The sequence below is a fragment of the Gadus morhua genome, chromosome 10, assembly GCF_902167405.1.
Source record: "Gadus morhua chromosome 10, gadMor3.0, whole genome shotgun sequence".
Classification (NCBI taxonomy): Eukaryota; Metazoa; Chordata; class Actinopteri; order Gadiformes; family Gadidae; genus Gadus; species Gadus morhua.
In genome coordinates, this window is record NC_044057.1 from 25285721 (window position 1) to 25357809 (window position 72089).

At 46.1% G+C, this 72089-nt stretch overlaps 1 protein-coding gene across 1 annotated transcript; it reads right to left on the bottom strand.

Moving 5' to 3' along the window:
- Positions 1 to 1664: 1664 nt before the first annotated feature.
- Positions 1665 to 39665, bottom strand: glra4a (glycine receptor, alpha 4a). Its single transcript, XM_030369233.1, has 9 exons — positions 39221 to 39665; positions 17201 to 17310; positions 15659 to 15726; positions 13955 to 14178; positions 12475 to 12557; positions 8753 to 8890; positions 7948 to 8162; positions 6432 to 6581; positions 1665 to 2096 (listed from the first exon to the last, which is right to left on the bottom strand). Exons 1-9 carry the CDS (start codon positions 39286 to 39288, stop codon positions 1785 to 1787), a joined length of 1368 nt encoding a protein of 455 aa, XP_030225093.1. The 5' UTR covers positions 39289 to 39665; the 3' UTR covers positions 1665 to 1784.
- Between the last annotated feature and the right edge of the window lie 32424 nt (positions 39666 to 72089).

Sequence of the window (72089 nt, forward strand, 5' to 3'; positions counted from 1 at the left end):
ATATATAAATAAGAGCACCAACAGCATTTCCATTTTGTTCATAAACACACGTACACATATGTTCTGGCTCACACATGCTTTCGGGCCTGTTATCGTGCACATACCAAACACACTCGTGCATACAACACACACACTAGTACACACACCACACACACTCGTACACACACCACACCGCACACTTGTGCAGCCACCAGACACATACATGAAAACACCACACACACTCGTCAGCAAACACACACTCGTGAATACACCACACACACTCGTGCACACACCACACCCTCGTGCACACGCAGCCCTCCCCGAGGACGCGAGGGCCGTGTGGGGGGGGTTGATTAGGAACACCGTCTCCCCACTGAGGCCCAGGCTGAACCTACAACTTTAAATTCATTGTCATTAGCGGAGAGACGTCCATGCCTCCCTTTTCAAACTCATTAGTTGATAAAACACCCCGCCGAATTCCCATTAAAAAAGACATTTGTCCTCCATCAGTGGCCGTGTCCCTGGGTCTCTCTCTCTCTCACACCTTCGTGGTCTGCTGGTGGGACCGGGGAACAAAATGGCTGCTTTCTTCGGGTGGTTTTCTCAAGGGCTTCTTCAGTGATTTGGGCCGAACGTACACCGCTCGCACGATTAAAGAGAAAGAATGAAATCACCGTACAAGATGGACCCCATCCCCCCTTCTGCAACTGCGAGGGATTGAACTTTGAACCGTTGAGTATGCAGTGATGATGAGAGGTTCCTCTTAGCGATACCTGCATAATTAAAAACAGCTATGGGCTGAAGGACATCGTTAGGAAGATGTATGTAAATCTTTGCTCAAACTATATTTAGAACATTCTTTCAACCGGACAGAATACATATTCTGATTGGAGAAATAAGTGGCTCTATTTATATTGTTTTCAGAAACAGATTTATCCATAGAGGACCAGAGGTAGTTTTGATTTCATGGTAGAATATCAATTTATTTAAATTTTGAGAAAATGTAGAGAGGAAATACACATTTGTGCTCTGTGCAATTACTGAACAGCTTTGTCTTATGTACAGTTTTATACACTATAATATATATATATAATCTCTTGATATAAGTAGTTAAAACATATCACTACCCCAATCGAACACTGGTAAATATCAAAGACAAGCCCACCCAGCCCGTGACCCATTGGTTCGGCAATCTAAGAGTTGTAAAAAAACGTCTTCACGCGTCGAGTTTGAAAAACATTCATTCGAAGATGCATGGTTGAAATTCAAGTCAGTGGATCTCAGCGATGTGATTGGCCTTCGTTCCGCGCGCCTGTCACTCATCTAAGGCTCGTTTGTCTCTGCTGCAATCCTGGCCAGAAAACCAACAAACAAACAAACCCAAAAACAAAATCCACAACGGATTAAAAGAGCAAAAGCGACACATGGCTACCTCCTCACCCCTCCTCACCCCTCCTCACCCCTCCTCACCTCTCCTCACCCCCTCCTCACCCCCCTACACACTCCCTCACGGACCCAATTTGCTACGAGTTAAACTTTTTTCTGCCAGAATTTTTTCCTCCCAATCACGTCTTCGGAGATCAGCCAAGATGCACCTGAGCAGAGTTAACAGCCTGGCAACGAACGAAGACCTCCGACGCCCCCCCCCGGCCCCCCCCCCCCCCCCACCCCACCCCCCGCCCCCCTCCCACTCCTAACGTGGTTCTCACAGGCAGGTCTGGTTCAGAAAGGACGATACAAAGATAAAAAGAAAAACAAACGCAGCCGCCGGCGTTGAAACGCAGGGCGACGGATCGACGGACGCCTCACACGTTGGCGTGGATGTCCTCGTGCCGCAGCACCTTGTAGGTGAGCCAGTAGAAGATGTTGAAGAAGAGGAAGCTGAGGGGGAAGACGGCGCGGGAGATGGTGTCGATGCGCTTGGCGCGGTCCACGAAGCGCTTGCGCAGGGCGTCGGCGTCGTAGAAGGTGGCGACGGGCACGGGGCGCGGCGGCGGCGGCGGAGGGGCGAACACCGTGGCGGTCTCCACCGCCGTGCCGTCCTTGGACTGCAGACAGTGGCCCAGGCCGTAGCCGCTGAAGTAGAAGCCCCGGTTCTCCCGCACCAGCTCCTCCTCCTGGGGAGAAGACGGAAGCAAATCGGTAAGAAAATATAATAATTGTAAAATGTACTGCAATTATAGAGCGCTTTTCTAACCAGTGGCCACTCAAAGCGCTTCACAATATTGCCAAACATTCACCCATTCATGCAGACTTTATAAATCGTCAGCGAATCCGCAAATCAGCCCTCGGTCAGAGTGTCAAAAGCCTTTTCTGTGACAATCGTTAATGGCTCTTGGGAATTGCAGCGTTTATTTTGGACAACACTTCTAAGTATGGCCTTTTAGAGCGAGACATTTCTAAAACAATAGACTTTGTGAGCGATTGGTTTTCCTTTTAGGCCGTGGCTTGAGATGGAGTATGTTGAGTGAAGCTAACTCATTTACATTCCCTCTGATATAGCAAGGGCAGCGGGAGAGATGGCGGAACAAGATAAACACTCTGAATGAGACCCTCGCCTCCTTCCCCTTGAAGGGAATATTAATAGAGCCCCTCCTTAACTCTGACAGTTCATTTGGCGGGGGGGGGCAGTGGACATGAGCGATCTCCATCGGGTGATCAGTAGTCAGTGAGAGGTCTCCTAAGTGTGTTGACCCCTTGTGTCTGTTTATCTGCGTCTCTCTCTCTCTCTCCCTCTCTGTGAGTATCTCGACCTCTCCCTGACCCTCGAGTTCCCCAGGTGGTCCGCCCACCTTGGCCTTCCGATTTCAGATCAACCTTGGCTGTGAAACGCTTGCCACTGATTACTTTGGAAGACTCATTGCTGTCAATATACATATATACAATATACAAACTTTGAGCAAGGCCCGATAGGTCAACGCAATTCAACTCGTGCCGACCCCCCGTTGACCTCGACGCACAAGCCAAACGAAGGCTCAGAAGACATCCTACTCCCGGTAAACGAATGTGATTTGTCTTAGTTTGAATATGAAACTTCGTTGTTCCTTTTCTATTCATGCAGCGAATGAATGAAAGAAAGCAAGACAGGAAAACGATGGCAGACAGCTTTGACATTTAAATGACTCGGATGTTTGGTTGTTGTGATGGTATTTAGTCGCCTGACACACCATCTCCCCCTTAAACATCCTTTGTCTCCTCTCAGAGAACGGTTGATCAATTGCCAGCGGAACTTTGTTGGGTCCCTAAATGTTGTCCCAATGACAAACGACCCCACGGTAACGGTCAAACCAGAGGCAGTCGCTCTTCCAGCCTCACTTAATTATCCCTTCTGCTCTTATCTCCAGCATCCGGTATATCAAGCCCTGAATTGTACCAGTGTGTTCCCCTAAGAGATAATAGGTTCTCATCTCTCTGGTCAATGTGCAGAGATCATGTGGCGCAGTGACATTCACCGCGGCCACTCTGATTGGTTGGGATGAGATCCAATCTTATTTTAGCGCAAGGTTCACGACTGTGGATATAAAAAAGTATCGTGGACATGATTTCACCTTCGGGATGCAATAATTGGTCGGTATGAAGTGTGTTCAGTCAAGGGTGTTCAGTCAAACATACTCCCCCCCTATATTTCACGTCAGAGACTACACCAGGGAGAAACGCAGAAACACTTAACAGACCATTAAAAGAAGCAAAAACAATGTTCAATGTCAATGCTTTTAACGTGTACCACAGTGGCTATCAAACTTAAGAAAAAGTTCAAAGTTATTTCGTACTTGGTACTGGTGAACATCCTTGGAGGTGGTGCAAGGCCAAAAAAAAAGAAGAGGGATTTAGAAATGTTCTTGGCTAGGCCTTGAGGGTGAAACACATTGCACTCCCTGTGATGACAGCTGAGAGGCCACCAAAGAGACGATAAAGGACACTATTTTGGAGATCTGAGGATAACCCTTCTAAAGAATCTGGTGGGCGGGGTCTGTTTGTCGGGGGGGGGGGGGGAAACAGGACCTAATCAGGTGTACTGGGGAGGCTGAAGGGACCTGGACGATTCGGGGCGGCTGAGGGGAGAATCATCGGGTTGGAGGGTGGGATCCGAGGGAGAGACCCGAGGCTGGGCGGCTGGTTCAGGGCCACAGCTGGCGCCGCTGTCAGTGGTATTGTTCGCTCTCCGCAGGGACTCTGGGGCGGCTGACCAGCGGCTCGCTTTACAAAGAATGAGGCGCAAGAAGGAAACCTAAAACGGGCCGACTACGCGCAGCAAGGGGTCGGAGGTAGTAACTCTGGTGCACGCCTCGAGGGCCCGACGTCAGTTGTTTTGGATATCTGCCTCTTCCGGCCTTTTCCCATATTCATAAATTGCGTAACGTGATTATCCACTTGGCTTTCATGAGACTAAAGTGAAGCACCTAGCATAAAGGGATAGGTCCGGATCTCAGATCTCATCTGGTGACGGATTGGACGAGGATGAAAAAAAAGATCCATGGCATTTAAAGCGGCACCCTATGGAATTGTGATAATGCGATAATGTGACAACCGTGACGTCGCTCGGGGAGAAAGGCTTTAGAAACCGATTTCAGTTACGGCGAAGACCACAGGGGGCTGCATCTCCACTTGGAAATACAAAGACACAGACACACACACACACACACACACACACACACACACACACACACAGAAATGGACGCAACCTGTTCAGAAAGCTGAATAAAAGTCAAAGACGTATCGATTAAACCTGGTCAGTCTGGGCTTCCGTAGGGCTCATCGAAACCCCCCACTTCTGTCCGGAGGAACACATCCGGGCATGGCGTCAATACCCCCCAGACAGATGAGTGGCAACTCAAACTGCCTGGGCTGGAAGTAATTGTGCCATTGATGTGGACAGGTAGAGTCCTTCTCACTTTCCAGAACATCATTTTCACTCTCTGTATTGATTTTAGGTGCAGCAGACAGTCCCGTAAATCTGCCGGATTTCTTGGTCCGAGCACGGGGGCTTTTGCCATATGTCTTGGAGGCTGTCCAGGCTGTCTGCAAAGCTTTTAATAGGACATGCACGTCTTGCTTTTATGTTTTCGTCTTGTTGTGGATGACCGTGTAGAGGTCTCATATCTCTCTACCCTGGTTGTCTGAAAACAAGAGGGCACCAGTGCCGTGTGTGGAAACTGTGTTTTAATGCATCCCGGAATATGAAATCGGATTAATTGTAAACAATGACAAGGGGAAGTGGTATTGCTTTTCTGCATTACTTTTGGTTGTTATTAAAACATTTTTACATTTCTGTTAAATCTCCTCTTACATCGCTTCCTGTCAAAGCAATGATACTCAATCCAATAACCAATATCCACCGTTTATGTTGGTTTAAAGTCTGCGTTTTACCCACACAGGGGCTTACAACTTCAATTGATGGACTTGACTTGAAGACCAGCTTCACTCAGTCTCAACCTGATTGGACCTGGAGGCTGTGGCCTCCCGATCTCATCCAGCTCCCCTTACATAACACCGGGGTTCTTCACACGCTGGAGCTGGTGATCTGTGTGAGGGGCAGTCGAGGCTCTGAGATGAACAGGCAGCGACAGAGGGAGGAATGATCAGGCCATCTTTGTCGTGGTCAACGCTAACAGCAGGGACGAGCAGGGGCGATGCGAGATGAGCCCGTCTCCCTCATGCAATATGACAGCCAGCTGTGGCCGGTCGCCCGGTTCACGTCCTGAGAATACTGCGGCTCGCCCTGCCCAGAGACCGTGTTTTCAGAATGTGACAAGGACTTTGAGGCTGTCTTTCTGTGTTTTCCCTCTGTGTGTGTGTGTGTGTGTGTGTGTGTGTGTGTGTGTGTGTGTGTGTGTGTGTGTGTGTGTGTGTGTGTGTGTGTGTGTGTGTGTGTGTGTGTGTGTGTGTGTGTGTGTGTGTGTGTGTGTGTATGTGTGTGTTTGACCTGACTTTGCAGCAATATGTATTTCCCTGTGTGTGTCTTTGCGTCTGCGTGTGTGTGTGTGTGTGTGTGTGTGTGTGTGTGTGTGTGTGTGTGTGTGTGTGTGTGTGTGTGTGTGTGTGTGTGTGTGTGTGTGTGTGTGTGTGTGTGTGTGTGTGAGTGTGTGTGTAATGGCTTATGTCTGTGTGCATGTGTGTTGTCTGTGTGTTGCCTCTTCAACTATATGTTTGGTCTAGTTTGTGTGTTCTTGTGAGCCCGTCTATGCATGCCTGCGGTGTGTGTGTGCGCTTGTGTGCATGTGCGCGTGCAGGGGCTAATGTCTGTGTGCGTCTCTGCGACTATATGTCTGGTCTATTTGTATGTTTGTGTGTTTCTTGTACACGCGTCTATGTGTGCCTGCATGGCGTGTGTGCCCGCGGTGTGTGTGTGTGCCTGCGGTGTGTGTGTGTGTGTGTGTGTGTGTGTGTGTGTGTGTGTGTGTGTGTGTGTGTGTGTGTGCGTGCGTGCGTGTGCACGTGTGATTTACACTCACTATCCTCTGCCGCCGATGCCTCTTCCTCAGCCTGATGAACTCCTTGTGCTGCCTTGAGACAAAGTTCACGGCGGCGTACTCGAGCAGCGCGGCGAACACAAACAGCAGACACACGGCCATCCAGATGTCAATGGCCTTCACGTAGGACACCTGGGGGGGGGGGGGGGGGGGGGGGGGAGGGGGGGGAGGGACAAGGTCACACAGCGCTCGTTGGCCGATCGACGGCGCCCGCGGGACTAATGAGAGTTGTTTAGTTGCCGCGGTGACCAACATCCTTGGGACGGCCTAGAGAGGATAATGCGTCAGTGGGATGGGGCGCAGCTTGACGCGCGGCCGTGGGTCAGTCCGGCTCCGGGACCCCGGAGGGGCTGCGGGCCGGTCCTTGGGGAGAGGAGGCGTGTCCAGGAACACTTCAGGGAGGCCTGCTGAGGAAGCAGCGGGCGGAGAGACTACTCTCTGAGGGGGGCGGGAACCTCAGCATAGATGACTGGAACACATCTCGGGTTGTGTTCAAACGTTCATCAGTGCTTAAAGTGGGTGTGAACCCCCTGTTTCGGTTTGATTTGAACGCTGAGATTTAAAAAAAAAAAAAGGAAGGAGGGGGGAGGAACTGTCCCCATGGTTACATCCCCATCTCGTCATTATGATGAATATTATTTATACATCGGCCACACACTGTGTCGTTAGTGCCACAGAAGCTAAATCCTCTCTTCTGATGCCGCCGTTGTCATTAACCGCTGGCCAGACGCAGAACCACACATCCACACACTGTCTTCAGCTCTCGGTTCAGAGCAGAGTAGAACGTTCGCTTACCGCGTGGCAGAGACTTCGGAACGGATCCGATTTTACAGCTGTTTTCACTCAATTACTGCATTATTCAAGCAGAAGTGACCAAATGTGGTCGACTTCTATGTCAAGATCATCACAGACAAATAACACGTTTAAAACCAGAGACGATGAATTTGGGTTCACTGAGATTTCAAAAGGCAACACGTTTACATGGTGCTATGACTAAGGGTAGCTTGCATCAGAAGGGTCACTGTGTTTACCAGTGCAGCAAGGAGTAGAATATTGATTTCTGTTTACTCCACTGAACTAAGAAAATTGGGAACATTTTTAATTCATAATTTTCAATTGCTTTCGGTTTCTTTTTGAATAACTAACCAAAACATATGGTTCACAACCTCCTCTAGCCTAGAGGAGGGAATTCAAACAACATCTTGTACGCACCAGCTGGTGAGCGACTCTCCTACATCAGTCTATTATCCTTCAAGGGTACAACCAAATAGCAGAACGTGTGGATGCTCACAAGGAAAGACTTAGAACTTACTAATTCGAAGCAAATACTCTAATTCTACTCTCTTCAGCGCAGCCAAGTTGTCCTAAGAGAAGACCAACCAAAAAAGAAGGAGAGGGAAAAACGAACTACCTATCCAACCAACTTACTAAAAGATCTTCTCTGGATCTCGGATTTGAAAAACAAAAGAACGAGTGAAACGGTCGTCATGTTGCTGACCTTGGGCAGCGAGGCGCGGGACCCCGAGCTCTGGGTGGTCATGGTGAGCACGGTGGTGATGCCCAGGCCCACGCGGGCGGGCGCGGCGTCCATGTTGATCCAGAAGGACACCCAGGACAGGATGACGATGAGCAGCGAGGGGATGTACATCTGGATCAGGTAGTAGCCCATCTGCCGCTCCAGGTGGAACTTCACCTCGATGCACGTGAACTTTCCTGTGGAGGTGATCCGGCGTTTTTTTATTTACTATTATTTACACTTCTCCAGAGCTCGCTTACATTTTTGATGAAGGCTTTTGAGAACGTTGTTATTGTGAGTGTATGCGGCTTGGGATCCACTGACACAGAGTAAATGTGGTTGCCATTATCGTCCTGAGTTTCTAAAATTAACTTAACACAAATGTTTCTGTTGGTTGTACTGAGCTCTCTGTTGGACTTCTACTCTACAACTAAGACTCTGTTGATCATCAAAAGATCTGGTTGCTCAAAAGTGGCTCAACAAGTGTATACTGGAAACAGAGAACAACCTGTTTTTGTCCAGAAATGGGATTAGGCAGTGTCTATCGGTCTCTCGACACGGGAAATAGTACATTACAATCCTGTGTTGCAGTCTACGACACACCTGAGTTGTAGTACATTACACATCTGTGTTTTAGTGCATTACACACCTATGTTGTAGCACATCACTCATCTGTGTTTTAGTGCATTACACACCTATGTTGTAGCACATCACTCACCTGTGTTGTAGTACATTACATACCTGTGTTGTAGTACATTACATACCTGTGTTGTAGTACATTACATACCTGTGTTGTAGTACTTTGTGCAGTAGCCGAGGTCCTTCTCCTCTTTCAGGACAAACTGGGGGAGGGTGAGGTCCTCAGCAACCTGCACGGGGCTCTCGGCCAGCCACTCGAAGATCAGGTCGTTCATGGTGTATCCGACTGTGGACGGAGGGCGGTGGGAGTTAGGGAACAGGAGACACACGGAGCGGGCAGAGTGATAATCACATCAGTTTTAGCTAACCCTGATCCTAACCCCAATATGAGAGAAGAATCTCTGACTAAAGCAGCTCTGGTTCCCGTTTCAGCCCGAGACATCGCTCTGTCTGGGACTCCGGCGGATGATTGAAAATCGCACAAAAGAACAAAATAAAGAAGGTTAATGAACCCCGGGGGAGGGGGGGGAGGGGGGGGAGGGGGAGCGCGGTGATGTAACGTCCGCGTGTCCGTCCGGACGCCGCCGCCCGCGCCGTTTGTCACTGCGAAAGGTCACACGCCAGCGCAGCGGCGGCGGTGTCGCGGTGGTTTGAAGGTCGTGGTGGGATAAGGGCGCACGTGAGACGCATGTCTGCTCATGACAACGGGGGGAGGGTAGGGGGAGGGCGTGGGGGAGGCAGGGGGAGATGTTTGCGCACATATTGAGCGGGCCGCTCTCCTCGGAGCGAGCGCACGCCCTCGCACTCTCCCGCCGTAAACGTGTTTACACCGTGGCTGAGGATGTGCAGACGGCGTCAGGCTGACGGGGTTATTACTGCAGGATAGACACGGCCAACAGCCGGCCAACAGGCGGACAACAGCCGGCCAACAGGCGGCCAACAGCCGGCCAACAGCCGGCCAACAGGCGGCCAACAGCCGGACAACAGGCGGCCAACAGCCGGCCAACAGCCGGACAACAGCCGGCCATCAGCCGGCCAACAGGCGGCCAACAGCCGGACAACAGCCGGCCAACAGCCGGACAACAGCCGGCCAACAGCCGGCCAGGCCGCGATGGACGCCACCACTCAAGAGGAGGGCGCAGTTATCACCTCACACACTCATACACACTCACTCACTCACTCACTCACTCGCTCTCTCTCACACAAACACACTCACTCACTCACTCTCTCACACATACACACTCACTCACTCGCTTCCTTTCACACATACACACTCACTCACTCACTCACTCACTCTCTCACGCATACACATTCACTCTCTCACTCACTCTCTCTCACAAATACACACACACTCACTCACTCGCTCTCTCACGCATACACACTCACTCACTCACTCACTCGCTCTCTCTCACACATACACACTCACTCACTCACTCGCTCACGCATACACACTCACTCACTCGCTCTCTCTCACACATACACACTCACTCACTCACTCGCTCACGCATACACACTCACTCACTCGCTCTCTCTCACACATACACACTCACTCACTCATTCACTCTTTCTCACAAATACACCTTCACTCACTCACTCGCTCTCTCTCACACATACACACTCACTCACACTCTCTCACGCATACACACTCACTCACTCTCTCTCACACATACACACTCCCTCACTCTCTCACTCTCACACGCACACACACTCACTCTCACACGCATACACACTCACTGACTCACTCACACACTCACTCTCACACGCATACACACTCACTCTCACACGCATACACACTCACTGACTCACTCACACACTCACTCTCACACGCATACACACTCACTCACTCACTCCCTCTCTCACCCATACACACTCACTCACTCACCCCCTCTCTCACCCATACACACTCACCCAGTTACACAAACAGGCCAACAATCAGGCCAACAATCTCTTTCCTGATTGACTCCACTATGTCATACCCTCTTCTGGGCCTGATTACAGGTGTATTAAAAATACATGGGCCATGCAATCACAGTGCAAGCTTCCTGACACGTCTGAATGATAGGCTGAGGAGCCCTTTGAGGCCCCCGAATTACAAAGACATCAATTATTCAAGGTATTATCCCTTATCCACTACCTCCCGCCGGAAGAATAGCAGCGCTACAACACACTTATCTCGTTCTCCAGAAGCATTCAACGTCATTCACACATCCCGCCTCAACCAGCAGAGAGGAGAGCTCTGTGGAGACGTCTCCAACAGGACGGTCAAGGAGCATAGCAAACGGAATGCAGAGTCTGAATAAACTGATAAATGTCCGGAATATTAAAAGGGAATAGAGTTACGACTTTGACCGGCACAGAGATGTCTGATTTGTTTTATGAAGAGGATGACCTCTGAAGGTTACCATCGGATTCAGGCGATAGTCTGCGTCAGAATAATTAGTCTTCATTTTTTGCTATGGGAAAAACACGTTGAGAACGTTTACTGCCAGTGAATCCGATATTTGAGTTTTTTTACGATGTAGTCCTTGAGCAGATGCTTTCATTCAAAGCAACTCACGGTGAATTATATTATAGTGAATCAAATCTACAGTTAAATACTCCATCTTCTTAAAGGGACCGCAGGTAGGGGGTAGGCATCTGGCACAGGCATGCAAACAGGTACGCCAAAGAAGTTATGATTTAGGAGGACTTAAAATAAATCTTATATTATAGAATGCTGAGTACTAACACTTAATGTGAGCCCTATAAAACCAAGTATTCTCCTTTAAGCAACAGACATTAAAGGACAATAAAATATCTATGTGAAAACCTAAATTGCCTTTCCTTCATATTTAGCATATTTTGTCCAGCATCCACAATCACTGTTGGGGTTGTTGCATCCATCCCTAAAGGGAATATTCCCGGGAAAAGTGATGGCTCAAGTCAACGCACGTGAGAAGGCCAGTATATCCAGGACTTTGATGGTTCACAAAGGGCTGGAGCTCTAGCTTGGTTCTTTTTTTATCCACTGACGCCTTTTGGCAGTAAAGAGTCTTGGAGTCCATAGCTCCACATAACCTCAAATCTTTTTCTTTAATCTCTCTCTCTCTCTCTCTCTCTCTCTCTCTCTCTCTCTCTCTCCCTCTCCCTCTCCCTCTCCCTCTCCCTCTCCCTCTCTCTCTCTTGCCGATGTGTGTTGAAACACTATTTATTTGTATTATTCAAATTGTATTGTACGGTGGATGCTTGGAAACTGGCCTGTCTACATAAACAGTATGTTGCCTGCTGTGGTGAAATGAGATGCTAAGTAGTAGTTTGGCTTGTTGACTTGTGGGGAAAAGCCACAGGGGCAATGCATTTAGTACACTGCCAACGGTTCACTTGTTTTTTTTTTCATACATCTCTATTCCTTTGTCTCCACAAGGTGAATTAAGTCACCTCCAGGCTCCGTCCCAGGGTCAAGTAATATAAGGGACACCAAAATGAAAGATCTATTATTTATATTCGGGAAATTGGTCTTATCAGGGTCGGATGCTATCTGTGCCTGAGGCACAAAACGAGAAAATACATTTTTCCGATTTTTGTTTAATCAAATATGAACACCATCTGCATTGTGGAAGTAAGTGGGAAGAAGATTTGAGTAATCAGAAACTCATTGCCGGTTTTATAAAAGAGATATTATTTATATGTACCTTTTCTGGAAGAAACCTTGCCAACAGAAGCATAATCATGTCCCAAATCTCTAGAGACATCCTACACTGAGGCAGACCATAAAAAACGATCAACATGCAGACCGAGTCAAAGAAAGGAAGCGAGGAGATAAAGAGAAAGGGAGGGGGCGAAGGGGGTGGAGGGGGGTTGGAACACCGGGAAATGGGAAGGAAGACTCACAGCTTTCAAGCTGCATAGTGCAGGTCTGAATGTCCATGGGGAAATTCTTCAAGTCCATAGGGCAGGACAAGATGAGAGTCAGTCTGAGACAGAGAGAGAGACACAGAGAGAGACAGAGAGAGAGAGAGAGAGAGAGAGAGAGAGAGAGAGAGAGAGAGAGAGAGAGAGAGAGAGAGAGAGAGAGAGAGAGAGAGAGAGAGAGAGAGAGACAGAGAGACAGAGAGACAGAGAGACAGAGTGAGAGAGAGAGAGAGAGAGAGAGAGAGAGAGAGAGAGAGAGAGACACAGAGACACAGAGACACAGAGACAGAGAGACAGAGTGAGAGAGAGAGAGAGAGAGAGAGACACACACAGAGACAGCGAGAGAGACAGAGAGAGAGACAGAGAGGGGGAGAGAGAGGGGGAGAGAGAGAGAAAGGGAGACACACAGAGAGAGGGAGAGAGGGAGAGAATCACAGTAAGAGTGAATAGAAAACAAAAATGTGGAGGAGAGCATAAGCATAAGTATTAAGCAGAGCATAAGTAGGGCAAAAGAGCAGGAAATCAGGCAGTGAGCAGGAATTGATCATCCCGACATAAATCAGATATTAAACAAGTGAGAGTTGGACAGTGAGTTACGCTGCCATTTGGCTGCACTTAGCGCGGCGCTAACCGCCAGCTAATTGGAGAACACAGCGGCTCCGCTTATGTCCTCGATGCATGGAGCCTCTGAGAAGCCTGGGGGAAGCCGGGGAGCCATTAGGAGGTTTGGGTAGAAGAGAGCAGCGTAATTACCTGCTGCAACGCCTCGCCCAGAGACAGACGAGTGCCGCCAGCGCGATACACGCTGGCACGCGTTCTCTCCACCCAAAGCGGGGGAAGGCATACCGTATGCTGTTCTTCCAGAGAGCAGAACGCTAAGAACCCCTGATGAATGAACTCCCTAACGGGAGCCAACTCAGGTCTACGGTCCTGGAGGCACGTAGGTAACCCTTACTGTCGGATCTGACTCTGAAACTGTCGCCGGGAAATTAGACTTTCTTTCATCGCTGAGCAGATCACAACCTGGATGGCAGTTGGTAAACTTTAAAGTGTTCCCCAAGCAACTTATCACGGCTCCTACTTTTATTTTTTTCAGTGTTTCTGCTCCACGTTAGAAAAGACAGTGAAAATAAATGGACAAAAATAACTATAGTTTTATAGTTATTTTAAATAACTATATAACTATAGTTATTTTTTTCCTAACCCTAATAAATAACTATTGCTATATAACTATTAATAAATAACTACTACTATATAACTAACATAAAATAACTACTAATTCCCCTGTTATTATCGCTGTGCGTTTATTAAACTGTGAAATATCCAAACTTGAATCCCACATTTTGTCCTTCATCATATCCAGACGGTCCCTATAGAAACACAGCCTGAGGGTAAGTGTTCTGCTGAGATTCTAGACAGACAGGCACGCAGACGACGGACAGACAGACGGACGGACAACCTGATGCTGAACAGGACGCTGCCGTCCTGGAAGATCCTCAGCAGCTTGTTGTCGGTGGTGACCCCGTGGAAGCTGGCGCCCTTCTCGTTGGCGAAGAACAGGTCGGGCTTCCAGATGGAGTCCAGCATGGAGGGGTCCAGGTCCAGGGAGTCGTCGGGGTACTCCCTGTAGGCCAGCCGCGGGTCGTTCCACTTCTGCCGCAGGAAGAGGTTCAGTCGGTAGTCCTGTAGGGGGCGCCTCGCACGAGTTAGCATCGCAGAGAAGACAACGAAGAAGAACACATGTTGGAGTCCCTCACTGACACGATTCACCATTAGTTGACAGATATGTATATTTATTTATTTTTGTTTGGTTTATGGTTAGGTTATTTAGTCTTGTAAGTCTTTGCAAGCTTATTTTTGTCTTGAGCAAGAACACATCAACGTTTGGAAGACATCTTACAGCTAATTGCTTCCTGCATTAATAATAATAACAAAGTATTATGATTAATGCAGGAAATGCTGCACTGCTTTCCATGACCCTGATGTGGCCTCATACGTTTACCACGAGCTGGAACAGAACTTTGAGTAAGGTGTGTAACAAAGTATCACAGTGGTAAAATATAATGAAGAAATTAAGAGGCACGAGAGTGTTGGCGATTACAGATGATTGCTGATGAGAGCGTTTGATGCCACTTGTTCTTGTCTAGCATTGGCTTTTTGTGTATATTGATATTGCAAAACTATTGCAGACGGTTAGTGGGTGATGGTAACTACTGCCCACTTGCCGTTCTCACCCACCAGAGTGCTTTTCTGACCGGGCGTCGACTAAAAGATCAATCGATGCATGAGATGAACGGGAATGAGTGCTCCCTCTGCAAACACCAGGACTAAAAGTGCTTTATCATCCAAACTTCTTTAGAGGTGCACTGATAAAAAAAAAAAAAAAAAGTTAGGAGTTTAGTCCGACCTTTTACCCCTTAAATGGATTTGTTAGAAAGTGGCCATGCGGGACTGAAGCTCCCATGTTGACCTCTGACCTACCGGGTCAATGAGGCAAGGTTAAATTCCCATCAGTCCCGACCCCAGCAGGACAGTTATAGCCACATCCAGGTATAACTTTATTTAGAATACTACTTCAACCGGGACATACGCTACAATTCCCCTGTGGAGGACAAACCGGCGGCTTGAGCGCCACATTTATCACAATAAACGTTCCCTCCACTTCTGGTGACATCATTGCTGTCATCTTCCTTTCTGCTGACCTCAGTGCACATCCTGGCCCCTGCTGCCAGCTCCCTTGACAGTATTTAACACAACGCTTGTGTCTGTGCTGACCCAGCCACCGCACTCCAAAGTAAAGGTCCTTTTTTTTTCGAGGTCCTCACCTTGCCTTCCTTCCTTCCTTTTTTTGTCCTTTTTTTTCCTCCAATTTTGATATTAATTGTGGAGAGGACAGTTCATTATCGGCGCGTCACTGACCCACTGGCCTCTGAAGGTTACACTGATATGCTCCAGGAAACAATGAGAGAAAATGTCCAACCTTGATTGGATTATAACTAGGAAGTAAATGAGAAGTAAATGGCGGGAAATTGTTTTCAACTATGAAACATATTAACGACTGGACATGAGGACATTACACTGACTGGTGATCTGGTCAGGGGAGAATCCCCCAAATAAGGGTACACTTCATAAGGATAAGATCGAGCTCCTGTGGCCCTCCTACCATGGTGGTTTCTGTTATGGAGCCAAAGCTGTTGATGAAGATATTGCAGGTGACATTCACCGGTGGGCCTGAGAAGACACAAACAGACACAAACAGATAGGAAAGAACGTCGTTAGAGGCTCTGTGGTTACAAATGCACTCATTATTCTGAGAGGATGGTATGCATAGCTAAGTTTGTATTCACTTTGTGATTTCTCTATGAAGTGACCTCTCCTTCACCCTCATCATTATATGCCTCATACATATACAGTATTTACACACATACATATATTTATGTTTTTTTGGTTTTTAATGGTGAGAAACAATCCATTTCGATCACAGAGAGTCTCAGCTCAAACCAGCCCCATTATATCAATTATTGCGAAGATCCAATAGGCCTACAGCAGCGAGGGAATGACCTCTTCAGAAGAACACAAAAAGATACAGGATTAGAGTAGAACACCAGGTGCCTTTGTGAGTGTTATGGATTCAGATGGATGTCTTGCACAGTGCGGAGAACTTTGAGATTGTGGAGCACACATGAAATATGGATGAGTCTCGCAAGCTCCCTGAGATATTCTGTTGCAGAGTAGCTCTGTCTCTGCCCTGCTTAGCACACCGGTGTGCATGCATGCTGGTTCTGCATGTTAAATAACTCCACCGACCGAATCCCGTCGCACTGTCAGACCCCTCACCTTACGACACACAACCCGAGTCTGTTTCATAGCAATGGGCACTAGCAGATCAGGGATGTAAATTACAGATGGGACGAGGAGATTTATATTCTATTCAGTAATGAAGTAGATGCTTTAAACCACAACAACTCAAGGGTTTAGATGCAGGCCTTTAATAAGTATGGGGGAGGCATGTTGCTCAAGGTGATAGGGGTCATGGCCAGAAGGGGGACTTCTGCACATCACTGTAAGACCTAGGTCTTACAGTGTGGGGTTTTCTGTCTTATCCTGTATTCTAGTCTTTGCTCAGTCTTCACAATCAAGGGGATGGTGCTGTAGGCTGTCATGAGTCGTTTTTGGGTTTGACGTCTCTGATCGATTTTTGTTTTTATTGGCTGTTTTTCCAAGTCTTTCAGAGTTGTTCTATGCTCCTCTGTATCTCTGCACATCCTCAAACACAAGGATGCCTGCAGGTGGAGTGTGGTTATTGGTGTTCAAACCCAGTATCTTTCAGCTTGGATCCAAACACCCTAACCACTAGACCAGTGTTTCCCTGCCCCAGCAGTATGGTTCCAGTACCCCTTCATCCACCCCTTCATCCATACCAAACCGAAACTCATATTACTCTATTATCCTTTCGATTTTCATTGTAAGTATTATATTAAAATGGCCTCTGCGATTTAATAGAACAAGCTAAGTCATACTTCTATGTCAGGTCTTAACTTTGTGGATCTGCAACAATCAACAAATTCATAAAATCGTTGATGTCATCAAAATCTTGACAAGAACTTCTGGGAAACTGCTGGGTAAGGAATCACGACGCGTCAAACCCGACCCACGGACGGATGCGTTCATGACCCCGATCACAGCTCCACCATCCCGTACGTACCTTTGAAGTTGGGTCGGATGCGAGCATCATAGCCTGACGTTTTTCCCATGAGCTTGTCCAGGAAGTCGGAAGGAGACGAATCTTTTATCTCCTCCTTACAGGAGCTCAGTCTGACAGCGACCCAGCATCGGCACAGAGCAGGGAGTGACCACCACCGTGGAGAGGGGCAAGACAACAAGGGAGGCGAGATTAGCAGGGAGAACAGAGGAAGAGGGAGAGAGACTAGAAGAGACAGAGGAGAGCGAGGAGAGACGGTAACTCCAAAGGCAGTCAGAGAGAGGTCAGAGGTTGGGCTTACTAACGAGGGGGACTACTGTCAGTTATCATGTGTGAAGACACCCCCCCCCCCCCCCCCCCCCCCACAACACAAAACATCTTCCATAATAAGAGTTTAAGTGGATGTAACGGGGGTGGACGGATCCTGGCTGTGGTCCAAAAAAGCGAAGCTATGGAGATATATCGTCTGGCACTCTGTCCCGGGCGGAGGCGGTGAGAGGAGGGAAACAGGTGAAGCCGCCGGCCTCCCCCCCCCTCCCCCGCGCGGCTCCGTAGGCAGAGGGGTTGGGACGAGGGGGATGGCTCAATTGAGATGCTCGCTGTCACACCGGGGAGAGGGAGATGTAGATACAGTCTCCACAGAGACAGCCTGGGACTCTGGGACCCCCACAGACACGGCCAGCAGGGCATACAGAACAGGCAGAGCCGGCGGAGATCAGGAGTAGACGTGTGTGGGTGTGTGTGTGTGTGTGTGTGTGTGTGTGTGTGTTTGGGGCGTGTGCGTGTGTGTCTGTGTGTTTGGGGCGTGTGTGAATGTGTGTGTTTGTGTGAGAGCGGGAAAGAGAGACAGAATGAAAAGGGGGAGTGGAGGGAAAATAATTGGAAAGGGAGAGAAAGATGGAAAACGATGGAGAAAGAGACAATAAAAGGGGGGGGAAGGGGGCAAGATGGACCGATAAACTGGGAACGAGAAAATGGGAAGAGAGTGACCGAATGAAAAAGGGGAGGCAGAGGAAGTGGGAAACTAAAGGCAGGAGGAAGGAGGCGAGCCCTGTAACAGAGGCCGTGCGGGCTTGATGGATCTCCTGCGTGACGGGCCTCCGCTGGACTGCCGTGGATCTCGCCCCACGCTTCTGATGCGATTGTTAATAGCTTGCGATCCCCCCTGATCCCCGCCTCTGTGAAGCGCGCACGCCTCGCCCAATTTCCTCTGGAGGGTTCTGAGCCCGAGACACGGAGCTCTGAGAGGCCGTCAGCGCCGTGTTTCAAATCCACAGAGACGTGGGGAGGGAGGATGTGACAACCCGTGGCTGAGCCTTGTGACAGGGACGAGCAACGATGGAGTTTAGGTGGGCCTGGGAGTTCGGATATGGAAAATTGAATATAATTACGTTTGGGTGACAAATACAGTATACCCCAGATAAGATCCGCATGTGGGAGAATAAGGAAAGTAGGACTCCGAGGTTTCCTGTAGAAAAAACATAGAGTAATTAAAAGCAAAAAACACGAGCTATTCCCGATAAAGTTTGACTCTCTCCACCATTCCACAGCAGAACTTCTTGCTTGTGCCTTTGAAGATTTCCTTCCTGTTGAGCCCATATCGGAGTCCTTCTCATAGTGTGAACTTCAACCACCCCAGTCCGCTTGCATCATCATCTTCCTTCCACATCTGTGGACTACTGCGTCTTTCTCTCACTACTTTCTTTTGCCGTCTGTTCGCTACTTGTAAGCACACACAGAGCCAGATGGGCTCACACCTGCACGACCAGGCCTCTACGCTTCTCTCCTAGTAGGAAATTACTTCTTAATAAAGTTAGATCTCCCCGTGTCTTTCCCAATTATACATGGTAAATGCCATGTATTATTGTAGCACAATTCTAACGGCGCATTCTGGTCGAGGTATTTAATTACAGTAAATATGAACACGTCCTTTATACAGACCATTTCTTAAAAGCCATTTGTTCGCAGGTACTTCAGTATGCGTTCAGACATGGTGTGATGGAGACTGCCCGGTGTGTATGCCTACAAAAGAGGTGCTAACAAATCTCATGGATGGTGTCCATTAAATTGCATTCTGTCAAGAGAATTGATCAAGGGTTCACTCCAGGGAAAACAATCTCCCGACACTAGCAAAGGGAGAACGGCTTTGCCTGTAAGCCAATGTGGCCACGGGTCCTCCTAAAGAACTATAAATCAACAATTCAATCTTCTGATGTCAGAGCTTTTAGACAAGCACCCATTTTCATTGCTTGATTCCAGTGGAACAGCTCCGTGACATGCAGACATGACAGTACCTGAGATAGAGAGGAACATCAAAGACAAACCAGGTAGAAAACCACGCTTTTGTTTAAAAATGAATTGATTCACATCAATGTAAGATTACATTAATGGTTAATGGTGTCAATGTACATTAGCTTTATAGCCTGTTATTATGATTCCGCACACAGGACAAGCCAGGTTCCATCGCACTTTCTCTCACACTGAAGTCTTTTAAAAGAAAGCTGAAACGTTTCGTAAGTTCAGTCGTATAATATGCTTCAAGTCGTCATTGTAGCACGTGCAAAACAATATCAATCAATCATTTTTTAAATCAATGCGAATGATTTCTTCCCTTCCTATTGTGTGAGCATCCAATCAATAAAATAATAACCGCATGAACGGTTGGCTCATTGTAATTTCACACACTGTGTGCGAAGCATATGTACAGAACGATGAACGTTTTTTTTTTATGAGAAAAAATAACCATTATGAAACGCGCATATGCAATGTGTGTAAATAAAACCCAAATGTAAAACTCCAAAGAGAGGCCTTCTTGCCTCTGACTCTCCATGCCATGGCCGTGGGGGGTAGTGTCCCCCCCCTCGCCCCCCTCCCCCCACCCATCTAGCTTACATCTAAGTCAAGTTACTTATGAAGCGCTTCAGCACGCCCCCTGCTCTAATACGATTTGATGGCAATCTGAAAGGCCGAGCCCTGAAGTGGACGAGAGAAGGCTCAGCATGATGAATAATCTCCAGCTGGGTAACGGACCCGTGCATGAGGTTCCACCCCTCAGGCACTCTCTTCTAAATGGCCGGCTAATGATATGTCTGCTGGTGCCGTTTACCTCCCTTCAGCTCCCAGTTCACCACTATCGGCCGTTTTGTTTCACAAAGAGCCCATCAGTTTTAGTCCACATTTTGATTTGAATATTTCTTTTTTCGGGGGGAGCTTCTGGTCAATATTGTCCCAAAAAAGATCCAAATTGCAAAATGCTCAATAACAGAAATGTGCAAGATACCAACAAATGTGCTGTACGTTACAGGACAACTGATTAGTCACAGTGTAACTAATTCAGATCTATCAATTGAATGATCTAAATCATAAAATAACATAATGATCGTCAAACCACAATCATGAAAAATAAAATGAATTTAACATTTCAAAGATGTGTCTTTAAGGTAATAAATCTGGCCTAAAAGAGGCCTAAGAGAGCAATTATTAATTTCCGGATAAAACACTTTCTTCTGCAGGCTTGTGTTTCAAAATCCCCAACCGTTTTTACAGTTTGGTATGGCAGCTGCTCGTTCTGTGCCGAAGCGAGGTTAAAACCTGCAGGATTTCCGTCTGGCAGTCATCTTCCGTACAGAGTCTCTCGTCGGCCCTGACTCACATGTGACCTGTCAGGGTGGGGCTCTGTCTACAGCTCATCATGGGGAGACAGAATATCACAGAGCACAGAGCCTTCCCGATGGAGATTTTAGTTCTCGTTTTATTGTTTTCGTTGCACTTGCAATGCTCTGTTTTAGCAAAACATAAAAATATGAATTATTCTTATTCTTATTAAAATAATGGCTCTGTGTTATGGTTGTATTTTGGGGGGACATAATCAGCAATTCGGAGGGGGTGGGGGGGGGGGGGGGGTGGAGAACAAATAGAACCTCAGTCAACATAAGAGGAGCAAACCCATTTCTCTGGTCTTCTCTGGTTCTGTGCCTTCATACAACAGGGCATTAGGATAGAGAAACATTTTAACATTAATCCAACAGGATTCCTGAGCCAACAAACAGGATCTCGGTTTATGGGAACCAGATAAATGGTCTGTAAGCATGAAACGGTAGCTACCCGCTACTGGGTTTAGGACTACTTCAAAGTCATGCCTGAATGTGGTTGGGTCGTGATAGCTACTGGTTCATTGATGCACTAAACTGAATGCCAACCATCAGAAGGTTTGAGCCATGTGGATTTAAGAAAGCACATAACTTTAGCAATACATACACATGATACTAATCAAATATAATAGCCATGGCAGCATTGGTAATTTATATATATATAGATTCTTAATAACTACTTACTATAATTCAGCAATATCACATGAGGAGTTTGCTGTTACACTGAATTCAGGGCGCGAATGTCTTTCTATGACAGAAAATCACAGCCATGCTACAGAGCATTTTAAAGTCATTTTGGTTTAGGAAGTTTTTCAAACCGATTGAAAGGCCCGGAAGAATCCAAGTGGCAGCCATGATAAGAGCTGGCCGAATTCTCTAAATGCTAAGGAAAGGGTCTTCAATGCTTCTTTCTTATCTCAGCCTTGGCGAAAGGTAAGGAGATAATGCCATCCCACAATTCCTTACGGCAGCCACATTTAAATGGAGGAGCAGTCATCGCGGCTATCTTCTCCTAAGTCCTCGTGAATTCTCCTCAACATCTGTGACGTTTTCCTTCAAGGTCAAGGAAAAGTGGTTGGGAAAGGACAAAGGATGTCATTTTTGGTCTATTCTAAAGGAACCAATATCAGCACTCATGGAATGCCTCTTCACATCATTTACTTATGTTGAGTTCAAGGGGAGAATATGGAAAAAAGCAACACAGCTGTCCCAATGTCAGCCTCATGAGTTAGCCTCTCGAGAGAGGGAGGGACACATTTAAAGAGCGTAGGCCCTGCCATTCCTCATCCTACAATCAACTATACTGTAGGTGCAGTGTAAGCATGGATGGAGTTACATCCTAGTAGTTTGATTCAACATCATGAAACTGGAATAACCAGTCCAACTACCTGGCAGGCACACTATATCTTTTTGCTGCTCAATCCCCATTCTAGCGGAAACTCACCAATCCCTGTGTGGCATTAAACCCAATCAGAACCCATGTTTATTCCTCCACCGGAACAGGAGACATATGCTGGTAATTGCCTTTCGTTTGGAGACTTCCGATCAGAAAAGTGACTCAAATGGGACCGTGGCTCTGTTCCCCAGAACACAGAAGCAATAAGGGAAATCAGCGCCGTTTAGACGGCCACGCATGAACATTACACGTTCCTGGGGGGCATTAGCATAATGAAAGCTGATCGCGAATAGGTGGCCAGCTGGCCATCAGAAAGAGGCTGTCATTTGTCATAGCCTGTGAGGTACTTTATTTAATGTCCTCTTCAACATCTGATTCTCAACTGCCAGTTCAATTTATACTTCTGCGATTGTCGATAGGGTCTCTGCCATACCGCTACGGCCAGAAGCATCAACCTTGATGTTGGAGACGGATCATTTTACCATGATCTGTATGATCAATAAAATCCAAACTAATGTGCACTAGAGCAGCGGTCTCCAACCTTTTCAGCACCAAGGACCGGTATGATTCTCCGAAAAGTTCAAAGGGGGGGGGGGGGGTTGGGTTATGTTGCGCAGAGGTTGCCAAAAATGCAAACATGTTATATGCAATCTAACAACTGCATATAGACTTGGGTTATGTTGCGCAGAGGTTGCCAAAAATGCAAACATGTTATATGCAATCTAACAACTGCATATAGACTTATGGCATGTAAAAGAGTGACAGTATTGCGAAGTGAATAAAAAAAAAAAAAAAAATTTTTAAATAAATAAATAAATAATCTTTCTCTGCGGACCGGTACCAAATGACCCACGGACCGGTACCGGTCCGCGGACCGGGGGTTGGGGACCGCTGCACTAGAGAATCGGATTTTCCAGTGAGGGAGATATTTTTACAATGAGGTTGAATACCGCAATTAATTTCACTTAGTATTTAAATGCTTGAATAAATAATGAAATTTATTTGATCCTCTATTCATTTACAAATGAGTGAATATTCAAACGAATATTTTGTGTCCTGTTGTTGAAATTACTGGAAACAGGTTGTGAATGACCGGAAACAGGATGTGACTCACAGGAAGTAGGAAATCAATGCTTTGGCTTTCCTAAATGGCTGTGTAGAAGATAGTTGAAATCATAGATATATATATATTAACAGAGCCCGTCTCATATTAGACATTATCTGATATTAACTAGACGCCTCGTCCGCGGTGCTGGCCAATGGAGTCGAACGTCACCACTGGCGGCCATCTTACCACAGTAAGCTGCTCACCGATAACATTGTGTTGGTACTAGTGATTCATGTACTTTTTAAATAACCATAACTTGCTCAATTTTCAACCGATTTTCAAACGGTTTGGTTTGTTATAAACGCCAGAGATGTAGGTATGACGGTACATACTTATGTATAATTGTTATGTTCTAAGAAAAATAGAATAATGTTCTAAAATAGGTTCATGATTTCCCTTTACAAATATACATCAAGAAAGGCTGCATGTTGAAATCCCCACCCTGTACAGAGATGTATTTATGTAATTATATATAACCATGTGTTTTCATATGAAATGAACATTAAACTGGTAAGATGGCGGCCTATGGGGACGTTCTAGACGCCGCCGTAGGGCATCTAGTTAATATATATATCTATGGTTGAAATGATCTACGCTGTTGATCCTCTTGAATTGTTTAGCTTGGCTAGAAAGCAATGGCTCAAAGTTTATTTAGTATTCACTTAGTCATGAAGTCTATTATTATCGTCTTCTTGGATATCCACTATGGTTTGCAATCTAAGTGACTTTGAACATAGAAAAACACCTTTGACACTGACAGACGTCTTGCCAAGAGTACATTTATCAACATCCACATTGATCTTGAAGGTAAAACCCCCAACACATGCACAGACCTCCTCTCTACGTCAATGTATATGATGGCCCCTGGCTACGGCTTTTCCCTTTTGATCAATGAGCTTCAATGGTAAATGGGTTTCGGAGCACATTGCCATTTACACTTGCACGTTGTTCTTTACAGATGTGGTGAATGGTAATCCTGCACAGGAACACCAGAAGATGTCTGAAACATGAGATTGATCTGCGTAACAGCAGGGGCCTTCTGACAGGAAGGAGTGTGGCTCCATGAGTCATGGCCACGTGTGAATGATGGCAACATGGAGGCTACCTGCAGGCCAGCTCAATCCCTCCAGTTTGCCATCAGGTAAGCAAACAAAAACACAATCACTGGGGAGGGGTCAGAGTCTCACCCTGAGGAACTGAACCAGGATGGTTACAGAGGCCGTGTGTGATGAATGCAGATGAACGAAGCTGGCAACACACAACCATTCATGTCCAGAATGTGCTAATTAAAAATGATAATAATATTAGTCCTTTGTCTCATCATAAAAAGGGTTGCAGGTTTTGTACGCAATGGTGAAAATAAATATATAATCTTAGTGGGTAGGCCTATTTATGGATATTTGAGGAAGCTTAGGGGGGAAATATGAATGACGTTTAGAATCTTTTTGAAATCGCAAATCACCGCTTGGCGGTGGGCCAGTAGCACACATCAAAGTGGGATGTTTACTGTGTTTTTTTTTAACATCCTCTCTCCGTGCAAACTGTTCTTAATCCCCGTAGTGTTCGGCTCTAATCGTTTGTTTTTGGTAATAAAAAAAGAATGACTTTAGCCATGAGCCAATGTTAATGGGAATATTAGCTGCCTGGAAAATATACTTTTCACTGCCTCACTGCAAACCCTGCAGTTTAATGATTAGGAATGTAGACTAATCCACACTAACACGTTAAGCAAATCGGCACTCACAACGAACTCTGAGCACTGTCGTCCGCGCGTCCTCATTTGTGAGGTAATCTGGGATCGAGTGGGTGGGGGGCTTGGCGTTCCCCCCGGAGCCTCCCGGAATGAAACGACGATGCTTCCGTGATCCCATCGTGGCGGCTGACGGGGACTAAATGGGCCGCACTTGGATGACAGATTTACACCCGTGATGTCTCTGTCCCTCCTCTGGAATGAGAAGCCCACCTACCCGGTGTCTGCACCCCCCCTCCGGGCCCGCTCCGTTCCCCTTTCGCCCGTTCTCAGGCAGTCAGCACTATCTCACTCCCCCCCCCCCACCCCCTCGAAGCACTTATTACATGATTCATCTCCGCGTCCAACAGCCCCGATCTTGATTTGTTTTGATTCAAATCGTTTTATTGAGACAAGTCGCAGAGTACCGGATGATCGGAAACTAAGACATTTCGGTGCTGCAAGGGTTTTCTTCTCTAACGCAGCAGCTTCGCCCCACACGCTGTGGTGGCCTTCAGCCGTAAACTGGGGAGAACCATCTTTCAACTCATTTAATAATGAGTTTTCATGCATATATTTGAACTACTGTAGTGGCTAGTGTGTTGGGTAACGGCTAGTGAGCTAGTAACATCCCTTTGGTACTAGTGTAGTGGCTAGGGTGTTGGGTAACAGCTAGTGAGCTAGTAACATCCCTTTGGTACTGTCGTAGTGGGTATGGTGTTGGGTAACAGCTAGTGAGCTAGTAACATCCCTTTGGTACTGGTGTAGTGGCTAGGGTGTTGGGTAACAGCTAGTGAGCTAGTAACATCCCTTTGGTACTAGTGTAGTGGCTAGGGTGTTGGGTAACAGCTAGTGAGCTAGTAACATCCCTTTGGTACTAGTGTAGTGGCTAGGGTGTTGGGTAACAGCTAGTGAGCTAGTAACATCCCTTTGGTACTGGTCTAGTGGCTAGGGCAGGGGTTCTCAAAGTTTTGACAGCTGAGGGCCAATTTAGGAACCCAAAATTTGACTGAGGGCCGCCAAAGGAAAAAAAATTAGCAGGAAACGTCGTCAGCATCCAAGTGGTGAACATTGCACCGTGGACCTCTGGGAGTGAGGTCAAGCGAGGTCTAAATCACGAAACTGAGGTTCATCATTTCAAAGTAATGTACAGTCGGATTAATACTAACAAATGTAACAGGATTTAATGAAAGCTAGAGAGAGTCGACTTTTCTCTTTATATTTCTTTTTTTTGTTTAAATTAATATTGATATAATAAAAACGATATATATTTATATATTTATTTTTTTACTTACATCTGCATGTCATTGAGGGCCGCCAGGAATGTTTCTGCGGGCCGCCATTGGCCCGCGGGCCGCACTTTGAGAACCCGTTGGTGTTGGGTAACGGCTAGTGAGCTGGTAACATCCCTTTGGTACTGGTGCAATGGCTAGGGTGTTGGGTAACGGCTAGTGAGCTGGTAACAAATCCCTTTGGTACTGGTGTAATGGCCAGGGTGTTGGGTATCCCGACGATGTCGGATTCAATCGCCATAATCCTGAGCATCGTGGCTCACCCCTGTCGGCTCTTTAAAGACACATCTGTACATCATACAATTATAATAGAATCATACATTTAAGTAATGGGTTGAATCATTGACTGATATATCCACTGCTTCTCAAGAATAGCTGACAGACAAAAAGTTGGCAGGACTCTTATCTCCTTGCCATTATCGTTCTTCACCCTGAAGCGATCTGAAACGATGCATTTTTCGAAAATGTGGCAGCAGGTTAAAGAAAATCTTCAGAAATGGGATTGCCCGCATTACGGCAGCGAGGAGATGAATCGGGCAGGAAACCCTGTTCCCCAGTTCCTCGACGCCTCGTATCTCCCGTCCTGTAAGCGTCGGCGGTATTCTCCATGTCTGAGATCTGATATCAGAGTGGATTTGCTGCTGTCAGTCTGCGTGAGAAGACGCTAGCTGGATTTCTTGATAGCCCGAGAGAGGAGCCCTGACTCACAGCGTGGGGGTGGAATGAATGTGTTCTGTGTGAAGCTTGAGAAGGACTGCAGAACTATCTTCATGCACCGGATCTGACCATGAGCCAAGGACTTGACTTCAGTACAACTCCTACCACAACTTCTACGTAAACATTATTGCTTTAGGCCCAATCCCATTTCTACCCCTTACCCCTTACCCTTACCCCTTCCCCTTACTTAAAACTCTGCCCAGATTAATGTCAATATTCGGCATCCACAACAACCAGTATAACATGTAATTAAGGAACTTTGAAGTAAGCGATCTATCACAGTAATTGTTTTGAATGCACCAACCTTGGTGTGAGTAAAGTGGTGGAGTGTGGCCACAAATAAGACATAAACTCTGTGATCAAAGAAGGCCGGACTCTTCTTGATCTCGTCAAGGTAATGAAATGCAGCGATTAGAAGAGCGAGATTACATTTCCGATGCGATTCAGCCGTGTGTGTGTGTGTGTGTGTGTGTGTGTGTGTGTGTGTGTGTGTGTGTGTGTGTGTGTGTGTGTGTGTGTGTGTGTGTGTGTGTGTGTGTGTGTGTGTGTGTGTGTGTGTGTGTGTGTGTGTGTGTGTTCGGAGGGCAATGCTAGGGATTCATCGGCATGCATCTCCGCATTTCTAGCTGATAACCCATCCCCTTTCCCACACATACTTTTTTAAAATACATGGGGGTTTTCTCTCGCTGGGCTTTCTTCAGATGGGTGTGCGTAGATACGCCGTAAACATATCATAAGGAGCTGAAGTCTGCTTGAGTATAATAGCCCTGCTATGTACCTGGATGAATATGCACGGGGACCACCGCTATCATCGCCCTCCATGTTAACTGCCTGGTGTGATTTCGGCCCAATCCCATTTCTACCCCTTACCCCTTCCCCTTACCCCTTCAAAACAAGGGCGAGGGGAGAGGGGAAGGGGTAAGGGGTAGAAATGGGATTAGGCCTTCATCTTTGTTCTGCGTCCCCGTGATTTGCGTACTGTCCAGTGGGCGAATCGCTCGCATTGCTTTGGTATTTATTTGACCCTCTTCCTATCCCTCTCTGCTCCGTACAGATATTCTCCTTCTGCTTCCATGCTGATTGGACTCAGGTTTGCTCCCTAACACTGGGGAGGAAATGATGTTCTGTGGCTGTTTTCCTTTCTCTCTAATGTGGCCCCCGGGGGCCATATTGCTTATAAAGCGCTAACAGAGGGCCTTGAGAAGGCTCTGTGCCGCCGGGAGATGCTGCCCTCTGGTAATGAACACACAGCTGGTTGAGCTGGCTCCCACACTGGGGCTGCACTAACAATAAGGAGAAAGAAGATTCCTTTCACTTATAGGGAAACTTTGAGTTGAGGTAATAAAGCCCTTCGCAATAGATATTTACAATGCAATGATGGTATCAAATGGACTGCATTTATAAAGCGATTTTCTTATCAGCGTCAGCCTGTCAAAGCGCTGAACAATATCGCCAAACATTCGCCCATTCATGCAAACATTCACACACAGACGCCGGTGTCAGCCACGCAGGGCGACAGCCAGCTCGTCGGCAGCAGCTAGGGCGAGGTGCCTTGCTCAGGGACACCTCGACACTCGGCTAGGGGGAGCCGGGGATCGAACTAGCAACCTTCCGGTTACCAGCCAACCTGCTCTACTGCCTGAGCCACATGCCGCCCTATTAGATAACTTATAATATACAATTTTAAGGTACATATAAGGTACAAGACATGAATGTCTTGTACCTTGTACACACAGAATGGACTCACCCTTACGATTTAAGGGCTTAGTTATTCTGTCGTGAGTTGCAGCAATACTTCCTTGTAACATTCTGTTGTTACCACACTCGAAAAACTATATTTTGCACATAACGGCGAGAAAAGAGAATCAAAAGATGGCAGTCCTGACCCTTGATCTGTTTCACCAGACAAACTGTTGGATGAAGGCCAGAGTGAAGCCCAGGGCTTTGCAAGGACTGCCCGCCAGGGAGAAGCACTGAAACACGGATGTGTAAACTACCTGCCAGGGACCTTGGTGATGCAGCTGACATAGTAAAACACGGCTTTGACTGTATAGTATGAACTATAATCCTTGGGATTTCTGGCCTTTTCCAAAGAGGAAGGATTTTGGTTAGTGGATTCTGCAGACTTCTTGTGTATACCCATGATATTGCAAAGGCATGAGTATTAAATGGGTTTCCAAATGTTATTTATCAAGGCAATCCCTTTTTTGTATTAATGTTGCTCAGTAATCCAACAAATTTAGATATTTTTGGCCCTTTTCCAGCAGCTACTTTTTTGTAATCCCTCAAAATGCCTGCAATAATTCCCTGCAATAAACAAGGTGAATGCATTTCCCCACTTCAAGTTTATATTTGTAATCCTGCATCTTGTCCGGGTGAGCAATGCCATTACTCTGTGTACAGGATGTTTCTAATTACTTACTGTGAAAGGCTGCTTTTCTGAAATATTGTACAGTGAGTTACGTGAGCCATTAATTATTTAGCACTAATATGAAGCAAGGCTAAGCTCCACTAGATGGGGTTGTGTTAAGGAAATGAACCTGTAATTTATGAGTCGCTATAGTGTATATAAATATATATATATATAGATCGATAGATGGATATACATTTATAAATAGATAGATATACATATGAGATGGATATATACATATAGAGGATGGATAGAGAAGGAGATAGGTCGATAGATGAGTCTTTAGTCTCAGAGGCTCGATTCTAATATGCAAAAGACTGAGGCCAGCACAAAGAACAAACCCAAATGGCGTTTGGAAGTCTCTTTGGCCTCTAAAAGTTTTACAACCAGAGGATGCAGCCTGTAACCGGTATGGGTCCTTTGGCGGCAAGATACCGGGCAATCTCAACAAAAAACAAAATAGATATCAGAATAAATATTTTGCGAAGAAGGCAAAATGATTACTCCCAGTGCTAGAATAACCTCAGCCTTTTCCAAATGTATTCAACCAGTGTAGCTCATATATTGGGCCAAAACAAAACAAACCATCTTTCATCCAGTGCGGATGTGATACAAGCAGTATTTCAAACGACGGTTCAGGCACTTCATAGGGTGGCCAAGAGACAAATGCGTTGACTTTATGGTAAGGCAAGTAAGATATAGAAGGCAAAGATAAAGTTGTATATCTCTGCAGAGGTGTTATGGATAGGTTTGAGAGGAACAGGGCCTACTGTGTTGGGTGAGATAACGATAAGGATCTGACGTTGGGGTCTGACTCATTGATGGATTGATTTGGTGTGGAGCTCTGTAATAATTAAACTTTATGTTTTTGTCTTTCTTTACACAAGAAATGTTCTAGTGTTGTGATCAAGTCCATACCGTACATTAACCAACGTTTTTTATTTAGAAAATAGCATGTACTAATATGCTTTAGCTTAAGACACTAATATACAATAGAGATGGTGGTTGCCTGCTTGGTTAAGTAGATCATTTTAGTTGTTTAAAAGTTCCCACTGAGCATACCTTGACTTTTTTGTAAGTTTGCAATTTCCTTTTGTAAGTTGTCTGGAACCAACAGGACATTTGCAGCTGAGTTCAAATTGGTACGACAATAAATGTGTATTATTTGTATTTTGTGTAAACAATATAACGCCTTTTTCTTTTGTTAGAAACCGATTTTTCTGATAAACAGAGGTTTGAAAATAACAGGTTTTAAGTTTTGAAGATTTGCATTGCAGTTCTCCAAAGCAAAAGTCCCAGTCATGGAAGAATAAAGAGAATGGTGGACAATGAATACATTGTTGATTGCCAGGTAAAATTCATTATAGCTTGATCAAATATGAATCATTAACTATCAGTGTTTTGGTGCTCCAACCCACGGGAGGTCAAGCATTGACCTGGTCACATAAACGAGTGGGGACGGTCAACAGATCACTAAACATTTTGTTTCTTGAGAATAGAAACAGTGAAGGATTGTATAAAGAGATAAAACTTTATGCATAAACATTCAAGAAAAACTCAATTAACTCATGAAGATAAGCTCCTTTCTTCCCTGACAAAATCATTAATTACTGTTTCAAACTTAAACATCTTTGCTGACTATTGAGTTCAGACTATATTATTTTCCGTTTGAAATTGGTACAAATGCTTAATTTTGCATGTAGGCCTTTATTGTATCCTCACTAATTGACAGACTTCCCCGTAAACATATTCAGTTACCTGTACGTTTATAATCTTTGTTTAGAAGTTAATGAAGGAACACCATGTGTAGATAATTCATCTATTTCTGGAACACAACAATCCTGCTCTCTGCCCCGGGCTGGAAATGCAGAACAGTACAGTAAGTGTTCAATCTGTCGATCTGCTCAGAACTCCACCATGAATTATGCTAACTAAACCTCTCCGCAGACTAGTACTGCTTGTCTAGAAGTTCTATCAGTTGAACTAGTTAATATTCCTGGAACGACATTGCTTCAACCTTGTGATATTGCTGATCCTCAGAGAGCATCGGTCTCTTCTTTCCCTTCTTGTCCAAATCACTCTGTAATACATGCAGATAAATTATTGAGCCAATACAATCCAGGTATTTCACAGCTTCAACTTGTATACTCAGCGAATAAGTTTCCGCCAATTATAAAAGTGTCCCAAACTACCTTATCTTCATGATTTTGCTTTACAAGGTCAAATCGGTTGGCGATGGTAGAAACCCCCCAGGCAATGGATTGGGTGCTGTGGTTTTACCCTTGAGCAAGGCATTCGCCCTCTCCTCAAAGCTAATGATTAGGGCCGCTAATGGCAAACACACCAATGTAATCATCAAATCTCCAATGGTGGAGTGCAACACCCCACCGATCAATGAGGTTATATCGCTATGGAAACTGATTATTGGCAAAAGCCTATTGGTTCTTTTGTTGTTGCCATGGAAGGGATCGGAATGTGACTGAATGAAAGCATTAGGGGTAAATTGGATAGTTATCTCTCTAGCCCTCATAGTCATTGACTCAGAGAGGGCTGGCAATCACACCACAGTACCTTGACCTTTTTATGGTTTGAGCTGATAAGTGCTATTCAATTGCATTTACCACTTCCATTGGTTGGTCAAGTCTACCAGTTAACTAATGAAATCAAGCAGATTGAGCGGGGAGATCCTCTTAGCCTGCTTCATGGTATTTTCTGACAAGCCCAGTTGCCACCTCAACGATGCGACTCATATTTGTCCCAAGTTCAAAGGGTTATTCGCTGATTTGTGGTTTCAAAAGATTATATTGTCTGATTTTCTGCCAGTTTACACGCCATGACGGTAAACGGAATAAGTAAGCAAGTTGCAGTGACAAACACAACATTACACGAGAACCGATGTGAAAGAAATATTCACCCGTCGCAATAAAGTGATCTAACCTCAAAGTCAAGCTCTCGGCAATCACATCTCTTTTTTCCCTTTTTATACGTCAGCGTTTCAGCTTCCAGGTAACACCACTAGACCACCAAATAGTTCCCGGATTTAAGTGTAGGTAAACCCCAATGCATCCACTCGAATTCAAACTCCATGAGATTCAAAAATATTTTTTGTCTGACAGTTCTCGGATGGACAGGGGCGTTGTTATCCCCATGGTTACAGCCCAACTAAAACATTGGTACTTTTTTAGTTCCGCCGTTGTGTCGGTGTGTTATAATGAGCGTCGTAGTATATGAAATGTGCCACAGACTGTGGGGTTTTACTATCGGTGTCCGAGGAGCTCAACCCTTGCTGGGACGCGGGCGTCCACATCAAACGCTGCAGCAGAGCTCCACAAATGCACGCACTTGGCCGCTGGTGTCCATGGTTGTGAGGTTGAAGGGCCGCAGTAAAGGCACTGCGACGTCACGAAAATGACCACGTTCATTTGAAAACACCAGATGGATATGTGGCGTAAAAGTCCCCTTAAACAGTTGTCATTTTGAAATCAGACACATATTTATTTATTTCAGTATAGGTATTAATTATTTTATATATTAATTGCCTAATTTATTTATTTCATAGTTATCTATTCATTTATTTAATATCAACTCAAATGGCATTCCATACAGAATAACATGGATTACTATGTTGACCATCATGCAAGACAACACTGTTTAAAACATAATACGGTTTTGGGTTCAGTGCTCTTTTAAGATGCTTTATTACGGAGTGTGACCATTCAATACTTTCCAGCTTAAACTTAGTTTGACAAGATCATTACAGGATGGATCAATCAACAGTTCCTGATTCAGGGCTTTGTGTGTGAAAGACAATCACTCCGATCAATTGTATACAGTTAAGTCAACATGCACAGCTTGAACAGTTCTCTTTACTCCACGGCTCGATGATTTCGCCAAGAGCTAACACTTGCCCGTCAAGATTTGTTATTTGATGTTGGTCTCTCGTTAAATGCATGAAAAAAAGCCTGTGCTTCTTCTTGGATAAGATCTCCTGTCATTATTATTTTCTCTTTTCTATTATTTATAAATAATGGAGTTCCAAAAAAGCATAAAGAGAAGAGAGACTTGAGTTTGTTGTTTCATTGCTCCCATAGCCAAGTTTAATCATAATGAACTGAACTGTCCAGGCTTAATACCATGATGGAGGGATTTTTAATGGGTTCCATTTCGTGTTCCTAATTTCAGCTCACATAATTACCAACACCAAGTGTAACCAAGTGCTGCTTTGGTCAATGGTCGTTGACTGGAAATGCTGGTAAGCTTTTTCGGTCACAGAAGCAGATTCACTCAAACATCAATTTAGTGTATTTAATACATGTTGTATTCCCTTTATACTTTCTCTTTTCTAAACTCTGGACATACTTTTACATCTGCACTTCAAAGATCTGCATCCTTTGTGCTGAGGTCTAAAAGGAAAGCATTATATATTTGTGATCACTATTGCTGGGATGTGGTGCATTTTAAGTTGTTCTACATTAATGGGTAGTGTATTTAATTAATATTATTCTTGTCCTCATTTCTTACAGTTGCCCGCCTTAATTAGACAAGAAAACTCGCTGGAGAGCAAACAGTCCATCAGTCACTCTGCTCATCGTGGATTAACTGTATTTGCAGAGTAGCTCACGGACATAGCAGCAGTTGATGGCAGGAGGGGTAGATAAATAACAACAACTAAATGATTCCTTGTACCTCTAGGTTCTGTCAAACTGGTGTGCACCGAGTGAGCCATGAGGCAGAAGTTCCTTCCCCCCTCCCCTCCAAAAAAATAAACGGAAATAGGAAATATTACCTTCGGGATTCAGTGAACACATGCTCTGCTGCCCTGAGGGAAGACGCTTAACCGGTAGGCGGTGTTGCACCCTGATGATATTCCCTTTCCAGTCCAACGCTGCCTAGTTACCGGGGAGTGTCTGTGCACTGATTAGAAAGTTTACATCGGGCTCATCCGCATCAGTCACACTTCATAGTAAACCTTATTTCGGTCGCAAGGGGTTCGGATTTCACTGGATGCAGCGACATGGGAGCCTGGCACGCGGTCCTGTTGAGTAAAGCAACCCCACCGCCACTCCCCCAGGCCCCGAGGCCGTCTAGGGTGTAAGGGTGGGGCTACTTACGCCTTACACCGCCATTGCACCGTGCCTCTCGATGTCGTGAGCTGAGGTTGTGTATTAAAGCCACTTTACAGGGAGAGGGGACACATCTCAATGTACGTTACCCAACCCCTTGACATTTATCTGAGCAGTCTGGAACATCTCAACCGCAGAAGTCCCCCCCCCTTCAGATGTTAAGGGGGGCGGGAGGGAGGAGGAAAAAGGAGAGGAAAAAGGCAGCAGTTGGGCACATTTCATATCCAAGCAATACGGAAAGGTCATGCGTGGTGTTGGATGTAATGGACCGGGGATAATCAGCCCCATCTCTCCGGCTGGATGTGCCAGCACAGCTGCGAGGAGGCTAGTGCGCTAGCTGGATAAACTGTCACTGCCAACATGCGCCGCTAGTGCTTGCAGCGGAATAATCTGTCTGCCCCGCGACATTAGTAGCAGGATTAGACCAGACTGCCCACATGCAATTATATTGACTCGTATCGAGCACGTTTCCTGTCCTACTTTTAGCCGAGATGATAGTCGAGTAGGACCGTCGAATGCAATGTTTGATTTAAAGAAAGACTACGACAAAAGCACTCAATGATGTATACTTGGGCTGAGCTGTGATCAAACATGTACCCAGAATGAAGTTTAGGTCGCTCAATTCAATTTTATTTGTATAGCCCTTAATCACCATAACAGTCTCAAAGGGCTTAACAGGCCAATTATTTATGATTCCTTAGGTCATGCCCCTTTGACAACATGGCTTAAGACCCCTGAACTGACTTAATCTTCAAAAGTAATCTGTGGGGCAATTTAAAGGATGGTTTTGTTTTCCTTGATTGATACAGCCATTACTGCGGTACTGACTGGAGGAAGCAAACTGTCTCGCCGGTCTCGTCTAACTTGGCTCTTTTCTTCTTTGTCATTAAGTCACGTGAACGTCCCATCTGTCTTCTCTTGTGCTCCCTTTGTCCTTCTGCTCCTCTCCATAGTGGCCACCTGTTTGGGTCTCTCCCTGGGTAGTTGGAGAGAATAGAAGACAGCTAGCCAGAAATAGTAGAGTGGCACTAGCCGGAAATCAGTGAGGTACCCTTCAATCGGTGCAGATCACTCATCGCCCCAGTCTGGAGAAGATCTCACAACTCGTACATGAAATAAAACTGTGTTGCAAGTTTACTCTTTTCCAGGCTGTGTTTAATTTCAGACCCCCCTTTGTTAGTGCTAAGGAATGTGCTTGTAATGCCAGCTCGGAGTATATCACAAATTTAATTAAAGGGTTAAGCACGGTGCTGTTGAAGACGCGGGATTGGGTGACGAGTGTTTACATCACTCCTGAAGTGTCATTCAAAACTTTAATGCATTTTCCGCTCCACTTAAAAAAGCCTGTGTGCAACGGAGACGGGACATCCGTGGGAACACCTGTGGCTTTAACCAATTTAAAAAAGTAAACATCTCCTGGAGTGTACACTAGCCTGGTCCTTTTCACTTAATATTCAGGCGTAGGATCCAATCCTGCTCCAGCGCGACTGCTGCCTATTTTATAAAGACTCAAACATTTGTGGTGGATATATTACTAAGTGGAAATGGTAAAAGGTGCAAGGCCTCCTTCGGGATTCCTTACTCATCAATGGCATGCAGAACACAGTGATATACATGGAGGAAAATTAGGTCATGTGTTCTCAATGTTAACAATGAACAAAAATACAGCCATGGCTGCATTTTGTTCAATGTTAACGTTGAGAATGTTGCAGCAGTTTTGCCACTCTATCCACAAAAACATGACCTAATTTACCTCGTATAAATGAATTGGGATTCAGTTCAGCGCATTTAAAATGACTGCACTCTAACTACCAGATTGGGTAGAATTATGAAACACTTACAACGTACAACAATTTTTAATGTGCCTTTAATTGCCTTCAAGGGTTTATTTGGATTGAGCTTGCAATCTTGCAAGATTGGAATTGCAGATGTATATATAAACCAATTATTATTCCATATATTATTAAATCAACGATTAGGGTTAGGAGAAAAACTAACTTCACTGGTCATCCAATTGATAATGAATATAGCAAACTAAGAAAATCTTGAAGGGCATTGTCAAAATGCCTGCATACTCATGTGCTTTACTTGAGTGCATTCCACTATAGCTGCCACAACCACACCTCGTGAGACTAATTAATAACTTACTGAGCCACAAACTCCCAGGATCCCAAATGCACTTCACATTCACCTAAATGATCTGCCTTTGTTCCTTCATATTCAAATCAAATCCAGACTAATTTCAGCCAACAAAAACTCGTTGCTGCCTCCTCCCACCTCTCCATGGTTCAGCCGGTACCCATTTAATATGATGGACCCCATTATCCTGAGTCACCCTCTCGAATCATTTGTTCCCCCACCGTTGTGCTGTTTACTCCATATGGATGCATATGATGATAGTCACGCACGCACGCACGCACGCACGCACGCACGCACACGCTCACACTAGGACCAGAGGTGAGGAGAACAAGGAACTGAGATTCTCTCGCCCTTCTCACTTTAGCAATTAGGCCTTCACTTGCACTACTAGAGAGCACAAACACACATTGACCAGATGAACTAGTATATTCCATCCATTGCAGCCCTTATGGTCTGCCGGTGGAGGACCGAGGATGCTTCAAAGCTTACACTCAAACACACACCAGCACAAACTGAACCAACTGGGTGATTTAATAAGATCCTTGAGTGTTTCTGTTTTTCAGGGAGAAGGGTGGACTCAAAAACAGAAAGCTGCACTGAATCGAGAGCGGGGGGGGGGGGGGGGAGTCAAACAGGGCTTTGAGTCCTCGTAAGCCAGTCGGGAGGTGAGCAGCTCCGGGCGGGCAGGCAAACGTTCAGTGTTGGTTTCCTTCTGAACGCACACTTGGCTCGAACAGGCTCCTATCGTTAAAACACAACGCCAAACACCAACGCCCTCTCTACTCCCGTACATACCAAACGCAGTATTCCATTCTCATTCCCCACATCTGCCGAGCTATCGTCCCCACTCTCATTACTAGAACCCTGGCAAGCAAACACACAAGCCTGTCGCGCTACACCTATGTGGCTCCATTAATCCACCTCGCTGGCTTCCAGGTGGAGTAATGCAAACAAATAGGTGGAGCGGGGGCAGCCAGGTAGAGGGACTGCGGCGGAGGCCGCGATGAAGATGGCTTTCCCGGGCTCCTCCAGACACAGCATGATGATGAAAATGTCAAAAGCCGGTTTTCTAGAGTTTGAAGTTAATGATGCAGGCAGATGGTGCTCCAAGCTGCCAGGAGATCTCCCTGAGAGTGTGTGTGGTGACGGCTGGTTTAACCTGCCTACGCTGATCTCTCAATGCGCAACAGGTGTGCAGCCTCACCTAGCGCCACAGTCCCAGCAGTCTGAATCGACTCTTTAGGACATCTGTACTCGCTGCACAGACGACGTCTGCATTGTTTTGTGGTAATTCTTCCCGAAACTGCTTTCTCAACGTCCTGGTTCCATTCTCATGAGTTCTTCCACAGAGCCTCTGGCTCCTATTGGCTCAGTGCTCCTCCCCCCGGCTAAAGAGTTGCTCTTTCACGCTCCGGTCCTATCTGGAGTCACACCTCGAGGGATGGGTTCATGCAGAACTTCCTTCCCCAACCCTTCACTCCTGGGTTTGACCGGGCATGGAATAGGGAATGTGGTTGTTGGGGTTGAACCCATAGAACATTGCAATTAGGGGTTGAGTTAAAAAAAGGATGCGTTACAAATGTAAAGTCAGAAAGAGAGCGTGATTCGAGCATACAGGGAAAAGGAGAGAATAGCAACAGTCTGGAGCTGAAGAGCAGACAGAGATAGATCACTCCTGTTGGTGGCAGACATAGCGACAGAGGAGCAGAGGCTCTTTGTTGTTTCTGTCTGTACACGATGTGACTAAACGGTTACCGGAAAACGGCGCTGATTTTCCAACAATAATCAATGACCGCGTCCGGAGTCTGTGCGTCTGGAGACGCGCGGAGGGCGCGTCTTTTTGCGAGCACCGTGAACCACTCAGCGTCAACAAGTCACACAAATCCCCGACAGCTTTCCGTTTGTTGTGGAAATTGATTTATACTCTTGCCATATTCAGCTTTTTGGGAATATAGTGCAAATGTATGGCTGATAAGACCATACTGATGATCGCGATTCCACAGGTAGTTGAAGAGCAAAGCAGCTTTAATCTGGGAACTGCGAATCATTTAGTCCGGCGATCAGGAGATTAATTTCAGTTGAATTACATGTGGTTCGGTTGACACACTATACTCTATTATCAGACTGTGATTTAAACCAGGCTTGAAATGATCCCAATGACTTCATGTGTGTTTTGCAAAAGAGTTCCAGGATATATCGTCTTTTATTAACAAGTCAAAGGGACTTAGTGATGAGAATCCTTCCTTTGTTTGTGGGCGTAGAGCCTTTTTGGTTTGCAATTAACAACAATTAAGGGAGATTTATGCCTCGCTCTACAGGGATCAATACGCCTCCATTAGCCCCATAATAAGGGAATGACTCTTTATTGCTTTCTTAAAGTTTAAACTCATGGTCATAACGCTGTCATAACATTGTATACATTTCAAACCTCCCCACATCTTCGAACCAATGTGTCTTACCTGATGAAGCATCCTTGGAAAAAGAAGAAAGACAACGCATATAGAATCCTAGTGACCCGTGGGAGCATCTCTGGCTCAGTCTATCCCAGCAGTCCTGTTGAAATAACTCGAGTAATTATCTTAGGAATCAGCAAATCCACTGAGCGGCGTGTGAGACTGGGAAGAGGAAGGCATCGTCTCACTGAGGATCCAAACTTCTCCCCTCCCACTGAGTCCAGGAGGCTGTTCACCACAGCGTCGGTGCGTCCGAGTGGCTCCTGGAGGCAACTTTTGGCTGGGTAGTTTAATCTTTATTTTTTATATATCAAACTCGGTGTTTCTATGTCCAGGTTTTTTGTTTTCAACGAAAATCAGGTCGCTTTGAAGATTTGATATCGGGAAGATTTAAAGAAGCAGTAACCGTGCCGTGAGCTGCCTTCCACTCGGCGCGTAATTGGCTTCTTGTGGGAGGTGGCCGGTGGGGGGTAGGAGGGGTGGCCGGGGGTAAATGGGCTGTGCCGCGAGATGTCACGGGTTAGATGGTGAGAAAATGAGTTTCGATAATTCGCTCACCCATAGATTTAATTTCCGCTCCGTTGGACACACTCTCACAAGGTGGAGTTGTACTGGGAATAACAACATAACACGTCATGAAAAAAAAAAAATACAAAATCATCTTTAAACAAATTGCATTGCATTGATATTGTGTCAGTGCAATGTGAGCTTATTTAAAATCAATATATTTTCCATAAAAGTAGGTGTTTGTGTTCCCAGCAGTATAACTCCTTTTTATAATTTCATAAAGAGTGAATCAGTGTTCAACATTGGAGCACATGGGTTTCTGTTTCGCCCTGAATGTTCTGACGGTCTGCAGTGTTAACCAGTTCTATGATGGGCTCGGAAAATGGAAAATCAAGGTGTTGGCCACTGCTTCATGAACAGATAAGATGCTGCTTGTTTTGCGTGGGTGACAGGGTTAGTTGGGGGCTGATGTGTAGATCGACACAGCAGATTATCGCTTCCTCCGAATTGTGATCTCCCTGTCCAGTCGTGAAGATGGATTAGTTCTCTTTAGGAGTGACCGTGATGCAGGAGGTTCTGATTGGTTCCACCCCCTTATCATGTCATTTATCGCTCGTCACATATTAATTATATGCGTCTTTGCAGTATTCCACCTTCTTCCACCTTTATTTTACCTAGAGAGATCCTGGAGGAAGCATCCCCATTTGTATTGGTGAAGAGTGACCAAGTGACATAAAGCAACGTTACAACGCTGAAAAACAATAACAACACATTAATACATTAATACAAATCTGAAAGGAAATACACAAACACATCCGAGTCGTTGAGCTGTTCCAGCCCTACGTTCCTCCGTCCACTTCCCCCCCTCCCCGCTTTACCTCCCCCTCAGCCCCCACACTCCCAGCGGCCTTGCCTGTTCGTCCTCAGGCAAACAGAGAAAACAAAGCAGACGGGAAGAGGGAAATAAACAGACAAAATACAAGGGAAAGTCTGAGGAAGGAGGTAGAGGAAGGAGTGATGGCTGTAGGGGTGAGGACGGGGTAGGAGCAGGGGAAGGACGACGGGGGAAGGGGTGTGGAAGACGTTATTGTCGGCAGCAGCAGTTATCGAGCACGGAGCTGACGCCGTCGTTTCCTACCCCGAGGGCGGGGCAGCTGCTCGCACGCCGACGCGGATGGGCTGCCGACATCTGGGGCGGACGAGATATCCGTCACCCGTCGGAGAGGTGGTGGGGGTGGTGGGGGGGATGGGGGTGGTGGGGGGGTGGTGGTGGTGGTGGGTGCTGCGGGTGGGGTGGGGAACGCAGCAGGGCGTGTGGGGTGTTGGTGTGGGTTGGGTGGGGGACGCAGCAGTACAGAGACCAAATATAGACGTACTTTAATGCCACATGATGTCCATTCACGTGTTGGCTGTCATGTGAAGGTTTGTCACCATTTCTATGGGGCTGAGACTTTTGCTATAAGCCTTTGCGTCCTGACGCTGTAATGACACGGTTAAAACAATCAAATCAACTCCCTAAACTCCCTACTCGCTGCAGAAACCTTAAACGATTGTCGGCAATTATGTTCAACGTGAAGGGTATACTTGTCTAAGTACTTTAACAAGGGAATACAAGCCGTGCCACTCACTGTGTTGGAATGACAGCCAACAGGGAAGGGCAAAGGAGGGTGGGGGTGTGTAAAATGCCAGCACTGTTACCTAATCCTCTGCCCCTTCACCTCCTACACTCCCGTGATACCCGGCTCTGTGGGTTAATGTCTCGGTTGTCTTCAAAAGGTCACATCCCTGCTGCGGCCATCATTCTCAACCTGTCTTTCAACACCGTCCTTATGCATCCCCACACTGGGCTCAAAACGTCCTCTCTCCGCCCCTTAACATCGAAGTACATGTTATACTGTACACTAAACCACACCGTGGCGTTTGGTTTGAGGTTCGGTGTCGGACTATTTGAACCGTTGATGAAATGATCAAGTTAATTCATCAGTGAAGCTGGATAGGGAAAGGGGTTGTTAAAAGGCTATTAATACCCTGTGAATGGCTTTGGGGCGTCGCCAAGGGTAATATTTAGCCATTGGACACCTCTTCAAGAGAAAGGGGTCCTTGCATCGGCTCCTTCAAGGAGACTAGTGTCCCAGCAGCCTGACATCCGTTTGTCACATCGTGCCCTCCCTCCTCCCACTCCCTGCCCCTGTTACGGCTGGGTTTGGTGAAGCTAATATCTAATCAACCAGGCACTTTGTGGTGTAAACCCGGGCCCCAATAACATCCCCTGATTCTGTCTGCAGCCTCGGCCCGCTGCCTTCACTCAGCATTTGATCTTCTCTGGGAAGAGTGAACTCTAAAGCCGGATCAACCCCCCTTTAGGAGGCGGCTTCTGGTTCCTCGTTCTCTCCGAACATGTGTGGCTCACCGTCCCGATCTAGTGGCCCCCTCCGGGGGCTGGACCCCTGGCCTGGTGTCCCCTGGGAGCCCCGGCCTCCTTATCCTTGGCAGCAGACTAAATAACCCGGCGCGGGGCTACGGGTCTCGCTGAACACGGCGGCTTTGTGCAGCAGTGCGTGCTGTTTGCGGCCCAGAGCGGCGATTATCCCCCTCTGCTGTTTACTGACACACACACACACACACACGCACCGCACGCACCGCACGCACGCACGCACGCACGCACGCACGCATGCACGCGCACACAGATTGTGTGTCTGATGTCCTCTTTGATCCATTTGGTATACATCATTTGGGGATGTTATTCTTAATGGTAATTGTGAGTATTAATAACCACAGCACATTAAACACTTTACAGTGTTTTGCAGTGTCATAGCTTTTGGTTTCAATTTGAGGTCAGCTGACTTTCACCCTAATATTTGTAAATTATTTTATTACGAATAACAACCGTATTGGGATCTCCTGTAAAGCCTTGAATTTAAATCTATATCTTTATATCTATTTAGAGGGGCAAATTCTTTCCCCATCGCTTCCTTTTAAAAATTCCAAGCATGTAAACCTAAAGCAAATGTCCAACATATAATGATTGTCTATCTTCAACCCAGCTAAAGGTCTCGGAAATCACTCTGTAACCCCCCAAAAAAAGACAGATTTCCAAATCTATTTAAGTAAAGCTATTGAAGGGAATATCTGGCCTTTGGAAGACGCTTCATGCTTGGTCATATCTAACCGCCTCATACATAAATACAGCGCTCAACCCATCTCATTCCTCCAAAACTCATGGCATCTGCTCAATTACATTTCCATCCCAAAACACTTTACTGCAGGCAAACTATTTAGGAAAAAGCCGAAGGGTTGGCCAATATTCCTTGTACGGTTGTACCTCATGTGGTGGGATGGGTGTTGACACCCATGATGCAATGGGGCAGTGGTATTGACACACAAAAACACAAATGCACTAGAAAAGCTACAAAACAGAGCTGAGGTGCAAATTCCCAGATTCATGACTCGACCTCCTTTGACTGACTTACAATTACTAAGACGTCTCTGTAAACTCAGTGGCAGCGTGATTCCTCCATTAAGACACATCAAGACCTCTCAGATTGAGGATGAAATCTGAGGACCTAGAACCGGCGACTGACACTTCAGTCTTGTCACGACATGAGTTAGTGTGTGTGTGTGTGTGTGTGTGTGTGTGTGTGTAATATACCCCCCCCCCCCCCCCCCCCCAGCCCTGTTGCATCCCCTGTGTCATAAGAAAGGTACGGTTAACGGTTGCCTGGTGGCTCAAACAGCCAACCCGTATAACCCAGTATGCTGGTCCAATTCCGGCCCGAGGTCCTATGCGCCACATGGCATTCCCTCCGACCAACTTCTGTGACCCCTCTCCTCATGAAAGCCCATAAAACAAATATAAAGGGACCGTTGACGAGCCGAAGCTCTCAAACAGGGCATGAGGGACTGCAGCGTAAATAGATTGTGGGGTTCAAACGGGCAAAGGGATCAAACGTGTAGCCTCGTTCCAAACAGTCACTGCACACGGTCAGATACACTGCTGAGCTAAGGTCACAAAGGCTCGTGTATTGCAGAATTGTGTATTGGGATGTTGGTTTGTTTTCTTTTGGCTTTTGATCCAGGGTGTGGATCACCCTTGGATTTCTTAAAAAGACTGTTTTGCTCACACTGTTTTTTAGCTTTCACAAATGCACCAAATATTGTTGAACGGTAAAGTAGACCTAAAGGCAGTGGCCTGGGTGTTTATACTGGGCATGATGTGTAGAAGTGAAAATTTGTTCAGGCTTTGACCCAAAGAGCAACTTTCAACTCCTTCGTTCAATCAGGTAAAGGCTGTCTCTAGAAGCTTTTTCACACTGTCCTCCTCAGTCATTCCCAGGTAGAAGAAGAGAGAAGTTTTTCCTTGTCCCTGATCAACATAACTTTTTTATATCCACCAGCGGGTGTAGAATGATTAATCTGGGTTTAATCCCTGTGTCTTCATCTCTTTACCCTACGGACGGGTTAATTCGGTTCTGCTTCGGTAGCAAATGGTAACCTGAACTATCGTAAACTAACTGCTGTTGTTGGGATAAAGTTGCATTTGTTGAGTCATTTCTCCCAGTGGCTTTATATAATGTTAGTTTACACTTTCAATTATAAAACCTGACACAAATCCATTCACACACACACACACACACACACACACACACACACACACACACACACACACACACACACACACACACACACACACACACACACACACACACACACACACACACACACACACACACACACAGCTTACCTGCTGTTATCCATCAATTGTGTGAAATGATTTCCACATTCCACACACAATGTTGAAGACAATGTTGAAGATTTTAATAGCTTTTCTTGTTTTATATGATAAGGTTTGCTTGCTTTCAAATTGTAAGAACTGTCAAATAAACCTCCAAATCATGCAACTTGGGCATAAGGGTGATTCGCATGAATACGTATCTTAAACCTATTTTTCATACTTCCTATCCGAAATTTCTAATTCTTTCTTTTTTTTTCAAGTAAAATTTAAAATATCAACAATCAGCAATCACTTGACTCAAGACACAAAGATGTTTCTTGTACTGTATTTGTATCCCAGCCCTGTCCCTCCAAGGGCTAGTTACCAGAAGAAGCTGATGATAGTTACCTGGTGGACTTTTGTATGGTGCTCTGGGCAAATGGGGGAAAAAAAGATTCAAGGTAATGTGAAAATATGTTAAGCACTGTATAAACCAACGGGGGCAGTGAAGGGTCAAGAAATACCCTCTGGTCATAGTTCTGCTCCATATTCCCAGATGAAGGCTTCCACCACCTAGGAAACACAGATCTTTGCATGTTTCTCAATGTTTTGTGGCGCATCTTCTTGTGGGCATCCTTTAGTTGTTGATTTATTTTAGTTTTTGCGTCGATCAGTTTCAATATTTAATCCAAGATGCCTTGAACTCTAAATTAATGTAATCTCCAAGATATGAATCATAACCCGTGGACACTGATGAATTTTATTTGGGAGAACTATCAGCTTCTGTGATGCATAGGGATTTATTTTCATTATTTTCTATCTATCATGACGATTAACTTGATATTCTAGTTCTTAATCACCTAATGACCTTAGCTTGTACTTTTGAACATACGTCGCTGTAGGTTTTTAACTGGAGAGCGTGAGAGAACGTGACACCAAAACAATGACGTGATATTCAACCAACTTATTTCACAATCAAATACGAGTTGGGAAGAGCCAGTCTTGTATCTGACAGAGGCAGAAGAAGCCGTCTTGTCCGAGACACGGGCCTCTCATGTCGGAACATTAATAACCCTCCCACTTGGTCATGTAAAGTGGCCCAGAAAAGGCCCCTCCAAGGTCCGGAATTGGTTTGGGTGCATTCACTTAAGGCAGGAGTGGCTCACACTGAAGCATGGAGATGTACGAGAGGAGCCGCTCTGTAACGCTCTCCTTAAGCAAGAGGGACTTGCAGATGGCAAGAGGGCGTTTGGTGTAAAAACACTTTTATTTGTGTAAGTTTAAATTATTCATCACATTGTATACTCCCGTGTATAGCACAATGTTATTAAACATCTGTTTGGGCCCATGCATTGCAAAGAGTTTGCATGGAAGAAAATCAATGAGTCCAGACGACACAAATTAAGTAAATTGCAGCCGGTGACCGGGCGGCTGATTGGTCCTCCCGCCGTCTCGGTCCTTGATCATTCGTCGGTTCACTGGCTTCCTCACAATTGTGATTGATGCATTGTAATTGGAAGTCAATTACACGATGATATGTTGTTGTTTTTCTAAATGAAAGCCTAATTATTTGAAATTGTAGAGAAACCAATGTAGAAAATGAAACGCCATGAAGGATTTGTGAAAGGCTGATTAATTATTCTGTGTGGGGGCATCCAGGGTTACCACCGACGTTATATAAACGCTTCGCAAGCACAGAGGGAAGGGAACCCAACTGACTCCACGCTAGCATTGAGGCTTTTCTCATTGCGTTGCCTTCTGTTTAATTGTTTTGTTGGTCTCCTCTCGATGACCTCATCGCCTCCGCAGATCTTTTGCTAGCGTGCGTCCAGGCGGAATCAGAAGCAGAAGGATAATACATCTCTGAGCAACAGACAAACCACAACAAACCCTGCCTGTTATGAGTCTGAGGAACAAAAGCCATCATGGGCAGACCCTGGTTTGATGAAACGAAATCGGGGCGTGTTCCACAACGCTCCTATTCAGAATGTGCCTACATGGTAACACAGGAGATAACAGCTCATCATCTGAGGTTGTGGATGATTCTGCATGAGGGGTTACCTTCCCTTCACATGGTTCTCTCGCTCCCTCTTGCTGTTCTTTATCGGAGTATACCGTTGGAGAACGGCAGGTTATGAAGTCATCTACCCTCGTTTTTTACAGATAACAGAGGGACGGGTGATGTGAAAGTTATGTTTGCAAATCCTGTTTGGTCAACAGAACAGAGGAGACGTTGAGGCGTTTTGGTTTCAGCTTTCCCGCTGCGGACGTAGCGAGGATCACTTCCAACATGCCGTCGGTCGGATGCAGACTTTGACAGCGTCTTGACGAGAGTTTGTCATTCTGTAACGGGGGCGTTGTCCACCTGCTTCCTCTTCGTGAGTAAAGCCCCTCACAGGAGGTGAGAGGAGCCGGTTAAAATTACACAAGTTTATTTTTAAGGGTGGCAGTTATGAGGTTTGGGATATGAATCTTCTGAGACTCTCGCACGGAGGGCTGGGAAGATCGGGGTGTTATAAAGACGAGATGAAGGCGCATGAGGCAGACGAGGACAGCGTGTTTAAATTAGTATCGGGCTCGGCCCAGGAACTCTTGGTCGGCTATAAGAATACTAACCTTTCTGGGAGACATTAGAAGCAGGCTCTTTCCTTGCCACGTAATGCCCGGCTCTCACGAACTGCAAGGTAATACTAATGTGTGTGAACAGCAGGTTTAGCGGAGGCAAGTGGAAGTCAGAAGGAGGGCGTGGGCTGTGGGGGTAACCAGCACTGCTAATTGCAACTCTCTCCCTTCATACAACACTGAGTCGCTGAGTTCCATTTGAATAATTCAGCAGCAATACTAGTTTATTTTGTAAAAACAAAATACATCCAGAGAGAGACGGTGAGTGAGAGTGAAGATAATTCTTAGAAAAAGAGCATCAAGCCAAGTTATTGGATGTTGTCACGGACCTTAGACATTAATTGTAATAAATTTGTTTTAAATCTATAACGTATGAAATTGAATGTAGTTCATCGTCGGGGTGCCAAGATGCAGATTCAATGTCACAAATCACAAAAATGGGTTTTTGCCTGAAAAGGAATGTGATTCACGATGGAGTTATCTTCTGATGTGTAATGTGTTCATTGAACTTTTGCAAAGAGTTTCCAAAGCAATGCTCATTTTTGTATATGAAGCATTCTTATCACAAAGTCTATATGCGTCAACTTTCGGGGCAGGCAGCGTCTCCTTTGTGGAACTCAACATCCCCTCAGACGGAAGCATAGAGGAGGGAAAACGTTTCGGTGCCAACTCATCTGTATTTCTGATTTTTTTCCGACTGAATTTCTGTGGTCTAATAAGATTTGGCAGAGCTTATTGTACTGCATTTGCTTTGTAACTAACGGTTTTGTGATAATGAACAATGACAGCTGCCTGCCTGTTCTGCCAGTTTGCGACTTCCTTCTCCTGACAATCCCTTAATCATCATCCTCATCACCTCCGCTACGATCGCATTTGTCCCGCGCAAAAAATTCCTGACAACGGTTTCCAGACCTCAAAGCCTGAGGTAAATGAAATGAAAGCCGTGCACACCGATTCATCTTGGCTTATTCAAGAAAAAAGCACTTTAAAAGGTTTGAAGCAATGCAACGGCTGTTTCTTAACGGGGGCAGGGGACGGGCCAGTGGTCAGGGTTTGTGAACCCCAGACAAAAGGCACAGGGTTCGTTCTCAGTGACTGCAGGATTGGTCCTCCTAACCAATCCTGGTGCTGCAAACTTTATGGTCCTGTATTTATGTTCCCTGAGAGTTGTTTTGGATAAAGTTGTCGGCTAAGCGACACGCTGCAGCCGGGGCTACTGCTCGTCTCCACCTGCGCTTCTCCCAGCTTGTTTGCACTCGTCTCCTGGCAGCTCCCGTTCAGACTGTGTCCTTCCGAGACACCGGAGGGACCTCCTTTTTCCCGGGAAGCTGACATTCAAACCCAGACACTGGCTGCGCTCTCTGGGGTCGAAGCACAAAGAAGACACATTAATGCAGGGGGGCTGAATATCAGCCAGCCGCCACGGTCTGGCCCGCAGCCCCCCTGCGGAGATCTCGCGTTGAGACCCTAGAGCTCAGAGACCACAGACTCCTACTTTATTTCTCTCTCTCTCTCTCTCTCTCTCTCTCTCTCTCTCTCTCTCTCTCTCTCTCTCTCTCTTTTTTTCTTTTTTTCCTCTGTGTGTGTCTCCCGCTCTCTCTCGTGTCTAGACGAAGGCCTGCCATATTCCTCTCACTTCTTGTCTGTCGAAGCGAAGTAAAGGCTTGTTATAAGAAGCCATATTTCTGCATGTTTTCAAATCGTGTCCTCCATGCCTCTGTAAAGTAGATTTCGGCCCCAGCCGGTGCATCATAGTATTCATTATGAAGACGATAAGTGAATTCTTATTATTGCAAACACTTGGTTTTATGGAGAAGATAATGCACCAGAGACACACAGTACAGTACACAAACGCTGATTGCAGAAATTAATAATCTCTGCCTTGAGGTTGGACTAATTGCGTAACACAATCCTTTTTTTATAAGTGGTCGACTGCATTCGTTGGGACAGGAGCCACCACACCAGGTCGGATCACTAGGGCAAACGTTTGCAAGCACTACTTGGCAGAGGATGACCTCGCAAAGACTATTTTCAGCACTGTCTGGCGGTGGGACATTTCAGTCTCAGCGAGATCAGAGCTGACCGCTGAAACACGAGCCCAGGCCTTCCCCTCCATGCTGGTGCATACTCCAGCCCTGCATGGCCTCTCTCTTCAGCTCCCTGCCCCGTGACTCCTGCGGCTTCCCCCCCCCCTCCACCCCATAATGAATACAAACTGCAGCGCGCGATTGAATAAAACAGAAGCAAACCAAAGGAAAATCCAATAAGGAAAATAAATGGAGCTTTTCTCCAAGGCCAAGCAAGTGTATCTAATCCCTTAATTAGACCGAATGGCCACGTCGTGGTCTTACTTTAGCAGACGAACAAATGGAGGACGCGCCCATTGGCTGCTGCCTGGAGCTGCGTTTGTACGAGTGTGTGAGTGTTTGCCAGTGAATGTTTGCTTGTGTGTGCTTGTACATGCATGCCTGAATGTGTGTACATTGTTTGTTTATCCTTGCATGCTGTTAAAAGCTAAAAGATTCTTTGAACATTAATTTGCCCTTTGGGTTGATTACTTATTAAGTATATAAATTGCATGTCACTCATATATTAGAATAATAGTAGAAATAATAATTGAAAAAACAAATAATCATTAATAATTATAATAATGATGTTTGTTGATCCATCCCTTGATTTATTCCTCCCAGAAGCGAACTCTTACCGAAACATATCAATGTTCCAGCTTTGGGTTTATTCCGGGCACAGGACGGTCTGTACATCATGACCTTGTGGAGTAAATCATCAGAGGCAAACTTCTACCCAAGCATTCAAATAGTGAGCAGCATAATCACCAGCACACACTGAGGCAGAGAAACCGCAGGGGCTGGGACCCAGCCAGGGTGTGTGTGTGGGACATATTGGGTGTGCTGGGGATTTGGGTGCGTAGCTGTGGTGTGTGTGTGAGTGTGTAGGGGAAGCGGGTGTGTAGAGAGGTGTGTGTGTAGGGGAGTTGGGTGGGCTATCGGCGTCCAGTCGTACGGTACGAGCCGCGCTGCCGGTGCTCCCACTCCCTCCTCCACTCGTCCGTGACACACAGCGGTTCAGCCTCGCTCTGCGCTGAACAGGATATTGGTGCGGGTGAGGGTGTGGGATCGCATCAATAAATATGGTTAACGGGGAGCGGGGGGAGACGCGCGTTGTCCGACTCAAATATTGACAGTGCACCGCGGCTCGGAGGTGGTCGATTGGCGTGCAAAATGTGGAATGATAACAATGGTGGCATGTAGGTAATTTGTCTCTGGGGGTGGAGGTGGAGGTGGAGGAGGAGGAGGAGGAGGAGAGGAACATATTGAAACAATAACTACACAAACACGCCTGATGTCTCCCCGAGCCGCCGTTTCACCCATAATGCTCTGCCTCCCTGTCGCTATGGCAACCATCGGTTTTTTTTTGAAGCCACCCCCACGGCGAGCACAACGCACGCACGCACACACACACACACACACACACACACACACACACACACACACACACACACACACACACACACACACACACACACACACACACACACACACACACACACACACACACACACACACACACACACACACACACACACACACACCAACCACACACACACATTTACACAGCTTTTTTTGCCCTCTAGGTTACGGGGTGATTCGGGGATTGTAGTGTTGAACTACGGGAGCTCTGCAAAAAATTATTACATCATTTTTCAACTATCACAATACGCTCTTCAAAAAAAGCCGTACTCTTTCAAATTAGCATTTCCCCCTCCGAGATAGGTTCTGACATTCCCTCCTGGGACTCCTGGGACGTGGGGTTTAACAGCTGCTTCTGAGGGTCCTCGCCCGCCTTTATTAAAGCGAGGCTCAGCCGAGCTGCGCTGGTGTTCTCCAATGACTGTGTTGTGCACGGCGTGTTGCTCCAGGAATCCCAGATGGGATCATCTCCGGATTTATAGGACGGGAGGATTAAAGAGCCAAGTGTGTGTGTGTGTGTGTGTGTGTGTGTGTGTGTGTGTGTGTGTGTGTGTGTGTGTGTGTGTGTGTGTGTGTGTGTGTGTGTGTGTGTGTGTGTGTGTGTGTGTGTGTGTGTGTGTGTGCCGGGGGGGTTAAGGGCAGCACAAGGTGTAATGGTATAGAGTTATTTCTCATCCCAGGCGTCAAACTGGGAACCGTGGAGGGAGGACCGCTGAGGAGGGGCGGGCCGTGAAGACCCGGAGAAGAAACATCCCCCCCCCCTCCGGGCCTGGGTCGTAAACAAGGTCACGTCACCCCGGCCACCACCACTCCCCTCAAAGAGACGTAGCGAGTGGTGTTGGTGGAGGAAGAGGCGGAGGATATCACTAACGTCGGGTCGGTGTTTGCACTGCGAGTTGATCGCGATTTAACGCCGACGCGAGGAAAGTGGAAAGACGGCGTAGAAAATTATGGACTGGATTTTATCCTTGTTTCACTTGGGGAGAAAAACAATATATTTTCAGCTGTTTTCAGGCTGGGCTGGTACTTGAATATCCATCTTTCGTTCTGATGTACCACGTGTATTGATTCCCTCTGGTTTGAATAAACCTTGTCTTGGTCAATAGGGATGCAATGCATCAAAGGCTGTGAGGATTTAACGCTCGGTACTCACTGTACTTACTGTAGCTGGATATATTTGTGGTCGGTCTGTTTGTGTATACTGCACATGCTAGCTCCTTCAGTCTTGTGCCATTAATCTATAATGCTTTACAGTGTCTCAGACACACATACAAAGACACACACACACACACACACACACACACACACACACACACACACACACACACACACACACACACACACACAGATGCCAAGACACACACACACACACACAGATGCCAAGACACACGCGCCCACACATAGATACAAAGACACACACAGATACAAAGACACACACACACACACACACACACACACACACACACACACACACAGTGTTGGGGTGCTGTCGGACTCCGAGCCCCACCGAGCGGCAGCCTGTGCTCAGCCGCGGCAGAGGTGTTGGCCTGTGGAAGGACGGCGGTGCTCATTCATCATCCGCCACCATCGACATCCCATGACGATAAAGAAAATCGATGCACAATCAAAGGTTGGGAGAAACGACAGGAAAGAATGGAACTGGGTCATTATGATTGCATTGTATGTTCATGCGGAAGTCACGTGAAAACCAATCATTTATGTATTGTCAATGAAGAACCAAGCTTGAAAATCTGTTTCAGATCATAAGAGTGACATAACCTCCATGTACACATTGAAGTTGACAATTCATAAGAATCGGTATAAACATCACTGGAAATGATAAACAATAAGGGTTCATATTAAATAAACATTAATGAATCAGTAATAAGCATTATTATATAGCATTAGCATAGGATTGGGGCTATTGGTTAAGGGTTAAGGCTAAATTATTACTATGCCATTGTTAAACTGTTAATCAAGTCCCTATCGCTGAATGAGGTGTCATGGTATTGATTGATCCTGTGTTCCACTGATGCGATCCCTTACGTTTGCAGTATGAAGAATGCTCTGAACGTTGTTGGTTAAACCGTTTGGATCAATTGGAACAATTACCGCTAAGAGCAGGAGGTGTCCCCAATGTGAACGTAACAGAAATCTTTGGGGATTGCCACTTTAATTCTTACAACTGCGTTGACCAAGGTAATTAGGGGTAAATTCTTGTACACTTATATTATAGTGTCACATCACTATGCCTTCTTACTGATCATCTTCTGCACTCAAACAAATGGACCGACCTCATCATTCACCTCCTGCTTCCCTCCACGCTACTCTGGACTGGTTTGAGTTTCTTCACCCAGTTAATGACCTCTCTGTTGACTGTGCACCTTTTGATTTGTTTTATACAGTCAACCACTGATGGACTTTGTTTCATTCTTTCCTATTTGGAATCTCATTGGTGCAAACATACACTCCCTGATGGTCCAAAAGGAAATGGTATTTAAGGTGCAGGGTAGCTGATATCCACTGGGTGGGGACGGCATGAAGGCCTTCGATTAGAACGGATCACCTTTTGGTAAGCCTTCGATCCCACCACTGTACATACATTACATTACTTTGAGCAGGTTAAGAAGTTAACCATAACCTTGAGCTGTTTAAGAAGTTAGCCATGACCTAGAGCTGTTTAAGAATCTAACCATGACCTTGAGGAGGTTAAGAGGTTAACCATGACCTTGAGGAGGTTAAGAGGTTAACCCTGACCTTGAGCTGTTTAAGAAGTTTACCATAACCTTGAACTGTTTAAGAATCTAACCATGACCTTGAGGAGGTTAAGAGGTTAACTATGATCTTGAGCTGTTTAAGAAGTTTACCTTGACCTTGAGCGGGTTCAGAAGCTAAGTGGCCTGCACGTGGCGGGCCGTCTGTCCAGGCCGTCCACGTCCTGTCACACTAGATCCGCGTTCTGGTAAGGATTGCACGCTTGCTTAATTTGGTTTTGTAGGCGCAAAATGTCATCCTTTCAAGAATTTTAATGAGGGATCGAATACAAGGACGCTTTGCTCATCCAATATTCAGAAACCTCTCGACGTAAACAACCCAAAACGGGTTCAAAATGGCTGCACGGCGGGCCAATTAAAACTTTAAAGTTGAATGGAGGAACTGCTGCGTCTCCAAAAGCACAGCTCCACTCGTACAGCTCTCCACAACAAAGCCCTCACATCATAGGGTTCATCTTTAAACCACAATAATACCCCCAAAACTAATGGCCTTCATATGCCCCTGCCTGGTCTATAGATGGACAATTTGTGGTTTCAAAAAGAAAGGCCCTCGGTAATAGCGGGTGATGTTTCCTCTTCTTAATGAAGAGTAAACCCGTCTCTTCTGCCCGAGCCGGCGTCCAGGGATCTCCTCAGCGTGCCTCACTGCTGGGCGACCGGGTCCGTCCGTGATGGACCCGGGGCTCGGTATTTAAACGGAGGACAGACAGTGATGGATGGCTGCGCCTGGAACCATTGGCTGAGTGGGGAGCAGGCCCCCAGGCCCTCGCTCCTCTGAGGCAGGGGAAGCTCAGGTCAGGAGTGAAGCGAGGGTCTAGAATGGAGGGTAAAGGTCAGGTGGGTTACCCTCCCAGGAAGTGGTCAGCTTTGGTGTGGCGGTGGGGATGGACGTCATCCTTGAAAGGTGAAAGCAGAGGTGTGTGTGTGTGTGTGTGTGGAAGGAAGGAAGGAAGAGTATGCAGTGTGCAAGAGAGAGCTAGCGAGAAGAGATGGGTTTTGGGGTGCTGTTGTCTTTCTGCCACCAAGAAGGTCTTCTTGCATTTGGGTATCCTTCATGGAGAGGCACGTTCCAAAAAAACACTAACAAGCATCATTACATCGGATACTTTATTAAAGAGAACGTCGTCGGCACACAGGTACCGCCTGCTCCAGGGATGCCCTCACCTCTCTGTTAGCACCCCTATATTCCCATCCCCTTTCACCCAACTAAACTTTGAAAATAATTCATTTTGCCGAACTGCCGAGCTATTACAGGGAAAAAAAAATGAAGTGAGACGTTTTCACCAACTGCCAATGAGAAGCTGTCTGAACCCGGGGGTAATTGCCCAGGAAATGTTTCATCAAGTCGTGCACTCGACTTCCCTCGGCACGTTTGCATCTCCTCCTGTTCCCGGAATCGTTCCAGCCATCTCTGGTGGGCCGGGGTGATGGACGACCCCGGGCAGCTGTCTGCGTGGGGAGAACGTTTAATGGCTTTCGCAATCACTTTGACATGCCTGCGGTAAACAGAGGTGTCCTGTCGCCTAGCCCCTCCTCTCCCGGTGAACAACAACAACAACAACAGCAAACACGCAACAGACATATATTTGTACCTTCAGTGGCTTCAGTTCACACGCGACGAGCACACCGTCCTCGTCCTCATTAAACACGTCGCTTCGGTTAGATGGAACGACGGAGAGCCGCGACCTTGGTAAGGCCGCGTGTGGTGACGGACTGGAGTACTTAATGAAATGGAGTTGGAAGGGAGAGAACTCTTGTTCGGTTGGTGAAAGGGAGTACCCACAGGGAGGCCACTGAGTGCTATTGCAACAATGGTACCACGGTGAGAAAAGTGAGCAACATTATTCAAGGTGCATGAGTTAACTGATGTGTGATAAGTTGTTCCTTGGTAAATATTTTGTTTTTGGCCACCCTTGATGTGTTTCGAAGGAGGACTTCGAGGCACGCCGGAGCCCTGAGCAAAGAAACATTTTAGCGATTAATTTAGTTTGTGTCGGTTGAATACACAGAATACAACTCAGAGAGGACTCAACTGTCTGCTATTCTGTTGACTACTTTCAGGCCGAGATGAGGTAAACATGGTACTGGCTGGAAATAAATTAGAAATGTTTTCGTCCAAAACATTGCCTTGGCCACAGGGGTGGTAGGTGTGGGTTTGTACTTGGTGTGTATTAGGTGTACAAATAGTGTGTCTTTCTGTGTGTGGTTTACAAATGGGGAGGTTGGGGGGTTAGAAATCAATGAATACCTTGAAGACAATGATGCAATTGTGACAGCACATATAGATTGGATTTGATACCCTCAAGGTTTCTCCCAAGATGATGTTTTATTTATAATGGTTCTATTGCTCTACTGTTGACACATTATTTATCCCCCCCCTCTGTAACTTCCTTATGGTAAACATGCCTCAAACTAAATCTGAAAACGGATCATGTCGCCGACATATCATTTCCTTACCCAACTTTTGTCACGTTTATTCCAAATCAAAAACCTGTTCTTTCCGGCTCAGTGGGTTTCCCAGGCCCGCGGCGAGCGAATAATGTGACGGCTCTGTATAGCCATTAGGCCTAAACTGTCAACGTATAAATACAATAAATACCGAAAAACAGACACAGAGAATTACGCCTGGTGTCGGATAAGCACTTTTTCTTCGTAACTTTGTCATCTATTTAATAGTAATTTACTTATTTCGGTATATCTATTATTTGGTACCCATTTCACGACCCACCGTGCATGACATCAGACACGGGCGGGGCTCTGCTCGAGATGGTGGGGGCGGTACCCGTGTGTGGGGGGGGGGGGGTGATGAGAGGGAGGGAGGGAGGGAGGGAATGTTTTTTGGATATTGCTTTGTCAGAGAACTCATTTTATATCGTCTTTCATGTTCTACTTCTCAATTGAACAACTAGCGGATAATCTAGGGAGTCAGAGACCACGAGGAGCAGTGCTTCAGTAGTTAACCCTACCGCCCCCTGTGTTGCGTGGGCCTGGCTGGGGGTCATCTGGGCCCATCGCTGGGGCCTGTTCAGGGCCCGTCTTGGCAGCCTGCGGTCCAGTCGGAGGTGCAACAAACGCCAGCCTCTAACCCCTTGATATGCAAGTTTACAATAAGGATGGCATCATTTAAGGATCATTGAAACACAAAAGTGTGTATTTTCATTGTGAGGGACGAGCCAATGGCAAATCATAAGCATGTATTGTTAGTAGGATGATTTTCACATATGACCCAAAAGCTAAATCCTGCAGCCGAATGTTGCAACATAATGCCAGGGTGGTGGTCATGACGATATATAGATCTCCCTTTCAAAGCCTCCATTCCTTTCAAAGCATAAAATGTATTTCCGTCTTTTAAATCACAGATGTATCTTTGTTATCACCAGTGTCGGAATCCATTACAGTGTTGCCATGGTTGGATGTATTTCTGATGCCTTCAGAATGAAAGGAGCTTTTATAGCCAGTACAGTTGTGATGGGGGGTGTGATAAGCCCTGTCTTCTGACCCCCTGAGGATTACACTTACAGCCAGTGGCCTTTCTCTTGACTCTGACACTGACACTATTCCACCCATACAGTGATAGCCTACTTTACGCTCTCGCATGGCGTATTGTTAGCTGTGCTTTCTCTCAAGTCTCTTTCTGTCGGTGTATCTAACTCGCTCTCGCTCTCTGTCTCCCTCAAACTCTCTCTCTCTCTGTCTCTGTCTCTCTCTCTCTGTCTCTCTCTCTTTGTCTCTCTCTCTCTCTATCTCTGTGTCTCTCAGCCTATGACGCAACCTTTCTGTCTGCCTGTCTTTGACTCTTTCTCTGTCTCGGTCTGGCAATTTCAAGGTAACCAGTTTTTAGATGTAAGGAACAATGAGTTAAGCAAGTGAGAATATATTGAATACACTCCATGGTCCTTCTATATAGAACGAAGAACAAAAAAATATATTTAAAGCTATTTCGTACTTTTCAAGTATATTCCCCAGCTATTCCTCCTACTTTCTTCCAGCATTTGTATTTTCTCTCTGGCTCTCATAAAGTCCCAAACAGAGGCTGTGATCAGATAGCTAGAGTTGAGATGATTAAACTCTAAAAGGCTGTGGGGGCTGGGGACTGTGACTCCACCTCCTGGGACTTGGATCTCTCAGATACCAGCATATCTTCACAGGCGTTAGAGATGGAGACGGTATTAACCAACACTCGGGTCGGCTGAGGGGCTCGGGGTGCTTGGTTCCATGCCCGATGGCTGCTTGGACCGTTTGTGTATTCTCGAGCCACAAGGCGCCTGACTTCTCCCTGCATCGAACCTGCATCTGTATGCAAGTCGTTCTGGTAAATGTAAATTGTAAAAATAAATTTCAATTAAGTCATTTTTGTGAGTTTTCCTTGTATCGCCTCTTGTATGCTGTGAACACAAGATTGCACAACAAATGACAGTGAACTCTTGTAGATGATGAACCTGAACTGAATCCCTTTTGAGATGATGGAGGACGTGTGTCCAGATTTAAGGGTTCTCGTATCATGGCTGCTGCTCCTTGGAGACTCCATCTCAGATGGACACAGATAATGCACCAGCCGCTGCCGCCCCTTCAAAACGTCCTCCCTTCGGCCTCTTGTGGGTCATTTCCTGCCTGTCAAAGCCCGTTTTGCGTCACGTATATCAGTGAACAAGACCTTCCCTGTCACGGAAGAAAGGTTAACACTGAATCCTAAGGACGTGTCTCTGCAATGACGTCCCCATTAAAAACTGTCAGCTTTCAACGTTTCCTTTTATGCCCTTTTTATGGCTGGCCCCCCTCAGGACCCTCCTGTTGTCATCACAGGGACTGAGTACACGGTGGAGTTCCTGGGGACGGAGCTGGAAACGTTGACCCCTACTGATCTATAGATTGGAGGGAATAACAGGAGCTCCGCACAGGAGACCGGCCAATGGAAACAGAGGGGATAAGCACCTTTTCCTCCATCTTTGCGCTGTTTGCTGTTCTGGGTTGTTTGGGGAAGGGTGTTGTCGTGGTAACCTTGACTCCGGGCTCGGGTTTCTCTGCCCTGGGTTGTCTTCTCGGAGTGCTCCCAGGGTTTTGAAATATAATTATTTCGGTGCGTTTATGAGCACCGCAAGCTTATGGTTTTAAATATATAGAATCTCCTTCTAAACGGTCGGCCTCCCACTGGATGTAAACAGTCCCATGGTTGGTCCAGAAGACGATACCGGTGTCAATTCTATGCGCCTGCACTACAAGAGATTCCTTCAGTCTAATGTTTGTGCCTGTGATGTGACATTGAGATGCTCTCTGCGCTTCCTTAAAGAGAAATTACTGATATGACGAGACACGGATCAAGAGAACAGGATCAACGCTGACAAACATCAGTAGGAATCACCCCGTGTTACGATTTCTGTTTCTGCAGCCCTTCATGTCCATTCACACTTTCACTATTCATAACATCCTCTGTATTGTGCACGTGTTTATGGATTAAATCAAGGGAAGCAGCAATCAAAATAAACAAGAGCTGAGGGAACTGTTTTTGCGCTGATTTGACGTTTTAATATTTTGCTATACTTATGCAAAGTAATTGCGGTAAGCTGCATATGTATGAGTCAATTCATTAGACTCTGCGTCATGCTCGATATCAACGGTACGCATAAAGGGTGTGTGAGGACGCAGAGGTTTCACACACACACACACACACACAAAGGCAAGCTAATCCATATACCTCCAGTACAGGTCTCCCCTGTATCTGTTCTTAAAAAGTCTATGTGCATAGATGTTAATGACTGAGTCAATTGTACCATTAATCATGCAAAGACTTTCCTAAGGTCGATTCTGCCCTTCTCTAAGTCACTTTCTATCTTGCCCTATCTCTGTCTCTTTTGCTCTCGCTCTCTGAGTTTAGTCTCTCTCACACACACACACACACACACACACACACACACACACACACACACACACACACACACACACACACACACACTGTCCTCCCCATCTCATTGTTCTCTGACAGCCAGATAGCCATCACTGGGAGGAAGAGGAGATAAAGGTGACTGTTGCGACGCCGCTTAATCAAAGCGGGGAGGCTGCGCTGTCATTGGAGCACGTGCTAATGCTACTCAGTCTGCTAACGCTAACTCCGTCCTAATGCACACTTCCTGCCGACCGCTGGCGGTCCACACACGCCGCCGGTGTGCTGACAGCTGAGGCCGTGTCCTCTGAACTCTCAGAGCGTACGGAGATCGGAAGGCCTCCCCTCCACAGAGGTGGGTCTGAGCTGTCACGGGTCACTGGGCACCTGCGTTAGCATTAGCTACAGATCCACACAGCTAATCCACACAGCATTAAAGAAACGTGTTGTGGTGTTACATCAGTCATGGTGTATCACCCGGTGTGTGTGTGTGTGTGTGTGTGTGTGTGTGTGTGTGTGTGTGTGTGTGTGTGTGTGTGTGTGTGTGTGTGTGTGTGTGTGTGTGTGTGTGTGTGTGTGTGTCAGTCAGAGTATTACACAGTATGTGCTGTCAACAATTGGGAGGAACAGACACTTGATATGTCTCGAATAATTAGATTGAACTTTCATAATTAGATGGTAGAAGAGAATTTGGTTAGAGATCATCCAGGTCTTTATACTTTGTACGTACCCTTCATTCTTGATGAGTGTGGTTCACCTCTTTGACCAAGAGATGAACAGAGTGAGGAAGCCACGCTCAGTGAAGCTGTCTATTATACAACCATCACTTTCAGAACACGCCACACACAGACACAGACACTCGCACAAACTTTCTTTCATTGAAAGTGCAACCACATGCTTTTGGCATAACGTCTGTCATACAAGTACACCGAGTAGTGTGCGATAGTCTCTTTGAAAACTTGGTTAGATATTGACGAAAAAGCTCTGACAGATGTGGAAATACGGTACTTTACACATCAAAGCCAGCTTCACGGACAGCGTGGAAACGATAACGAGAGACGGGTCAGGGTTTCCGGAGTGGAGCTGAGTGCCACCTAAGTTTCAATACCAAAGCGTGTTGAAATCCTCAGCACAACATTGGCTTGTTTGTTTCTGCAGAAGAACTTTAATTAACAGAGCTGCCATGGTCCACAAACGGCCTTAGATTCCGGTCGAGAGAACAAAACCAAAGCCGAATTAGAACAATATAAAGGCAAAGAAATAAAAGACCCGGTCTGCTGGAACCAAAGTAAGTAGAAAATAAATCTGGCTCTTTTTAGGGCAGAAAGATGGAGTGGATATTCAAGAGCCGGTTCTGTTAATAGGAATTTATGTGTTTATAAGGGGAAAATCAGTTTAATCTGTTTACTCAGAAATACAATGTTCTTTAGGAATTCTCAAGTTTGTTGTTTTTTAAAAACACATCAAGTTACTAGAATTTAATCATAACTTAAAACAAAAAGATATGAATGTTGATGAGGGCCGAGTGCTCGAGGCGATAAATTGGCGAACTGTGGAGCCTCTCTACAAAGTCGACAGACTCTGCCAGCACCCCTTCAAGTGTCCTTGAGGAGGTGGGGGAGCTGGGGGAGGTGGGGATATACCCGCCCTAGGAGGTGATCATCCTCCTCTCCTCTTTTCAGTGCTCTCAACCCCTCTGCTGAGTCACTTCATTACATGAAATGTGTCCTCTCTGCAGCCGTCTGTCGTTACACCGTCACCAAAGTGGTTAACGAGCACCTGCTAGGGGCTAATATTCACGGGACAGACCGCCATCGTCTCGTTGGTCCTGGAACTCACTTGACCGTTTATTCTCGGTTGATTGACGAACACAGAGATTGTGACATCCGTCAGCCAACACGCAAGCTCTGTGTTCGCCAATCTACTTATTGAGTCTTAAAAACAAAATAGCGTCGACGGGTTATCTACTGATGGTATTGTGTGTATAAAATTTCCTTTTTAATAAACAATCTGTACACTTGCAAAGTTCTCAATGCCTCGTTTTATATAATAATATACATTTAATTTAGAGGCGCCTTTCAAGACACCCAAGGTCACCTTACAGAGCATATAGTCATCATATGTTAAGACCCTTATTATACTACCAAAAAAGTGTCGTGCTACTTTTTGCCTTTTAAGTGGCTTAAAATAGCGATTTAGTTTTTACCATAACCAGTGCCCCACATTGTTCCAAGTTTATAGCGTTTTGATAGAATCGGCTAGATCAGCCAACTCAAGAAAGCGTCTATATGCATTTTTTGTGCTCCAAAACAAACATTTCAACTCGTTATCATACAAAACATACCCGAAATCCATTTTACACCGGAATTACCCTTTAACAATGACCGAATACTGAACCACCGATACCTTTTGTTGTACAGTATTTCGTTACCAATTTTATTTTTTCGATCTAAAAGAATGACGAGGTCTGGGCCGGGTAGACCTCATCGCTACGGGCCTGGAAGGAACACGCTGGATTTGCCGTTGCACCATGGCCAACGGGAGCCGTAAATAATAGAAATGGACGAGAAAATACAATAAAACAACACTGGACTTGAGTATATTCGAAGATCGAAACTGAGGCGAGATGAAGAAGCAATGGGAGTATATATCGGAGACAGAGAAACTTCACTGGAGATTTCTTGTCTTCCACTGAGATAATGACCTGAGGAAGATTAGCTCAGCCTGAACCTGTTGAAAATATCTGACCGATATGAAGCCTGGGTGTGATGAGGCTGCCTATTACCACCATGGCGGATCAGAAACAATGTCTTTTATGTTCTTGGATGGAGATGGAAAGTCACGCACTTGAATGTGTGTGTGTGTGTGTGTGTGTGTGATCGTATGAGTGTACAACCCAGTCTCACGGAAATACGTGACACTGACGCATCACGTCATTTAATCTATACATTCGTGATGAAGCAGCTACCATTTTCCGTCGCGGTTTGCCTAAAGGGCAGCGCACCTGCATTAAATATATCCGTCAATTGACACAATTTCTCAGAGTCAAAGGTGAAAGTCGATACGGGTTGCAAAAAGCTGGCATATTGTTAGAAATTTGTGCTTTTTGGCACGAAAAAATTGAAATTACGTGTCCCAGATCGTGAATGAATAGATGAAATGACGTGGCAGTGTCACATATTCCCTTTGGTGCGTAACAAGCTAGCAGAATGTCAACTCTGCCAACTTCGTTCTTTAATCACTTTAATCACAGTCAACTGTATTTCTTCATGTGTGTGGGTGTCGTTTTGTGCATGTACTCAAGCACATTCAGTAATTCAGACTGCACTGGCCGCATGCAGCCTTTAACAAACTGCACGTGTGGGTCATCCCTTGAATTAAAACAGGAGAGATGGTGTTGGGAAAGCTCGGCTGCCTTTTGTTTCTAACTCAGCCGGCATCGACGTGGCGTCAGTCCTCCTCGTTCTCGCAGTAGAACCGAGGCCAGCCTTGTTTAATTTCTCAATCCCTTTTGAGTCGGCGCCCATTGTGGGTCGCGCTCCAATCCCAGAGCTTCAAGTCCCGCTGGGGCTGCGACTCTGGGCTCCTGCGGTCTTCCTTCCAGCCGTCTTTGGAACTTCCTTTAGGGGGGAGGAAACGGGAGACTTGGAGATGAAAGGGAATGAGAAGCAGCAGAGCAGACGGGGACGTGTCGGTTATCCACCTGTCGCGTCCCGTCGTATAGACCCGTTTAGAGGGGGCAAGGAGAGGGTAAAGGGAATAAATCTCTTAATGCCAAAGCTCCCTTCCTCCGCTACCTTTGCAGGACAGTTTTGGATTGTCTGGCTTTAGGTTATTTAAGGACAACTTTAGGTTTCTCACCCTTTCAGATCCCTACCTTTAAGTCCACTTGGTTCCACCGTCCTTTGAGAGAGGTTCACATGGGGCGTGAGAAGCCTATCCAGGTCCAAGTCTAGATGTTCTCGTCTTGTGACATTATGTGTTATTTATACAACAAGTACCGATGTTTATCTACCAACATGTTCATTAAACACCTCACAGGAGAATATTTCATTTTTGACGTTATGTGCAAATAATATAACGGTCATGCATTTAAATGTTGTTGAGTTGGATATGCATTCTTAGACTTGCACCGATACAGGTATGTGGTTTGTTAACGTCTTTTTTAACGGCTTTCTTGTTAGTGCATGACTCATTTCTCATGCATGTTGCTCTGTCGACATTCATTACCCACCACCCACCACCGCCACCATCTTAAGACAAACTCATAAAATGCTTGCATGCCCTGCCCTCTTTCTGCAGATTCGGCGGAATCTTAGAGTCTCGCTTCCATTAACCGTAGAAATGGTTCCTGTGACAGCGAGTGTCAAAAATGTGCACAAGGTTTATTAATAAACAGTTGGGAGATGCTAACTCGAGGTGCAGCCTCCTATGCTGCGTTAGCCCTAATGGTCATCTCTCTAATGAATATTTAAATTCCTGGGTATAAAAAGCACTGCGTGTGTGTGTGTGTGTATGCGTGTGCTTGTGTGTGCGTGCGCCTGTGTGCGCGTCGGTGTCAGCCAACGCACAATCAATCACAAAACGCACAAAAAAATGGAAGCGGCGACGAAGCCCGGTGAACACCCATAGGCCACATTTGCATAACAATCCAAACGCGGTCCAGTAATTTAACTAACAGAGCCTTGGCCAGGAGAAAGAAGCCTCGATGTTCCTACTTAACGACAACAACAGAAACCATCGCATTTGACCATAAAGACCCGAGACCGGGAAGCCAAGGGACACAACAAACGCACCTTTAGTGGGACGCCAGTAATGGCATTCTGACAAGCACAAGGCTTAAAGACCACGCAACAGACAAAGAGGTGTCAACATGTAATCCTCGTCCACTCTTCCCTTGGCCCACTTCCCCTCCTGATTATTCCACCTCCTGGAATCCCCCCCCCCCCCCCCCCCCGCTGCTCTCCTATTCTTAACGCCGCCGACTCCTGTCCTGTACCTGCGGACCGTGATGGGAATGAGATGCAGATTCAGGTCGGCCCTGCTCTGCTGGAGTGAGAAGGTAAACATTAGCAGAGGGGCGCTCGCAGACCGCAGTGTGCAAGCGGGCGCCGCCGTTATTCCATTAACCCCAGACTTCATGCACAACAACACAGTCTGCCCCTTAATCGGCTTAGTGCACCCCACTCGCGGCCCTCAGCTAGGGCGACTCACTCTAAAAAAAAAAGACACGCACGCATGCACACACACACACACGCACACACACACACACGGCGAGTCCTCGCCGTGTGTGTGTGTGTGTGTGTGTGTGTGTGTCTTTATTTTTTTAGAGTCCGACGACTCGCGCATGCAATGCATGTCCCGAGTGAGTGACAATCCATGGGTTCTGGCAGCCCTTCCACCTGTTTATCACCAGAGACCTGCTTTACTATTGGGCTAGTCACCCGGCACAATCAACGAGAACAACAACAACAACGTCAACAACATCAAGGGTCGTTAAACACTGCCGTATTTCATTTTAATTAGCTGTAAGTAACGAGCTCTACCTTCCATCTTCGTCCCTGCGGTGGGATTTGAAGGGGTGCGCCACAGACGCCCTACTCTGTATCGCATCCGAGAAAGCTTCGTTCACCTCATCACCGCGTGCAAGGGAGGTGTCTGAAGTCACGCAAAACCCCCTTTCTTGTGCACATTGACATGGCTCCCAGCAGCACCCTCAGGCCGAAAAAAAATAAAAGTTTGTTTCCTGTTGGTTGTCAGTTGAGGTCATGGGTAGGTAGGTAGGGAATTATTATTTTATTTTTTTTCCAGCGGCAGCGAATGATAGGTAGGTTCTTTTCATTTAAAAACGAGAAAATTCGCTCATCCTTGTACAGAATGAAGAGGTGCTGTACCAAAACGTAATTATAGTTTGCATAAAAAAAAAGAAAACCATTTTATTTATTTTTTTTTAAAGCTCATAAAATAATTTGGGTCGCACATGAATTGACAGGGTCGGTCAGAAACCGGAACCAAACAAAAGTTTATTTTAGGCCTCACTGAAACAGCGGCAGCAGCATCAGCAGCGTAGCCGTGGGGCCGTCGCGTGGGACGGCTCAGCCTGGTCTCTCTCCCAAAGAGACGCCCTCGCTTGACGAACTGGGATTCTGATTGACGCGCGGGCTAACGAGCAGCTCTGATCCGCCGCTCGGTTCGGAAGGCAAATGGCCTTTTGATACTGTGTCCTCCCCCCATAACTGCTTCATTTGCATCTTAATCACTGAGCATATGCTGCAAGCCATACCCATAGGCTTGGAGGCCTTCCAATAAGATGAGCGATGAACCGTATGCGTTAATCGATGGAGCTTCCCTGAACGGCCCAGCTAATTACATGGGATTGGCTGCCGCGGCTTTTCATTAGCCGAGCAGTGGATTGTCCAATAATGAGTCATTAATGATGACTCTCCTGAATACTTGTTGTGTAATATGCAAGTCGTATTCATTAAGCCGTTGATATGCAGGAGTACATTATGCTGCTGGTGATAAAAGATGCCGGGTATGAATTACTTCATATATTACATTTTTTGTGAGAGTAATTGTGTGAGCAATTGGCCCCAAGGTAATTTCCCCCCTAAAAAGAATTGTTTGGCCCTATACTGACATTAGAGTGTGTGTGTGTGTGTGTGTGTGTGTGTGTGTGTGTGTGTGTGTGTGTGTGTGTGTGTGTGTGTGTGTGTGTGTGTGTGTGTGTGAATTATTTACATCGTAAGAGGGTATGAGGATGTTCTTGTCATGTATGTTACATATAGTATGGTTGACTCCCCGAAATTTTTCTCTTAGGCAACATACAACATATTTTTGCTTTATCCGACAAAGCGTATCAAACTTTTCAACATTATGCTTGGTCATCAAGATGAAGAATCATAAATCAACATTGCACCCAGTTTGTCAGGTTTTCTCTTCTAGTCCACCAATCAGAACCAATAGTCCCCCCCCCTCTGTTTTCTTATGAAACGGGGTCCCGCATGCTGTATGGGATTGTTTTAACACAAAGGAAAAGCCTAATAGAGATGAGGTTGATGGATTTAGCTCATACAGTACAGCAGTTTAACAACGACCAGCGACTATGTTGGCCGTTTTATGTTGGAGAAAACGTATGTTAGGAAACCTCAGTGTACATCTACAATGGGTGATGGGCTTTCAGGGTCCATGTGGGAGAGATACAGCGGTGATGAAATGGGGTTCTGGGTACATCTACAAAACCTTCCTGTCTATGGATCTCTTGATAGTTACTGAACTCCTGTTTGGCATACTGATGCTGCCAAAGTTCTTCCCAGCATGACAAGAAAAAAGAAAAGCTAAAACAGCAAAACACTCTCAAATTCTTTCCTAGCAAGAGTAAGTGCCTCGGCTGAATAATATTTCACAGCTCTAAAAGAACTGTCTCTGCCCACAGTGGGAAGCTACATGGGAGAAGTAATTGGACTCGGAGCGTAAGAGTCTCTGAAGTGGATGGTTAGCATCTCGGTAGCGCAGGAATGGGCTAAATCTCCCCAGAACCCCAGTGTTCTGAATGGAAGCCAAGGAACTACTTCTTTAGCTAGCAGCAGGGCGAGTGCCGCCGTAACCTTCGCCAAGGATGACAGATGCCTGCAATTGTTTCGCACGTGCCCTTGTCCTCGGCTAAACAAACAGAGGAGCTGTGTGGCCGGGATCATGAAGACGTGTGTGTGTGTGTGGCCCGGAGTCGAGTCGATTGGGTTGCAACCATCCACTGTCCTGCAGGCAGTTGCTAATAGTTTTAATCACAGATGTTGGAGAAAAAAAAAAGTGCGTCCGTCTTTTGTGTATCATGCGTGTGTAGTACCGCTGTGCCTGAAATCACAATTCATAATTCATACGCCTAACGAAAGGGAAGTAGATAATGGTGTTATGATAGTGCAATCACTTGCCCAACGGGATATGCCAATTAATTTCTCTGTAGACCGGGAAAGAGAGGTGAGAGCTCTGCCTATCTTATCTCCTGCGCGCGCACAAGCGCATGCACGCACGCACGCACGCACACAATCCCACTCATTGATGATTACCACAGATATGGCATTTGAATGTGATGAAAATGCGATCCAGCCCACATATCATAAATGTATCTGCAGGCCTGTAGGCCGTGTTCCTTGTTGAGGCCGTAAATACGCGTTTAATAATGTGCTTACAATACAGATCTTGAGAAACCCCCTTCAGAAGAGTTTAATGGGGAATGTTCCCAACTGAATTAAATTCAAATCTGTGATCGTCAGCGTTTCCATGATTCTTTTTCCCCGACAACGCTGCTTATAAACGCCACGGTTGCGTCCACGTCGGCAACACCCGTCTTCCGCCGGTTATTCACAGCGCGTCGATGCGGCTGAACAATTGAAACCTTCTACGTTACACCGACCACGCCGGGGTGACCTCCCTGACCGCCCTGACCTCCGTAGGCCGGTTCCATCCGGTCAACGAGGGCAGGCTGGAGATAGGGCTCCGTAACGGTGGTAGCGTCGGCCTGAGTCTACGGTACTGCAGAGACCTCCCCCCCCCCCCCCCCCTACTGTAATCAACAGGAATATGCAGCATGAGCAGAAGGGTCTGAACCTTGCATGGCTCCGCTCCTGACATCCCGCCTCAGGAGGGGCCCGGGAGGTTAAGAGGGATACTGGCCGAGCGTTTTCTTGTCTTCCATACGAACGGGGAATAGATAGCGCAGAGAAGGAAAATTGGCTCGCACATATTCTCAATGGGGGGTGTGAACTTTCCTGCAGGTTTTTCTGCGTGCCCTGAGCTAATCCCACAGCAAAGATATGAAATAGTGAGAGAAATATCTTGGAAAGAGCTTAGGGCGGTGGACTGGACTGAACTGAACGGGGTACCCTTGGTGCATTAATTGAAATGGTGCCCCGGGCAAAGGGTAAAGGTCAAGGAGATTATGAGGGGGTGTACAGGGAGAGCTCCTCTAACCCCTCTCTTTCGTTTTGGTCGGTCGCGTGTTCGGACCAATCCCATTAAAACCATCCTCACGGATTCCTTCCTTCTAATCCTCGGCTGCTTAAAGTTTTACACGTCAGTTTTCTCCTCCCATAATTCATCAAAAGCGATGACGGGTGCATATCAACGACGGGGACACATGAATCTATATATGAATATGAATCTTGGAGAATCTTTGCATAAGCAATTCAATTTAGCCGAGCGCTATCTGGAGAGTTGAAATGACACTATGTGAAAGTGAAAGTATTAAACTATAAGGGCTAAGCATTGCTCTCTGCGCCGCTCTGCAAATTTAAGCCTTTCCAAATCACTGTCGGGATGTGGATGATTAGAGGGATGTAACATGATGGCAATACATTAGGATTACTGGGCAGTCTTAGGATCAGGGTTTAAGACGAGATTCACAGCTAATTGGAATGATTGGATTATTTTAGTCTAGCCGTTATTTCTCACCGTGGTACGTTGCAAATTGCTGTTTTTAATGTATGTGGGTTGCATGTGTTTAAAACCACACACAATTGATATAAAAATACAATTAAACATGTTATTGCTGCTGCAAGTGTAACTTTGAAGTGCGGCTGAGGTGCTCAGTGCTTTGCATGGCAAGGCCAGCGCGCTAAATAGATGTGGGATAAATCTCAAAGCTCAGCAGAGTCCCTGGGAGAGACTCACCGTTTTGCATGGCTGCGCTCTTCTTACGTCCATAAGGTCACCTCCCATTCAGAAAGAACAAGGGCACTTCTGACTACCTGCCCAGTCGATCCTAGATTAATGTACTCTCACAGTGGCTGCTCGAACCACTGTGTCCCTTTCGTTGGAATCTGAGGGAATTATAGGAGAGGTCAGTCGTTGGTGGAAGTATACGGCAGACTGGCCGAATAATGCTCGATGCTAGGTAGTATTTCCCCACAGGCTGGGTAAACACAGGTTTACGAGCGTTGTGTTTGTTTGGTACCTCAGGCAAAAACACCACATTTCACTGGCACGGGGCGTATAAAACGTGTTTTAAATATTGCTAAAATTGGTACAAACTGGCATTGATCTCTGACTGCAGGGACTTATTTGGCTAGAGACTAGTTAATAGTTTCTTGGATTTTGAATTCTGGGGAACCCTTTTGGTTGGCTGAGTTTTTAAATTCTGACCTCCATTGAGAGTGACCGCTGGTTTGTTATAATGGCAGTTCTCCCGGACATGGTTTCATCAGTTGCTTGCAGCCTAGATTTGACGGCCAAATATCTTTCTTAAGTTTATGAGCAAATGTGATTTAATACTAGAATAAGCCTTTTCAACTCAGTTAGACGAGATGTGTTTTGAATCCAGAATCTTGTTGAAAACATGACCCCTTACCCCATCAACGTTACATTACATTACATGTCTGCCTTTTGTTGTCAAGGCAACATTAAAACGATTTCAACTGCTTCTCCAGGAATCACGGTCTGGCAGTCTGTCTCCTACAACCTCAAACCAGTCAAAGCCATGTCGTCCAAACCTGCCCCAATTGGCTCATCTGGACCTTAGTCTGCAGGACCCTGCCAAAGAAAACCTACTCTCAAAGTAATTTCTCCTGATCGGAGTCTTGGGGAGTCCTGTCTAATCCGCCATGGCAATCATCTTCAAAATACAAATGGAGTACTTTTAGAAATACCCGTCAGAGGTATTGAGACCCGTCAGACAGTGGCCAAGCTCATCGGTCCTCGTCTGCACTAAGCGGAACCAAAGGGGCCCGTTGGTTAACGAGGCCGGAATGGGAATTATGTGTGTGAGAATAAGGTAAGACCAGAGGTGCTGATGAGAACTTTGCCTCTGAATGTTCTTACGAATTCCTACAAAAAAAAAAAACGCCAGTATGCGTAAACATCTTTAATTAGCTCCACTGTAAACGCTCATTACAGATACCTTCTCTGTTCACCCAGGACCAGAAGTCCCTAGGCTTTTTCTCTTCCTTGAACATTGTTTATCCAGTTTCCCTGGCAGCTTCGTACTACAAACGGCCAAAAATTAAAACGGTATATTATTGCTGTTCTTCTCCTCAATCATGAGGCCAAAGGGCTGCTGGAACAGCCCCCCTAACAGATCTGTATAGGAGCCCAGCCCAGCGCTGGTAGGAGCCTGGGTTGTTTTGTTTCACATCGCTGCATTTCTAGATATTTGTTTAATACAGCACCGAGGGGGCTAAGACGATTACCCGAGTTAATTGTCATTGCTCATTAACTTCTGAATGAGCCACCCCCCCTGAAACCAAGGAATAGGATAAAGCATGCTTAGTAATATCAAACTAGTTAATACGCTTTTAGGCTGAGCACTAATGGCATTTAACTGGTTTAACACAATGGTTCTGATATTTCGGGGGGCAACATTTTGTATTTATTAAATGATGTAAGAATATAAAATCTTCAGGCCTGTGTTTATATTATTGATATGTTTATGAAACTTTCGCTCAAATCCATGAGTGAGAGTGTGTTGTTTTTCCCCATGGCTCTCTTTGAATCCAAAACATTGAAACAACGCCTGAATGGGCCGGACCACTTTGCTACACAAATAGCTGTGGAGATTTCAGAATTTCTTGCAAAACAAAGAAGGTAGGAAATTATTATTATGAAATAATAATAAGTGTCATTTAGATAGGTACAACCGATTTGTTTTACTGGTGTATAAGGTTCTGTATGCCATGCACCACGGCATGCCTTGTCTACCCAACCACGATTTAGCTTAGCTCGTCACGCTCATGCTATGACAACCACATTAATGAAGTTATATTGATGTTCTGCATTTCACACAAAAATAACACAATGGTGATTCACTGAAGTACTGAAAATACATTTCTGGGGGTGAAACCCTGTTTTATTATTCATCATTATCTTCATTCATCACCGGGAACAGCACCGCCCTGTTACCACGGTTTCATCAGAACTAAGACCTTCGACCATATTACCGTTATGGAATGAATAAACCAACAGCATCGCCGTAGCGATGGGTGGGCGGGCAGTGACTTTCAGAGGGCCCCCCTCCCCCCACTGGTGAAGTAGTCTCCCCTCTCCGGCTCCTCCACGACTGAGCGGCTCACCACATGGGATAGGAGCAGATCCATGTAGGACCCATGTTTTACAAGGGTCGACCACGCACAACCAGACACACACAAGCAGCCACGCACACACACGTATACGCACACACACGCATAGACACGCACACACACACATACACACAAACATAGAGACGCACACACACACATGGAGATACACACAGACACACAGACACAGACAACCAGAAACAGACAGACACACACACACACACACACACACACACACACACACACACACACACACACACACACACACACACACTGGGATGCAATCATGGTCAGGCATGCTCATCATTGCTGGAGTGTGAGAGAAGGTTGGTGTCTGGCTGCTCTTTGCCCTTTCCCCATGTGGTGGAACTGCCCGGGTTGTCAGGGCAATCAGCGTGGCTCAGAGCCATGAAGTCCACACGCTTGCCCTCGGCTGTCAGCAGGGTGTGTGTGTGTGTGTGTGTGTGTGTGTGTGTGTTTTGTGCAGGAAACCTGATCCAAACGGACACCCAGAACTGCTCAGCATGGCATCACCCGAGTTTTTCTCGGGTGAGTTTTTCTGTTGTTTGGTTTTGCTTTTTCATCTGGATGGATATCTACTATCTAGGGCCCATTTGGCGCAGTGATGAATCAATAAAACGTGAGGAGTAAGTTTGCTCTTTACAATAACAGTAGCTGAGCCTTGAGCCATCGTTCTTATAGAGTACTCACAATACCATCGCTCGAATATCACGGTCTTTGAGGCCGCGTGCGGCTGGGATCCTGAGGTCGAATTCACTCGATCGTCTCGAAGTTCTCCCGAGAGAATACATTTCAGAAGTACTCTGAGC

Coding starts and splice junctions, on each gene's coding strand:
- glra4a (XM_030369233.1), bottom strand. CDS start 39,288: ATGCTCCCACGGGTCACTAGGATTCTATATGCGTTGTCTTTCTTCTTT. Junction 15,727..17,200: donor CATCCGACCCAACTTCAAAG/GTACGTACGGGA, acceptor GTGTCTTCTCAG/GCCCACCGGTGAATGTCACC. Junction 12,558..13,954: donor AGCGTCCTGTTCAGCATCAG/GTTGTCCGTCCG, acceptor TCTCTGTCTCAG/ACTGACTCTCATCTTGTCCT.